General features: G+C 37.3%; 4 protein-coding genes, 1 long non-coding RNA gene and 1 pseudogene across 6 annotated transcripts in view; 1 reads left to right on the top strand and 5 right to left on the bottom strand.

The window, feature by feature from the left end:
* CSD2 (copper/zinc superoxide dismutase 2) overlaps window positions 1–6580 on the bottom strand; it is an 8246-nt gene extending 1666 nt beyond the window's left edge. Inside the window, exons 1-7 of the mRNA XM_086577185.1 lie at window positions 6264–6580; window positions 6126–6187; window positions 6012–6051; window positions 5815–5910; window positions 5696–5727; window positions 5353–5428; window positions 5145–5198 (exon numbers count right to left, since the gene is read on the bottom strand). Of these exons, the coding sequence (XP_086433311.1) occupies window positions 5145–5198; window positions 5353–5428; window positions 5696–5727; window positions 5815–5910; window positions 6012–6051; window positions 6126–6187; window positions 6264–6531 (628 nt within the window). The 5' untranslated portion in view covers window positions 6532–6580. The remainder of the gene's footprint in view (window positions 1–5144; window positions 5199–5352; window positions 5429–5695; window positions 5728–5814; window positions 5911–6011; window positions 6052–6125; window positions 6188–6263) is intronic.
* An 8951-nt stretch (window positions 6581–15531) lies between these two features.
* On the bottom strand, window positions 15532–38680 carry LOC147482448 (anthocyanidin reductase ((2S)-flavan-3-ol-forming)-like; annotated as a pseudogene).
* A 933-nt stretch (window positions 38681–39613) lies between these two features.
* LOC147482447 (aquaporin TIP1-1-like) lies at window positions 39614–40847 on the top strand. Its single transcript, XM_086576965.1, has 2 exons — window positions 39614–40183; window positions 40284–40847. Exons 1-2 carry the CDS (start codon window positions 39710–39712, stop codon window positions 40656–40658), a joined length of 849 nt encoding a protein of 282 aa, XP_086433091.1. The 5' UTR covers window positions 39614–39709; the 3' UTR covers window positions 40659–40847.
* A 1242-nt stretch (window positions 40848–42089) lies between these two features.
* On the bottom strand, window positions 42090–43686 carry FRU (FER-like regulator of iron uptake). The gene is made up of 4 exons (XM_086579881.1): window positions 43184–43686; window positions 42871–43071; window positions 42569–42742; window positions 42090–42461 (listed from the first exon to the last, which is right to left on the bottom strand). Exons 1-4 carry the CDS (start codon window positions 43634–43636, stop codon window positions 42366–42368), a joined length of 924 nt encoding a protein of 307 aa, XP_086436007.1. The 5' UTR covers window positions 43637–43686; the 3' UTR covers window positions 42090–42365.
* Window positions 43687–46221: 2535 nt separating this feature from the next.
* Window positions 46222–48386, bottom strand: LOC147482445 (alpha carbonic anhydrase 7-like). Of its 2 annotated transcripts, none has more exons than XM_086579882.1 (7): window positions 48168–48386; window positions 47847–48064; window positions 47445–47551; window positions 47180–47294; window positions 46732–46896; window positions 46568–46621; window positions 46222–46494 (listed from the first exon to the last, which is right to left on the bottom strand). In XM_086579882.1, exons 1-7 carry the CDS (start codon window positions 48256–48258, stop codon window positions 46396–46398), a joined length of 849 nt encoding a protein of 282 aa, XP_086436008.1. In that variant the 5' UTR covers window positions 48259–48386; the 3' UTR covers window positions 46222–46395. The 2 variants fall into 2 exon arrangements, with proteins under 2 accessions (XP_086436008.1, XP_086436009.1); XM_086579883.1 differs by having other exon boundaries at window positions 46222–46479.
* Window positions 48387–71496: 23110 nt separating this feature from the next.
* Window positions 71497–72089, bottom strand: part of LOC147482444 (uncharacterized) — a 1591-nt gene continuing 998 nt past the window's right edge. Inside the window, exon 3 of the long non-coding RNA XR_015206370.1 lies at window positions 71497–71749. This is a non-coding gene — a long non-coding RNA (uncharacterized LOC147482444). The remainder of the gene's footprint in view (window positions 71750–72089) is intronic.

The following is a 72089-nucleotide window of genomic DNA, read 5'->3' as shown; positions in this document are numbered from 1 at the left end:
TAGTCAATATCATTATGTTCCTCCTTATGCGCCAAACCCGAATCTGGGATATGCGCCTCAATCATTCTGTCCACAGCAAGAGGTTTCTTGTCTTCATACTGCTCCAGCGTCGCGGGGTCTTGAAGTGGTGGGTGCGCCTATTGTGACTACAGTACTCTCACCTCCTACTTTGGTCACTACTACTGCACCAGCAGACACTACAGTAATTCCAACACCCAAAGATACTGTCTTACTAAAACAGGTTGCAAACCAGTACCAACCACTGCGTCATTTTGATGTTCTGTCTGGTCACTCGACTCCTCACCCAGATCTTACTAATACAGCTGCAACAGCAAACCACAAACGAGTTGAACAATGGCTCCAGCATGACCATCTAGTCGAGGTTCCTTCATTAGTTCGTGAACCTTTTAATCACGTTGTGTCATGTTTTGAGTGTGATAACAAACGAAATCAACAAGTTCATCACCTTCCTTTGCAACAAAGACGTCCTGCTAACCAGATCTATGAAGGTCTTGTTCATCCAATTCAACAAGCACAACGTGGTGGTTATATTGATCCTTTTCCAACCAATTTTGAAAAGGATTTTGCTCGCAGCCACAAAACACTTCAACGCATACTTTGTGACTTCCAGTATTTGTTGTGTTTCAAGAAAGGAGTACTAGCAGCATTGTGGTATCATGTTATTTGTTTGAGCCGATATTTGGGCAAGATTCGAGGTCGAATTCCTCAAAACCTCGGGAGGATGACGTATACAACTTTAAAGAGCTTTTGCATATTGGTGGGGTTTTTATGTCAACAAGCTTGTGGACAAGCTTTTTCAACATGGGGAGAATGATGTAGAACATTAATTGTTGTTGTCAGTGTCATAGGCATGCGCCCTTAGTTGAGTCCAAGCCCATGGTTTGAGTCCATTAGTTAGTTGTTGACACATGTCATGTTCTTATTGGTTTATAGTTTTTAGGATTAGTATAAATAATGGGCTTGTAATTAGGGTTAGGGGAGAGTTGTGTTATTGAGAATATTTCAGAGAGAAATAAAGATTTGTTTTAGTTTTAGTTGTTTTGTTTAATTCAATAGTAGATTTAATGTAGATCTTACTGGCGGAAGCTTCAGTTTAATTGAATCTACACTTTAATTGAAACACAATTAAAATGCGACCTAAAAATCACTCTTTTATTGAATCTCTCAATCACAAATCACACATAAACACAACTACTGAAACCCTAACTACAAGCCCGTTATTTAAAATAAACCTAGAAAGCATAAACCAATAGGAACACGACATGTTTCCAACTAACTAATGGACTCGAACCATGGGCTTGGACTCAACTAAGGGGCTCACGCCCATAACATGACAGAAATGTACTAATGTTCTACATCACTCTCCCTATGTTGAAGAAGTTTGTCCACAAGCTTGTTGACATGAAAACCCACCAATATGCAAAAGCTCTTCATTCTTGTATACATCACCCTCCTGGGGTATCGGAGGAATTCGACCTCGAGTTTTGGCTTTGTATCTACTCACAAAGGGAATAATGCACCACGATGTCACAAATGTGCACTGTATTTCTCTGCTTTGCCTTAGAGAAAATGTCTCAATGTTGGGCAGAAAAGGATCCACATAACCACTGTCGAAGAGTACTAACTCATGCGATATAGGAGGCCCAAATCCAGAATGTCGCATTGGCGTTCCAGCAACTAATTGATGTTCACTAAAAGTCGTCCCAAAAGAATGTGTGAGCTTTCTTGGACCTGTTTGTCACAAGCCCATCGTGGTGAGCACTGTTGCTGATGACATTTGTAATCACGCTCAAGACACAACACAACGGCTTCAAAAGTTCCTTCCTTCTTTTTGTTGTCATCGATAACAACTGGTGTTTTACGTTGGGCTATAGAAGCTCCACCAACGATGGGGGTTTCACAAAAAAGCTCCACCATAGCCTCCCTCAGTCGACTAGTTGCTTCTTCTAATCGATCAAACCTGTTTTGCATTAACGTTTCTTTTAACTCTTCTAATCGAGCAACCCGAACTCTAGGGGTTAATATGAATCCATGAGTTCTCCATGAATTCTTTATTTATGACGTTGCAGACATATTTTAATCTACAAGAATAAAATTGGATTTGCGAAATTGGATTCGCGAAATTGGAATCACGATGAACAGTAACCGAGTGAACAGTAACACAGTGAACAGTGTTTCGTGAACAGTGTTTTTGGTGAACAGTACTGCGAATAGTAACCCCTGAAATTAATCTGCTCCGATACCAAATAATGTAGATCTTACTGGCGGAAGCTTCAGTTTAATTGAATCTACACTTTAATTGAAACACAATTAAAAGACGACCTAAAAATCACTCTTTTATTGAATCTCTCAATCACAAATCACACACATAAACACAACTACTGAAACCCTAACTACAAGCCCATTATTTAAAGTGAACCTAGAAAACATAAACCAATAGGAACACGACATGTGTCCAACTAACTAATGAACTCGAACCATGGGCTTGGACTCAACTAAGGGGCTCACGCCCATAACATGACAGCAATATACTAATGTTCTACATCAAGATTTGATAAATTGAAGCTTCCGCCAGTTTAATCTACATCACATGGTTTGTTAGATCTAGAGATAAGGTTCCTGCACTGAGATGTTAAAGCATCTCTAAATGTCCCTCGTCCACTCAACATTGAGACATTCTTTCCTCAAATATTAGAGCATCTCGAACAGTCACACAGTAACTCCTTCATCCCCCAAATCTACACTAATGAGGATTAGTGAAAGGAATAAGAATATCTTCAACTTTTACTACTAAAAACACTTTTTCCTCTACTGAGGTGACAAGAGAGGCAATACTCTGCCTTACCAAAATAAAAAAATAAATAATAAATAATAAGTTCCTCCGATGAGTAAGGTTAAGGTGCATATAACCCTTTTTTTTGTTTTCCCTGGCCAGAGTAGGTGTGCACTCCACCATGCTCTCCACTCTTGCTCTCCTTTGCAAGGTGACTTAGTTTTCCTTTTTGGCCCCAAGTGAAGCGAGTTGGTGCATCACTTTTTTCATTTACACATCCAACGTTCTTGACTTGTTCTTTCATCCACAGTTTTTTTTTTTTTTAGCTTTTCCTGTGTATTCCATTTTTATACACAAAGAACATTGACTTCACTCCATGTCGCTTACTGCAATTTCCTTATCACTAGCAGGCTCTCTACAATTTCTTTCTTTTCTTTTCTCAAGAATAGGTAACCAGTCAAGTTTATGAGATTAAAAGATGAGTACAAGTAGGATCAGCTAACCTACTACAAGAGAGACCAAATACAAAAAGAAAAAGGAAATGAACATTTGAATCTGCGTGACTCATAAAACAAAAAAGCCTCAGGGTGAGATCCCTACACTTCTTCCATCGCTAACCGAAAAAAAAAACCTTTGATAGTCAAGATCCTCGGCGGTATTTCTAAATTCCACACCTCAAATTGTATCATATTCGGTTGCCCTCCAACCAAAATGCTCCTCAAATATCTCCAAGAATAAAGTAAAAGATGATCTACACTACATAGACTCCACAAAATCGTAACAAAAATGACAAAACCTAACAAAGATCTTTCTTCTCTTACAAAGATTATCAATGGTCGGACATTTTTTTTGGCAAGCCTGTTTTAAATGAGATCAGTAAATCATAAGCGCCGGCGATGTTCGAGCCCTAGACTTTTGGTATCATCACCCAAAGGATTTACCAACTTTGCTAGTTGGCATCTGCGTTATTGGTTGAACATTATGCAAAGAAATCTATTATTGATGTGCCCTTAGCCTGTCCAATTATTCTTCCAAGGGTGGCTTAGGTGGGAAAGACTAGGAGGCTAATCAGAAGAGAAACAGTGTCTCGCCATGAAACGTACTTTGGCATCATGAGCCCAAGCCTATAGATCCTTTCACTGATATAATAGAAGTTGATTTCCTAGCCCTACCAACAAAGTAGCTAAACAATATGGCACTATGTTACATGGACACGCTATATTTAAAAAATAATCCGTGTCGGATACATATCCACATGTCGGACACGACACTGATGTATGTTGTATGTATATACCTTAATTTTAAATATTTCACCATGTTAGACACTTCGTATATGTGTCGGATATGGACCCACATTTGTGTCACTGTAACTTAGCTAAATCATTAATCTCTCTATCAGTATAAGTTTGTCAGAGATCGTTATTCCACAATGCACAACCATTTTCTACCACAATAAACTCTATAATATGATGGTTTTCCAATCTGAATCGCATAGATATCCTCAAAATCACTATAAAAGAGCTCCCTAAATGCTTACACATCCTCCCAAACCCTCACTATTCTTTCAATAACCCTCAAACTCTCTCATAATCTATGCTACATGGACACGCCATATTTTAAAAATAATCCGTGTTGGACACATTGTATGTGAATATGTGATATATCTCAATTTTCATTATTTCCCCGTGTCAGACACTTCGTATCAACATCATTATTTGCACCGCCCAATCGACTAACACCTTGTAGACGTCAAGAATTATCTTTTGGGTATTCCTTCTTCTTTCTTAAACATCCTTTTATTCCTCTCCTTCCACAAGACCCAAATAATTTCGTAAACTCTTGCCTATGGCCAGCATGTATTATCTTATGGGATTCCTTCTTCTTTCTTAAACATCCTTTTATTCCTCTCCTTCCACAAGACCCAAATAATTTTGTTTCGGTCAACTCTTGCCTACGGCCAACATGTATACTTGCAGGTTGTTAGCCAAAGGCCTCAACTTTTCACGGAAATACTTACAGGTTGTCACCAAAAAGGGATCAAGGGCTATTTATTCTTTTCCTTCCACAAAACCCAAAGAAAACCCACTTTACCGAACAAAGAAAAAACTAAAGACCCAAATAATTTCATTCAGGACAACTCATGCCTATGGTCAGCATGAATATAGCATGTATATATTATTTGTATAACAAGTTTGTGGTTTTAGTCAATAAAGTATAGTACTTAATATATGCTCATCAACAATATTCGAGCTCGCACGACATGACTTTCACTTTAGCTACTATTAATCTATTTTCTTATGCAACAAGATAACATGAGAATGAAGTAACCAAAGGCATTATAACAGCATACCACATGCCAATCTTCCACCAGCATTTCCCGTGGATAGACTAAGTTCATGCCCTCCTACAAGAACAAAATAGATAGCAGTACGATTGATAAGTAAAGGGATATAGAATGAATGACTGGATATATGATGTTTTCAGTGAAATTATGAAAACATATAATTTAAAACATATTTGTAGCTGTACTTATCAATAATAAATAACCAAAAGTTAACCTTTCCCAAGGTCGTCAGCAAGCTCGTGAACCACGAAAGCTCTTCCAACAACTGCATTAGGTCCACTTAGTGGTATCTGCACATTCCAAGTGAAACAAGAAGAAGATTTCGAATTTTTGTATCCTTTTTGAGACACAGCCAATCAAAATACGTATTGCATGCAAAACATATTTATTGTTCATTTGATTGATTAGTTTCATAACAAAAAAAAATGAATTGAAATTATCAATAATCAGTCACGGGACCAAGAGAAGGAACATTCACCATTAACCTAGTTTCAGTCTTATTTTTACAAAGAAAAGACTTAAACCTAGAAAAAAGGACAAAATACATCATGTAGTACCTGTGTATCTACAATCGTTGCCTCAGCCACTCCTGCAGTACCACAAACACCGACAAAATTAGCAATGCAACAAAAAGAAATAGCATGAAAAAAGTCCAACAAAATACAAAAAAAAATACCTTCGGCGTTGGCAACTATGTTTCCCAGGTCACCCGCATGACGGACTTCATCTTCAGGAGCACCATGTGTCAACCCATTAGGATTGAAGTGTGGCCCTAATTACCAAAACAATCACATCCATTATTTATTATCCTACATTCCTACATTTCTAATTAAATCACAATTGTAAATTTGTAATTCACTCATTCCTTCAAACCTGTTGAGATGCACCCATTGGTAGTATCACCAAACTCATGCTGAAAAAACAACAACAAAATTAACACAACAACAAACTCATAAAAAATAAAAATAAAAAACTAATCCAACTCACAAGATGAAACCCATGTGGTCCAGGAGTCAGTCCAGTAACGCGAACATTCACGGAAGTATGACCTATAAAATCAATTACAAACAAAATGCATATACACAACCACGCAATTCCAACAAAAGAAATAGCAGACAAACGTACCACCATCTTCTTGAGATAAAGTGACAACGCCTTCGACTTGGGAAGGGCCTTTGAGAACAGCAACAGCTTTTTTAGTGGCGGCAAAAACAGTGAAAGAAGATTTTGGACTAGTAGTGGCCAGTTTTAAAGAGTGGGAAGGGAATTTGAGGGAGTAGCCAATGAATGAGGATTGGAAGGAATGAGTGTTGGGATTAGAGATAAGGGGTTGCTGGTATGGGGTGGCTGTTAGGAGTGTTTGAGCTGCCATGACTGCTAGTATAGCTTGCATTCAGTTAAGAGATAAATAAATGATAAGGTGTGTGTAGTTTGGGAGTTGTCAAATTTGTGATTGACTTTCTATGTTTTGTAGTTTGCCAGGTGCTTTTTTTTTTTTTTTTTTTTTTTAGCATTGTGGCATCTACAAAATGGAGGCCTATTGTGAGGGCCTGGTCTTGATGGCCTTTTTTAACCATGGATTTGACTCTGTTCCGTTGTGTTATTTTGAGTGTTACCAAAGTTTAGCTGTATCAGATTCCAACTCAGAGATGCCAACATGGTGTGTCAATTGACTTAGGCAACCTCAAATGATCAATAGTTGAGTATTTTTGTTATGGGAGGGGTTCTAGAGACATATTTTATCTTGACACGTAAACAAACTCAAAATTGTTTGGCCATTTATAAGTTTTGGATTTTGGCTAATTTTTTGTAGATATGATCTCCTAACTATTCTAAACATTGTCACAAATAATCAAAAAAATCATAAAATTCCAAACTAGTCAAATGTAGTTAACAATCTACAAAATTTGGCTAATTGTAGACCATTCATTTTCATCATTTTTTATATTATATTTGGCAAGTTTAGAAATTTTTTATTTTTTTGATTATTTGTGACAATGTTTAGAATAGTTAGGAGATCATATCTACAAAATATTAGTCTGATCCAAATCTTATAAATGTCATAACGATTTTGAATTTGTTTAGGTGTTAAGATAAAATATGTTCCTAGAACCCTTCCCTTTTGTTATTTGCAGATGATTTCGACATGTTTGGGTAGTGGATTAAGGACTTAACCTAATCCTAATGTTGAAAACTGGAGGCCCATTTTGAAGGGGATTGAAAGCTCATCACAATTGTTCATTACTGTATATTGAATTTAAGATTAGCCTAACTCCATCATTACTAATTCACTATCAAATTAGACACAACCTAAGCTACTTTGCCACCATCATGTCTCCATTTGTACCAATGGACTTGGGAAAGCTCAGTAGTAGAACGTTTTGAAATTTGCAGATAATTTGAGCTAAATATTTGAACAGCTTTCTTTAGTGATGGATTAGTAATATTTGAACAGCTTTCAGGACTTAGCCCTCCCATTCTAAGGGAAAACACCACATTGGAAATTTGTAAAGTCCGTCTTTAGTAGATGTTGGATTTAGACTTGGTCCAACTCATTATCAGTATTCACTAACTAAGCTCGAAGAGGAAATTAGGCACAACCTAGGTGACTTTCCCCCAATCCCTCCGGCCTCCATCGTGTCTCAATTTCCCTCATTTGTGGGGCAGTTGGCGTAACTGTAGAAGTTTATGTCGGGATTAAGCTTTAAAGCCCATCCTAATTTTGTAAGTGCCTGTGTTCTGTACTTCTGTTGGTGTTTCTGGACAATTAGTAAGGCACTAAGGCCGGACTGAGGGACAATTTGATAGATAATAGAAATCTACTTGCTCCATCATGCTATTTTGTTCATTTAAGATGGGAAAGAGTTATGGACTTGTGACTTATGAGTGCTACTGAAGTTTAAGGTAGATCACATCCAAAGTTGGTAATGGACTTTTCCGAGCACACTAACTGAAATGTTAAACCACCTAAACTTCTCCGGGCGATGAATTTTATTGTCAAGTAGACATTGGTTAAGTCACAAGTCCATTATCAGTAGCAGTAGCTGAAGTGGGGATTATTGCATAGCTGTCAACTTGTCAAGTAAGGATTTGGTTAAGTTTAGTCGGGAAAGATTATAGCGCCAGGCTGTTAACGTGGATGTTGCTTCAACAGTCCCCACTATTGACATATGCAATAACACATGTGCTCTTTCAAACAGATCATCTGATCGCTAGTTCAACTCTGAACTTTGAAGTAACAGGATCGATTATGGATTAACATAGACATTCCAGTTAGGCCTGGTTCGTTGAGACTTGAGACATTACAATTTTGGCTGTTAATTAAATATATGATTATTAGTAGCTAATTTCACATGCCAAATTTTCAGAAGCCAGGGTGTTGCAAATTCAATCAAATGAAAATGCAATCGTGCGTTTGATAGCGTTCGCCCTAACTTATTTGGAATGCTAACATGTCGCTACTGGCGATATCATAATATTGTTTGGCAGCTATATGGTCCTTAACTAATATGAGCGTTTAGGACATGACCAGTTGACAATTTGATATCTTATTTGTTTGATCTTTTCTTCTAAAATAATGATTTGTACTAGTTTTAGTAATTAAGGTGTTCTTATTATTGTCATTTTCTTGTAGGAACATTAGTGATTTAGAAACAAGTTATCGACCGAAAAAAAATAAATATAAAAAATAAAGAAACTAGTTATATATCCAATGAGCTAGCGAGTAGCATTCATTTTTTTTTTTCCGATAAAGTGCTAGCTAGCATTCTTATCAGTTCATCAGCGTATATATAATTTTTTGATTTTATATCTAACTCCTATAAATAAAATGAGGGTTTCAACAGTAAATTCATCACGCCATTATTTTTTTTTCCAATTTTACCTCTTGCCAAACACGAATATTACAGCTCATGCTATTTTTTGTCTTATTTTTTTTATTTTGTCTTTTTATAAAAATAAAATGGTAGTTTCACGTTCATAAATTAATGAAAAATAAAATAAAATTGGAGATTGTTAACATGGCGGAAACACGTACAAAGAGACTAGTTATAATTATAATATAACAATTTTGATCTCTAGGACTTATGTATAATAATTGATTATTTAATTTGTAGATTGCTACATTTGATTATTTTAATTGATATTCTTATCCTTTCCCCTGAACTACATGCACACGTTTTTACATGTTTCCAGTAGTGGAAACTGGAAACTGGGAACTTTCTAGGACTGACTGAGATATATAGTTTTTTTTTAGTCTTGTCCAGGACAAGATTTCCTCAATATTTACTACTTCATACCCAAACAAGTAAGCACCTTAACCTTTAGTGATTTCAATTTTTACCTTACTAAAAAAATGTTGGAATTTGTTAGATTTCGGTAATTTTGATTTGTCGGAAAGTAAGAAATAAAATGCTTTCGAGAGTGTAGAAGACAGGAGTCACACGACAACAAAACATACGCTATTGGTGGTCACTTCGCAGCGGCACTTTAGGTATATCATATGTGTTAGGAATATACAATTTAATTGTACTTGTTCTTTACCAATTATCAAGCTATACAAATCTTTTGTTTTATAATAACATTTTTAGGAGAGAAACCAATAAAACACCAAATTTTTTAACCAAACCAAATATTAAACCAAAAAAATACCAACCAACTTCACGATAAATATCAAATATTAGACATCAAATTACGTGGTTTTGGATAAACCGCGCCATATAGTCTATGCGGCTTTCTCAAAACCGCGCCACTGAAGCCCATCTTAAAAGCCCAAGCCTACGCGGTTTTCCAGAAACCGCACGGTTTGTCACACATCAACTTTCTTATTTCTTCTCTTTCCAAATCTCTTGCGCGATTTTCGCAAAATCACGCCATAGAAGCCCACTGTCTAGCCCAAGCTCATGCGGTGTTCGAAAAACCGCGCGGTTTTTCCAAAACCGCAAGAGAGAGATTTGATACAACACTAAAACTGGAACCAAATTTTAGCTGATTTGGTGTTTGGTTTGGTGTTTTTTTGGTGTTTTGGAAATTTTGTGTTTGATGCTAGGATAGTATCTCACCTAAGGATGCTCTAAGTGTCTTGTACTTCTTAGTTAAATCCGAGCCTAGTGTAGATACACTATGTCTTTAAGAAAGATTTTCCCCCTCACGGTGCTTGAAGATTGATGGGAAACTGTCTCCCAAGATAGAACAAATTCCCTTCTATAGAAAGCTAGCACTTCAATTCTATAGAATCAGCGAACACAACATAGTATTTGACTAAAAACAGAGGGAGAAGAGAAAGATCAGAACTCTGTGTGATCTGGCATGTCTTTCTCTCCAAATTCATCCATTATTTATAGGTGAGTGGTGTCTCTTCGAAACAACACAGTGACTCTTGGAAAAAAGTAAGCAACTCTTTGAAAAGTCACATGTTTCGAAAAGATACACCATTTTGGCATAAAGCACTGTTTCAAACCAGTGCCTATTTCGAAAAGTCACACCTTTTCGACATGATACACTGTTTCGAACCAGTGCATATTTCGAAAGGTCGCACCTTTCTGGCATAATGCACTGTTTCGAACCAATGCACCCTTTCGAAAAGGTTTTTCTCATTTTACGTACTGTTCAAGAGAAACTCATTTCATCTCAAGTGGGGTAACTTGAGAGACAAATTACTCATTCATATCTCAATGGATTTGTGCAAATCTATTTTTCTAACAATCCCCCACATGAATGAAAATTTGGCTTCTTCTATCATAAACATCGGATTTCTGTTTTTTTACAAATGAAAAGATACCGCATCAGGTCAAGTAGCATGGGAGGCCTTGAACTTGCCTTAGTGAAAGCCGATCAGATCGGATTTAATTGGACGATCAATAGACTTCAATTAATGTCTTTGAACTGTTAGTCGTTTATATAAACCTAGACAATCATCTTCACGCAATACCTTCTTGAATACTGTTGGTTCTCACGTTTATGTTTATTTTGACCTTGAACACTTCTTGGTTTCACAGAGTGCTTTTGAGACATTTGCCTTAAAATTCTCATAGAAGCGGCCCCACTTCACACTCACATAGGTGATTTCTATAAAGAGTATCCTCCAATACTCCACTTGGATAACATAACTTTCCAAGATATAGTAAATCATTAAAAGCTTGACTTATCCTGGGTTTAGCGGCAGATATGCACTGTCTTATATAAGAATGGGTTAGAGTATATTATTACTCTCCAGTGCTAACTGAGTCACAGACATAATTCAGTTGGCCCTTTGAACCTAGATCTTGGGATCTCCAGTCAACTAGGTTGGTTTTTCCATTATGAAGACTTTTGGTTGATTATCTCAAAGGCTTTAAGCCCATTCTCCTTGATAATCTTTCCACTTGCTCTATTGTTAAACCTTTTGTAAGCGGATCCGCAATGTTATCTTTTGACCTTACATAGTCGATTGAGATAACTCTATTTGAGTGCAATTGTCTAACGGTGTTATGTCTACGACGTATATGTTGAGACTTCCCATTATACATGCTACTCTAGGCTCTACCAATAGCAGATTGGCTATCACAGTGTATACACACTGCTGGCACATGTTTAGCCTAGTTTGGAATATCTTCTAAGAAATTTCGAAGCCACTCTACTTCTTCTCTAGCCTTGTCTAATCCTATGAATTCTGATTCCATAGTGGACCTCACTATGCACGTTTGTTTTGAGAATTTCTAAGAAATAGCTGCACCTCCAAGTGTAAAACATATCCACTTGTGGACTTTGAGTCTTTAGTGTCAGATATTGATAAGAGCCCAAAACTGTAGTTTTAACCCTTTAACAATATTACTTTTAAACCAATTATGTGATTAATAAGTAAGAGTTAGTACTGTTATCGTGCTCTTGTGTATTTCAGGCATTGGAGTCAATTATGTGCAGAAATGCGTCCCTTTTGCGAGATAAAGGAGCAAAGGTTGGTTACTAAGAAGTTCTATGATTAAAGACCAAGATTCAAGGAGAAAAAGCCTTTTTAAATCTCGGTCAAAGCTGAAAAGTCAAAGTCAACGCGGGCAGAAATAGCACACAAAAGTCAATAGAACTTCCGCAGGCCGTATCTTTGGACTCAAACCTCGGAATTGGGCCTACCATATGTCAAAATGACCAGATCGGAAAGAGATTTCTAATAGTTCAAGTCTTGACCTAATCAGAGGAGCAGAAGTGGACAAAAAGATTGTTGAAGACATTTCCAACTGAAAACCCCTTTGTGAACTGAAGTAATGAGGTTTTGGGCTCGATTTTCCAGCCCAAAACATGGCTCCTAAGCCCATGCACAAAATTGTGGATCTAGCCTCTTCTATATAAAGAGGACTAAGGCTTAACTCTTAAGTAACTTAGTTTTATAATTTAATACTTAGTCTTAATTTTATAGTTAGTTATTCATAAACTTAGTTCTAAATTAGTTTTAATTCAATTTTGAATCATTAGACTCTCTTTCAATTAGATTAATAAAGTAATTGTTATTCTTTCAATAATGTCTTGTTTTTATTGTTCTTATTCCAGAAATGATAGTTTAATGAATCAAGGCTAAAACCTCCATTAGAGGGGTTTGAGAAAGCCTTGATGAAAACTTGATTGTGTTAGTATAGATGTAGTTGTGATGATCTATTCCACTCTAGAAAGTAATTAGTTCACCATGGGAACGGGTTTAATTGCTTTATATGCTAATTGTTAGTTGGTAGAGATTGTCATGAACAATTAGGGATTAGAAATACCAACCCCTTACGTGAAAACGTAAAGATTTGGATTACAACAAATTCTATGCTAGTTTATTTAAGTTGAATTCAAGGTGGAATCAAATTCCCCTAATTCATTCTCATATTGTCATCTTAGTATTGAATTGCCATAGTTTGATTTATAATATCTTGATTAGTTAATTCACCATCTTAGTTAAATTTCATTTCATTACTCTCATTGATTTTGTTAGAATACATGAATTAGAAAACGTTACATTCTAAACAAGCTAGGAGTATAACGAATTCTCTACTCCAAATATTGCATTGATAACGAGAGTAGAATCTTTGACACATAGAGTAAAAATCCATTTAGTTTTACTTATTCTTGAGTTTAATTAATTAAGTCTAGGTAAAACTATCATTTTTATATTTATCAGATATCCAATTAGCATCGCAGTACCCTTCTAGAACGGCTGGATATCTTGTATAGTGCATACCAAAATTATGAATATACTTTAAGTATCCCAAAACTCTTAGTATGGCAGTCCAATGATCTCTGCCAGGATTACTCGTATATCGACTTAGCTTGCTCACACTACAAGAATACTGAGCATTTGCCATAGTCATCGACCATGGCTAAAGACCTTTTTGCCACGGTTTTAAGCCGTTACACGACCGTTGCCAATGCGCCTATTGCTAATCTTTGGCCACGGCTAAAGACTGTGGGTAAAGCTTCATTTTATGCCACGGTTATAAACCGTTACATGGGCCGTGGTGAATTTTCCCATTTGCCACAGCACTAAACCGTGGCTAATGCTCACACGACCCGTGCCCACTACCTTTTGTGGACTGGATCTATAATTTGGCCACAGGTCTAGGCCGTGGCAAATGTCTTTCATTGGACTGTATCTAAAGTTTAGCCACAGTTTATGGCCGTGGCAAATGTATTGAATTGGATAAAAAAAATTGATTATGGCACCATACTAAATTCATACAATTCGCATCACACCTGCAGGTCATACAAAATTCTATCATTTCAATCAAACCTATAAGAATCTTTGCAGGGGTTTCGCCAAGGGTCGAGTCAGACTACTTTTAACAATTTAATTGACATCATACTTTATACAAGTGAAAGCACATACTAGCGTAATCAACATGGTAGGATACTAAGGTAGCTTCATGCCATAACATAAATATTAGGATGTCACGTGAATTAAGAGTGAAGTCCCCGACACGAAGCTAACTTATGTAATTCCAAGTGCTTTGGACAAAAAATGGTAAAAGAGCATCAAGTGCTTATACTGGATGAATTTGAGGTCAGGTCAAACATATCTGTGTTGAGCAGACGCCTAAGAGAAAACCAGTGAAGGGTGCCCTATTGTAACTTCAGTTTTATAATTGGAATTGATTACCAAATCTTGGAGCAAGTAAAGGAGACTAAATAAAAATGTCAAACCTCTAGGCGCTGGAGATCAGTTACTGGGGAGGCTTCCTTCACCTCTGTTAGGTTGTAGATATTTAATACGTTGTCCCATTTTGGGGCCGGTCCTATTTTCGATGAGTCCATTTGCCCACCTCGGGGTAGAGGAGGGCTTTCGCCACACCAGAAGGGAAGATCTCACTTGCAATCAATTGAGAAGATGTAACTTCTATTGGTGTTGTACACATCTCAGATCTACACCCTGCGAGATAGAGCAAACACAATATTAGTTAGTAACATGTCTTTCAAAGAGTTATGTCACCCAAACAGCACAACATACGCTTACTCTTGCTAGGTATTACTATCTTTCTTTAGTACTGAGAACTTGGGGAGGTAGAAAATACTCGATTGAGTATAAGCATGAACACGAGAATATCTTCTTGTCCTACGAGCAAAAATACAGCATCTACGAATAACAGCCGACTCTCATATACAATTTATTGTAGCATGGAAGATTTATAAGATGTTTAATTCTATTAATATAAACTTTTGCTCATTGGGGAAAGGATATAAATAATGAGGAACAATCTCAGGAAAACCCAAAAAAAATAAAAAATAAAAAATAAAATAAAATAAATCCTTACACCAACTAAACACTAATTCCTGAAAACACAGCTGCTTAATGTCAAAGCAAAGCTATCATTCCCACATGAGCTTTCTTTGCCCTAAGAAACACCATTGAAAGATCTAGAAAGGGAAGCTGATGCACAAGAGAACAGGGAAGGGCCAACCTAAAACCAGTATTCAATAAATACTCATTAACCAATTACCAAACTTTATGCTACAACGATGAAGAATAATAAGTTGAGAAATCAGTGTATATATAGTGATTGTCTTAGAGAACACATATAATATTTATATTTAACTTTAAAAATCTAAAACACATCATCTGCAAATATTATGCTAAGAACATCATAATATGCGGACATTGCATCTATAGCACTGCATATCTTTTCCACTGCAGTGTCTTCCTAGTTCAAAAGGCTAGGAAGAAAAGAAATAAAATCAGCAGATTGAAAGCAATTAGCATGGGAAGTATAATAGATACAAAAGAATGAGAACAGTATTTAATGCATAATACTTGTGTAATTTATAACATTACCTACAAGATTTGAACTTCTGGCTAAGTTCCTTCAAACCGCTGCCGCTGGATCTAATATCATCAATCAAATCCCAGCTTCTCCTTACGGTCTCATAACAGTTAACACTTGAAGTCTCTTCACTCTTGCAGTGGCCCAACTTTCTTGAAATACTCAATAGATTGGTCGTAAATTTCTTCAATGCCATACTTGAAGCTGAAGCTTTCTTTAGTAAGCTTCTCTGAGGAGAGAATCAGCTTTGCGTTTGCAGAAAAATCTCCAAAGCTGCAAAATATCACAATTTAGACAATGATAATGAAATGATACTACTGCAATCTCACACTAGAGAAACTACAAACAAGCCAAAAGTGAGCCTGAACTTTTCACTTCGCACACTGTGGTTGTGTATGTCAATCAAGTTGAACCATTACCTAATGTTGGAATCGCTTAACCAATTGATCACTTGCTTTGCTTTAGACAGTCAACTAAAGAATGTGATGCACATTTCCAGTGTGTGTTTCAGTGTTTTATATGTTTGGACCAATAATGAACTAAATTGTACGGTTTCACATAACCTGGTTGGTCAAGATAGGTACCAATATTGGTTGAATTGGCCGGAAGGTTCTTATAAGTTTGCGTTCCATGAACTTGTTTTCATTTACTTTGTATGAATAAATGTTCAAATAAATGGATGTTCTATGGAAAGTAGATTACTCAGTAGGAACCTTATATTGTGGATATGTTTTGTTCAGAAACTTTGCAAGCTCATGAAAATTGGTATTGATAGGAGAACAAATATATCGACCTGAAGCTGATTCCTCCTCTGCTAGAAAGATGTGTGCTCTAACAACATCCTCAACATGTGACAATGAGATTGAGCCAGAGAGAATTTGCATCCCTTTCAAACCATTTATCATAAATTCATTTCCTGCAATATCAATCATTCGAATAGAGAACAATGTCGTTTTAATTTCAGAATTTGTTTCCTCAGAATTTTTGAACTACTTATTTTTTTAACAAGTTTATCCTATGTAAATCCATTGGAATAGTAATGCTCGATCAGCTACTTAACCTAACATGTTAGATATTCGTATTTGTGGATTTGATAGAGTTAAACTACAAAAAGGAAATCATATATGAGCACACAAGTCTACTGGATTGGAATGCAGACCTATGATCAATGACATGGCCAGGCAGATGCTACTAGGGACATTAGGAGTGATAGATAGACCTGCCATTAGCGAAGGGATAACAGTGATAAGGTATATCTTGTTTTCTTCAGCATATTTCCAAGTTGTCTACTCTGCCAGTGTCTTTGAAGTTGCATATCCCTGCAATGCCATACTCATAAAATGCACTTCTTGTGAAAACATTGTAACAATCATCATGGGAAAAATGCATGCATGCTTTTACATACCCAAGTAGGTGGCTTCTCAGAATATAAATACTCAACATCAGTCACGCTTTGTATATTGGTTGCCCTTGTACCTCTTGGTAGCTCTTCCCTACAGCCCAGAGAAAAATAAACAAAATTAAATACAAAGAAAAACATATTATACACCACTTCTCCCTCCTCCTTTTTCCGAGCTTGGGACCGACAATGCAAATGCAAACGTAAAGTTTACTTGCATTGGTGGAGTTAAAAATGGGTTACCAAAATAGAGAAAGCAAACATTCAATACAATGTTATTAGCAAAATAAGACAAGTATTACATTGAATAAAAACAAAATGATACCCCTCTCAAGTGCATGTAAAGTGTCAACATTAAGTCTCCTAGAACATAACGCACAAACAAATGTGCAAATACTCAAGATCACATGTCGGACTTCCTTCCTATCTCGATATGCATGTTGGATCAGCATTGGAAGCAAATGTTGCATCAAAATGTGATAATCATGAGACTTCATTCCACTCAAATCCTTCGCACCGCCTTGGACAATATTCTTCCAGTTACCACTAAACCCAACGGGTACTTTGAGATCTCTTAAGCTCATAAGGAACAATTTTTCTCCTCCACTCGAAGCCAAAACACCCCAAGCTTCATAACCTTCTTACCATTTTGATCACTCAACCAATACTTCCTTTTAATCCCAAGAAGTTGCAAATCTTTGCGTGCATTGGCGTTATCTTTTGTTTTTCCTTTTGTGTTCAACATCATAGCAATCAGGAGTTCACAAACATTTTTTTCAATGTGCATAGCGTCCAAGTTATGACGGATAAGAAGCTCTGCCCAATATGGAAACCTAAATAATATCGACTATTTAAAAAAGCATGTCCCATCCCCGTTGTCCTCATTTTGTTTTCTACCGCCCTTCCCTTTTTTTTTCCTTTTTCCATTCCCCCTTTTCTTCTCTTTGCCCTTACCCCATTGCACTTTCAGATTCTATGTCATTTGTTCAACTTGCAGTCCGGTCAATCTCAAAGGCTGTTCTCTAAGCTCTTCAGTCTTGTTAAAGGTACTTGGTCTAGTGTCCATCCTACTAGCATCCGACGAGGGCAAGAATCGTCTACTATCCATGCAAGCAAATTTCTGGCCATGTTGGAGTCTCAATGAGGAGGTATTTGGACCATAAATGGGACAAACATATTTTCCATGGGTTCTACAACCAGATATGTTACCTAACGCAGGAAAGTCATGGATAGTCCATAACAAAACTGTGCGCATATTGAGCATCTTGCCTCTGTTTAAGTCCTTCACATTCACCCTGGTATTCCACAAAGATTGCAATTCACGAACAAGAGGATGAAAATATATGTCGATATCCTTTCCTGGTTGTCGTGGGCCTTTGATGAGTAAAGAGAGCATGGTAAATTTGGGTTTCATGCAAAGCCACGGAGAAAGGTTATAGGTAACACACATTACAGGCCAAGAGCTGTATAATGTGCCACAAGTTCTAAAAGGATTGAAACCATCTGTTGGTAGTCCTAATCAAACATTACGAGCTTCAGGTAAAAAGTCCTTATACTTCCGATCAATTAATTTCCAATTAGATGAGTCAACTGGATGCCCCATCTCTCCACCTTTCAATCGATTTTTCGAGTGCCAACACATCTCCTTTGCCACCCATGGTACACTATACAACCTCTTTAACCTCTCCGTAATTGGAAAGTATCGAAGTATCTTTGCTAGAATCCTAATATGTTTCTTCCTTTGTTCGATATCAGCATATTTGTACCTCGACGCTCCACATGTAGTACAAGTATCCCTCCAATCATCATCTCTCCAAAATAGCATGCAATCATTCGAGCAAGCATCAATTTTCTCATATTTAAGGCCCAACTCTTTTATTAATTTTTATGCATTATAAGTATTCTCCGGAGTCTTGTTGTCACATGGAAAAGCCACACGAAGTAATTCGAGGAGTCCCATAAAAATCTTGTCTGTCCACCCATGTGTAACCTTTAACCGAAACAACTTGATAACAAATTTCAAAACTGTAAAGTCCTCACAATCAGGATATAAGGGACTCAAAGCCTCACGAAAATTATTGGACTCAATTGTGTCAGGTTTTTCCTCAACTATAGGATCTTCCTCAACTATTCCTCAAGCACCATCTGTTGAACATTGTTCAATAACAACATCTAAGTTATCACCGTCAAGTTTTTCTACGACGGTACTGAATGCAACATTCTCCTAAAAAAAGGGGAAGTCCCCTCCCACCTTAAAATTAGTGGAATTTGACCTTCCACCTCTTTCAAATGCCACACTTGGTGGCTGACTTGTTTCTCCATGCATTCTCCAAAATGTATATTGTTTGTAGAAGCCTTTTTGGTAACAATGCAATGTGACCACCTCATGGGTTAGTGCTCGACCCCTATTTCTACAGTTATCGCATGGACATGGGATCACATCCTTGTGGTGATAATTATCCCTTGTAAATTGTACAAATTGATTAACACCATGAATAAAACGATCGTCCTCTTTTGGTAGATCAATCTAACTTTTATCTATCACCCCAAACCCCTCCATATTGTAGTTCTTGCAATACGAATATATCAAAAATAGTTAGAGCTGAAAATCTAAGCAGTTAAAATCGGTTTTCACTAGTAATTGGTCTAGGAGCGATATGCGATTAATCGGTTAATCGGTGATTTAATCGGTTGGATCGATATATAATATTATATACAAAATTCCAATTATACCTTTGAAATATAGAATATAAACAACAATATTAGGTCCAATAAGTAAGAAACATTTTAATAAAACACAAGTTTTTTTTTTTTTTTTTTATATGGTAGAAGAGTTTAACGACTTTAAGTCTAAGTTCATTAGTCATTACAAATACAAGTAGCTATGCTGGAAATACTACTACAAAGCAATATATTGGTTATCAGTAGTTTGGTAACAACTCCAATAGTTCTGCACTTTTGCACATGGTCCTCCCAGAAGACCAACTAAATGCATTCCAATCTACAGGAGCAAAAGATGGAGTACCAAATGAACATCGATATAATTCATCAAACTGGACGAGATTATTGCATTACCATTGCCCCCACACATCCGAGCAACAAGCATTATATTCCAATTGTGTTCTTTTAATGGTCGCCCCTTATTGTTTAGGTTTAAATTAATTATTCGTTCTTCTTCTCCGATTTAAGCTTTGGTTTCACACCTCTACTGTAAGGTGCAGCAGAGTATGCATAGCACATGACCATCAAAATATAATAATATCTACCCTACAAACAAACAACACTACCCTACAACAAACAAACAACAATGGAAAAGACAAAAGAAAATAAGGGAGAAAGGAAAAGAGGAAACAAAGAGTCAAAGAATAAAGAAGGACAAAAAATAATACATGTTTACTTGATCACTTCATAGTTGAAGAGGGGAGAGAGGACTGAGGAGATGAAGACAAGCTCTGGAATTGGAAGTGTTCAATAATCAGTACTTCACTACTTCGTGAGTTTGTGGGGGTTTTTTTTTTTTTTTTTTTTTTTTTTTCTCTAATTCAAGTAATCAAGTTGGGTTCAGATAATATCGACGCTGTTTTATTCTCAGTTGGCCCGATAAATCAGTGTTATCGGTCGATACGACCGAATATATCGCTAACTGAGTACTAAACAATAAATCAGTCGAAAACATCTCGCTCCAGTCCCGATATACGATTACTCACCGATTAATTGCCGATTAAATCCGATTTTAACTGCTTAGCTGAAAATACAATGGCAGGTAAACCATACACATAATAGACCACCACATAAGTAAATAACGAACTCCACGCTGGGGAGAGACTAAAATAGCACAAGTACTACATCCAACAATCAATCTAACCTAGTTGCACCCATAAATTTAAATACATTGGAAGCACACAAAAAAATGGATCGATTGAGGCATGCATACGAAAAAAAACAAACTACATTCTCACTTAAAAAAATAAATTGAAACTAGATAAATAACAATAACAACAAAGATGATATCATATGCAACCAAGTAGGATATTATCTAGAAGAAATATAATTATACCGCCCACATTAGCAGCATATTTGAGTTAACCCAATAGCAATATCTTAACTTGCATTCAGTATAATATAGAGTAAGAGCATAAAAATAAAAAGAAGCAAGTAAGGGCTCTCCTACTCACTTCTACCAACTACCACACACTTCAACAATAGACTCGATATTAAAACGATTACTTCTTGAGACTACCGCGAACACTAGGCTTTGGTTTAGAAGAAGTATCAATAACAACAATAGCACCCAAGTTACTAATCTTGGTATCGACAAATGGATTTTTAGGGTGCTTAGAATCATGATGAATTTGTATGTGAGACACTCTCACTTACAATATAATAAAATATTAAATATATTAAATTATTTCTTCTAAAATGAATAACAAATAGGTATATTTGACCTTACAAAACATTGATTTGAATTCCATAAAAATGCCCAACACTTAGCTAATCAATATTACAACTTACTACAATTAACATTCTGAACTACACCTTAGGCAGACAGATATAATAAATAGAGAACATAATGCAAGTACATCACGTCAACAAGTAGCAAATATCTATCATCTAGTAAGTCATATACCAAACAAATGTGATTTTATTGAACTTAGCTATACTTAAAAAACACAAACGACCAACACAAACCCATTTTAACTTAGAATTAGGACAAACATATAACAATAACACAACCCCATTTGGTGATAGAATCGGTACTAACAGTATCTATAACCAAGAGAAGTAAAACAAAACAAATTTCAACTTTTTTAGAAAAAACTCATTTCAAGTTAACACCAAACCAGAGATGGGAGAAAAACTCACCTTGATGTAAATGAAAAAAAACAATAATCCGGACCTGTTCACAACAAATATCATAAACCATGAGTAATATTATTTCATTTAAACTAAATTTTAACAAAACAAACCTTACAAACACTACATTTTTATCGAAATTGGTAAACACTAACTCTTAAAAAGAAAGAATTGTGAGATGGGATAGAGAGACATGAGGGGAAAGACGAAAAACAATTACCTAGTGATTAAAGATGAAGTGTTTCTATAAAAGATAACAATTTAGAGATGTTCGAAGTGAGATTAGTAGAAGAAAAAAAAAATAGAGAAAGGGTTACCTGAGAGAGAGGGGGGTGGCGTGTCTGTGTCACTGCGTGAGAGAGGAGAGGGGAAGGAAACCGAGACAGAGAGTATTTGTTGGGCGGTTTACATTAGGTAGAATTTTTGGGCTGGTTCATTTTGCGCTCCATCTAATTTTCATTACATCAACGGATAAGAAATACACAGGTCTATATCAACGGTTAATAGAGATAGAAACATGACTGTGGCCAAAAACCCAATTAAACTCAAACTACACAGAAATTTAGCCACACCTATCAAAAGTTTTAGCCATGGCTAAAGCCCGTGGGTATTATGTAACAGCCTATAACCGTGGCTAAAGCTAATCGATCTGTACCTATGGCCAAAAGTCATTTTTCTTGTAGTGTCACAGAGTATGCTATGTCAGGCCTTATACAGTTCATGACATACATTAAACTACCAAGTATACGAGAGTACTCTAGTTGAGATATGTTATCTCTAATATTTTTGGCTAAATGAAGATTTACGTCAACTAGTGACATTTTTGGTATGATGTTATATTTCTTGAACTTTTCAAGAATCGTCTCAATGTAATGAGATTGTGATAGAACAAGTCCATCCTATGTCCTAGAAATCTTAATTCCTAGGATAACATCAGCGACAACTAAATCTTTCATGTCAAACTTACTAGACAACATTTGTTTGGTAGATTTTATGACATCCATATTACTACCCAAAATTAGCATATCGTCTACATAGAGACAAACAATGACACATCATTTTTTAGTGCTTTTGACATAGACACACTTGTCACACTCGTTTATTTTGAAACCGTTTGACAACATTGCATTATCAAATTTCTCATGCAATTGCTTAGGTGTTTGCTTTAATCCATATAAGGATTTAACAAGCTTGCAAACTTTCCTTTCTTGTCCAAGAGCAATAAACCCTTCGGGTTATTCCATGTATATTTCTTCATCTAACTCACTATTCAAGAATGTCGTCTTTACATCCATTTGATGTATCTCAAATCCATGTATTGATGCTATTGCAATTAGCATCCTTATGGAAGTTATTCTTGTAACTAGAGAATAAGTGTCAAAGTAATCCAATCCTTCCTTTGTCTAAAGCCTTTGACCACAAGTTTAGCTTTATATTTGTCGATTGATCCATCAGTCTTAAATTTCTTTGTGAATATCCACTTATATCCCAAAGTCTTGGAACCTGGTGGTAAATCCACCAATTCCCATGTATGATTTTGCATTATGGATTCAATCTTGCTATTTATTGCTTCTTTCCAATAAGTAGCGTCTGGAGATGACATTGCCTTCTTGAACGTTTGAGGATTATTTTCCAACAAGTATGTTAGAAAATCAGGTCTAAAAGATGTTGACGTCATTGACCTTTTGCTTCATCTAGGTTCCTCCTCAATTTCGCTTTGTGTAGGATGGTTACTAGTTGTAGCATCTAAAGTTCTCTTTGTCGAACTTGGCTCTATACACATGTTATACGGAAACGTATTTTCAAAGAATGAAGCATTCCTTGACTCAATAATTGTATTAACATGTATATCTTGAATATCTGATTTATGAACCAGAAAATGATATGCACTACTATTGTTTGTATATCCAATGAATACATAATCAATAGTCTTGGGTCTTATCTTCACCTTCTTAGGTTTAGGGACTTCCACTTTAGCAAGACACCCCCACACTTTTAAGAATTCGTAGAAAGTCTGATGACCTTTCCACAATTCGTATGGTGCTTTAAGCGTCTTCTTGTTAGGAATCTTATTGAGAATATAATTGGCGGAAAGCAAAGTTTCCCCCCACAAATTCTAGGGTAAACCAGAATTTAACAACATAACATTCATCATCTCTTTTAGAGTTCGGTTTTTGCGTTCCGTAATACCGTTTGATTGAGGTGAATAAAGAGCCGTAGTTTGATGAATGATTTCATGTTCATAACAGAAACCTTCAAAAGGTGCATGATTCATATTCACCTCCTTTATCACTCCTTATAGTCTTAATCTTTTTTCTTAGTTCATTTTCAACTTCATTTTTATATTGTTTGAACACTTCAATTACCTCATCTTTACTTCTTAACAAGTAAACATAACTATATCTAGTGCTATCGTCAATAAAAGTAATGAAATACTTTTTACCACCTTTAGTTTGCACGTACTTAAGATCACATATATCTGCGTGTATTAAGTCCAGAGGTTCAGTACTTCTTTCAATGGACTGAAAGGATGATCTGGTCAACTTGGATTCTACACAAGTTTCACATTTATGGTGTAGGTCTATTTTTATCTTTGGTATATGTTTCGACCTCCACCTACGTGGCAAACGTCCATTAGTAGGGGTCTCTATTTTATTCATTTAATCAACAGGGATAAAGCCCAATTCGCAATATCATGGATCAATGTACAGGCCCATTAACTCATGTGTCTAAGGCTGAACCTTAGCCACATGGCTTGCCACTAATATACGTTGATTTATGTCCAGATTCATTTCTTATCAAAGAGATAGTTATCAGTTGACAGTTATACTCTATCACAATTACTCAAGATACAAGATTACTTGAGCTACAAGGACTCTCTACTCTACCTCTATAAATATCAAACTATTTTTCATAAGGAACTACGTGGAAACTTGATCCCTAGAGAACAGATCTTGGGTACGTAGGCAGCCATTATTTGGTTCAGTTTCATCTCCCCCAACATCAAATTTCTCTGTTTATTAGTGTGTTCTTTACCATTGCTCTCGTTGTGTTGAAGCAGTTTATTGCCAAAACATAATTGGCGCCGTCTGTGGGGACAGAGAATTCATTATCACGTGAAACAATCAAGATGGTAAGCACGAGAAGCAGACCAAATAGTCAACATATTCCTCCTACTAACAAGAATCGCAACCCTCGAAATTCAAATCGGCCGATGCATGAACCGTTGAACAATCAAGTTGCTCCTAATAGTAGGATCAATTCTCAACATCCAGAAGAAATAAGAACCGCCACCGCCTCGCCTCCGTAAAAGGCGCAAGACAAGTGCCGCCACCCTTAACAATGTTGCTTTACAACAAGAAAATCGACAAGTCGGTAGTCCTCCATGCGGTCCGCCGCCGTCCGTCCATGTCGATCCTTCAGTTGACATGGATATGGACGTGGACATTACTCTCACGCCAACTAGCGGAAAAGGTGATAGTAACTGCCAATTCACCCCTAATACGGTTGAGCGGGAGTTACGACGAGTCAAAAATTTAAACAGGAACTTGAGAAGGAAGCTGGCAAAGAGGCAAAGGCCGGTGGATGATGTTGCAAATTCAACAACATCAAGGCGACCACGAAGGGATGCAGGCCATTCCAGTGTATGGGACCGTCTTGACGATCCACTTCGCCGTCCTCAAAGAACGCGTGCTATTTCTCAAGCACAATCAACTAGTGCACGCTTCTAGGAGTAATGACCCTATTACCCGCATTTTATGGGGAGAATCGGATTGGCGGGGATAACTACTACCCTAGACATGTCCGATCTCAAAGGGAAGATTTACCTCTGAGAAGCAGTTTCAGGGAAGACCGCCATCCGAAATATGTCCGACACGACTGGGAAGGCAGGCATCCCAGACAAGAGCAACAAAACATGGAGAAGTGGTATAATTATTCCGACCACCCGGCCAAGGGTGACTACCGGCCTAGACAGGCTGGTTACAGGGATAGACAAAGACAATCACCGGTAGGAGCTGATCGTGCATACCGCCAAAGATCTCTAACTCCAATAAGAGATAATGGAAGGTATCCTTCTCCACATGGGCACGATCGGGGGCGTCCAGTTGTTCGAGCCAATACTTTAACTCTAACAGAACAACAGCTGGAAGAGTTGATTGCAAAAGAACTTTATGATAGAGAGTCAAGGAATGTAAGAATGAAAAACTTGACAGTCAATGATGGCGTACTTGATAAGTTTTCGGTCGACATTCAAGAAGCTTACCACCATCCCGACTTCAAACAACCCGATTTTAAACTTTATGATTGTTTCAGCAAGATTTGCCAAAACACACCAGTTGAGGGTTGGAAGTAATGTTTTTTGGAGATGGTGATTGGGGAAAGATGAGACTGGACTTCGGTTTTGAAGTTGCCTACGTACCCAAAGATATTGCTTGGGATCAAGTCTCAATTGCGTAGTTCTGGAAAAATGACGAAGGTTGGATTTTATAGGTAGCATTGGTGATAGTTACTTCCTCGTTCTCCAATATTCCAATCGTGGGATGAAGTTGAGAACCGGGCGGGAGAACCGGCCCAATCATGGGATGAAGTTGAGAGTTTGGGGGATAACTGTCATTTCGTGGGATGAAGTGGAGAACCGGGGGACATCCATTTCGTGGAATGAAGTCGAGAACTGGCGGGAGAACTGTCAGCTCGTGGGATGAAGTTGGAGAATTGGCGGGACATCTGTCAGCTCGTGGGATGAAGTTGGAGAACTGGGGGGAGAACTGAACTCGTGGGATAAAGTTGAGAACTGGCGCGGGACATCTGTCATTTCGTAGGATGAAGTCGAGAATGGGGGGACATCCGTCATTTCGTAGGATGAAGTTGGAGAACCGGGGAGGAGAATCGCTCGTGGGATGAAGTTGGAGAATCTGGCGGCGAGAACCGTCATTTCGTGGGATGAAGTTTAGGAGGCGGGGGGAGAACCGTTCGTGGGATGAAGTGGAGAACTGGCGGGACATCTGTCAGCTCGTGGAATGTAGGCTTTGAGCATGGGCTTTTTCATAGATAAGCTCTGAGCATGGGCTTGTTTATAGTTGGGCTCTGAGCGTGGGCTTGTTTATAGTTAAGCTCTGAGCATGGGCTTGTTTATAGTTGGGCTCTAAGCGTGGGCTTGTTTATAGTTGGGCTCTGAGCGTGGGTTTGTTTATAGTTGGGCTCTGAGCATGGGCTTGTTTATAGTTGGGCTCTGAGCATGGGCTCTGAGCGTGGGCTTGTTTATAGTTGGGCTCTGAGCATGGGCTCTGAGCGTGGGCTTGTTTATAGTTGGGTTCTGAGCGTGGGCTTGTTTATAGTTGGGCTCTGAGCATGGGCTTGTATTGAATTGGGCTTATATTGGGCCACATTTGTGGGGGCCAGAACAATGATGAGTCGGAAGGAGATCCTGGCTTGCATGTTCTATCGTTCAAAAATAAGTTGGTGTTATGGGGTGGAGATGATCCGCTCATATGTAAGCTCTTTCCATCGACTCTAAAGGGAGAAAGCGTTATTTGGTTTAGTGAGTTGCCTTCAAGATCAATTCACCAATTCAATGAACTAGAAAATCAGTTTGTTAATCGTTTCCGCCACAATTGCAAGACGCCAAAGGATGTCGACTCACTTCTGAACATCAAGCAACAACGTGACGAGAAGTTACGTACTTTTGTTACTAGGTTCTGAAAGGCAGCAGCAGATGTTCCAGAAGTTTCTGATGGGATGCTTCTTTTCGCCTTTAAAGAAGCATTATATTATGAAAGTGACAGAAGTTCGAACTTCATTGTAAGGGATCTTTACCACTCTCTAATTAAAGATGTCCCTAAAACTCGATACGATCTGTATGTTAGGGCTGAACAACACATCTCCGTATCGAGGAGAACCTATCGGCGAAAGCAGCAAGGGACAAAGATATTCGGAGCAAAGATTTTTCTGACAGCAAGAATTTTAAGCCGAAGCAAGGACAGTCAGATCAACAACATAACGATGGAAAGAATGACAATCAGAAGCAAGTCAATTTCAATCGTGATGGAAAAACTCTACCTGAAATTAGTGGGAATCTGTTATATATGAGAAGTTGAAAAGTGGGAATCTTCTTTCCCCGCCTTATCCACTTTCAGAAGATACCAAAGCGATAAGGGACAAAGCTTTGTGGTGTAAATTCCATAATGACTATGGCCATGAGACAGAACTTTGTCGCTCTCTCCGGGGTCGGATTCAGAAATTAGTGGAGAAAGGACTTTTAAATGAATATCTTATTAAAAACTCTCAACAGGCAGTTGCTGCAACTTATGAGCATGTCATTAATGTTTCCCATTCTCATGTTGAGTCTCTTTCCAAAAGTCAGAGTAAGAATCAAAAGCGTTTGAAAGTTAGTTATGTTGGTGAATTTAACCGTATCAACAAAGTCGATTTTATCAAAGGAATCCAGACTGAGACTTCGGAAGAAGAGCCCCTCCAATTCACTGATGATGATCTCCTTGGTGTATATCACCCTCACTATGACGCAGTTATAATTTCTGTGTCTATAGGTGCTTCTCGTGTTCAACGGGTAATGATCGACGGGGGGGCCACCTCGGCCATTTTCAGTGGATGCTATTCTCAGATGCAACTTCGCGAGGGTATGATCATCGCCAAAGACAATCCTATCATCGGTTTTGATGGGACAACATCTTCAGCGGTTGGAAGAATTACCTTACCAATCAAATTAATGAACAAAGAAGTTGAGCTCGATTTCTTATTGATGGACTGTCGATCCCACTATAACGCAATTTTGGGCAGAGATTGGATACATTCCATGGGGGCTGTAGTCTCCACATTTCATCAGTGTGTCAAGTTCCCATTCTCTGGGCATATTTGCAAGGTTCGTAGTGACCAGGTATCTGCCTATTCCTGTCATGACAAAGCAATGGATGACTATAAAAAATCTGAAGTTCGAGGTAATACGATCCTTGCAAGTGCCCTGCCCAAGTTACAGTTACCAAGCGGCGTGCCCTCCATCTATAATATTGAGGCTCATGTGCAAGGGCCGCCGACAGTGGATCGACTTTTGGAAGTACAAGTAGGAGATTCAGCAGAAGAAACCACTTTTATTTCTGTTGAACTTTCGAGCGTAAAACAACAAGAGTTGGTTTCCCTTTTATAGCAAAATAAGCGTATCTTCGCTTGGAAAATTGAGGAAATGCCGGGAATAGACCCTTCTGTTGCCTGTCATAAACTTGACATTGATCCAAGTTTCAGGCCAGTTCACCAAAAACCAAGAAGAATGGCACCTGATCGGAAGCTCAAAGTTAAAGAGGAGATTGATAAGCTACTTGCGGTTAACTTTATCCGACGAGTTACTTACCCAAAATGGCTTGCTAATGTCGTCGCAATGCCAAAAAAGAACGGACAAATCGGAATTTGTATTGACTTTACAAACCTTAACGCAGCTTGTCCGATTCATCCGTATCCATTGCCACGAATTTCCGAACTAGTGGATGCCACTGCGGGATTCCAACGCCTATCTTTCATGGATGTTTCTTCAGGGTACTACCAGATCTCTTTGAATGTTGATGACCAAGAGTTCACCGCTTTCATTACCGACCAAGGCATTTTCTGTTACACTATTATGCCTTTTGGTCTGAAAAATGCCGGTGCAACCTACCAAAAGCTTGTCAATATAATTTTTTCCGATCTGTTGGGGATAATAATGGAGGCTTATATTGATGATATAGTCGTTAAATCGGCTTTTTACCGGTGATCATCTTTCCGATCTTCAACTTGTTTTGATAGGCTTAACAAGTATAACATGAGACTCAATCCCGCCAAATGTTCTTTTGGCCTTTTTCTTCCGAAAATTTCGGGATACCTCATGACTCGTAGAGGTATTGAGGCTAATCTCGATCGATACGCGCGTTATTGATATGTCATCACCAAAAAATAAGAAGGAAATTCAACGGCTTATCGGGTCGGTTTGCCGCTTCTTCATAGATTTATTTCTAAATATTCCGATCGTTGTCATCCCTTCTTCCGGACTTTAAAGGGGCGCAACTTGGAACATTGATTGTGAGATGGCATTGCAACGGTGAAGAAATACTTGGTCATCCTCCTATATTGACAAGTCCTTCAACGGGTCAACCGATTGGCATGTACCTAGCACCTACAACTTAAGTTGTTAGTGTCGTTCTTTTGTCGATGATGGTAGACCCGCCTTTTTATCGAAGAAGACGTTAATCGGAGCCGAGTCTCGTTATTCAAAGATGGAAAAATGGCACTTGCATTGGTTCATGCATTTTCGTCGGTTAAAACCATACTTCGGGGAGGTTGGTCGAGTTTATACCGAAAGTGTCCTTTACGCAAGATCTTTTCAGAATGCACAAGAATCAAGCAGATTAGCCGAATGGGAAAGTTATCTTAGTGCATATAGCATTGTCTTTGAAAGTCGCATTACGAAAAAGGACATGCTCTAGCTTCTTTGATAGCTGATTTTTCCGATTGATGATTCTCCTATTGACGATTTCTTGCGCCAAGAAGAATCTATGGAAGACATTCTCGTCACCAATAACCGGGGGCGACGAAGACCAACTTGTAAACGCAATTCCTAATCCAATTGACCTATGGATTGTTTATTCAGATGGCTCCCATAATAAAACTGGTCCGGAATTGGATGCGTTTTTGTTAAACCCGCAGAGAGAAGATTGAGAAATTGCGACTTTGGCTTCCCGCTTCAAATAACGGCCGAGTATGAGGCTGCCGTTTGTGCCTTGAGAACGACTTTGAAACCGGGGGCGAAAGCTCCGGTTATACACGGATTCTCGCCTTTGTAGCCAATCGGTTTGGCGGGTCTTTTGAAGCAAGAGATGACCGTATGGCGGCTTATCTTGGTTTGATACATAGCCTTGCTCGACAATTTGATAGCATCTCTATCACTCAAAGACCGAAATGACATACGCCATGCCGATTCATTGGCTTATCTATCCGCGGCCGTTAGAAGCGAAGAGTCAAGATACATCACTGTGGAGTTCCAAAAAGAGCCAAGCATTGACTTTACCGAAAAAGAATTGCATGACTTGTATGTACATGAAAGCAATTACTTGTTTTGCTTGTACGCAACAGCGAAATACGACCCACGTATAATCGCACCAATGATGACTCGGAAGCGGAAAAGGGAGATGGAAAATTCACAACATGACCATATTTTGGATCTTCCATTAGAATCTGTAGATCCATTTGTTCCTCCTAAATTCGCTCCCGAAACAGATAGTGAGTTGGTACATGAAGCAGATGATAGTCCTGAAGTTCCCGATATGATACTATCAGAGCTAGTGATGATCTCCGATGCACAAGATTGGCGTCTTCCTTATATCCACTACTTGCAAGTTTCTTCACTTCCGCCAGAACCAAAATTCGCTGAAAGAATCAAACGCGATGCATGGAAGTTTTTGGTGATATCTGTTACTGACGGAAGTTTGCACTTATATTGCAAAGGCTCGGACTTAAACCCTATGTTACGATGCCTCTCAAAACAGGAAGGACTTCAAGTTTTGGAAGAGATTCACTCCGGCTTATGCGGAAGCCACTCCATGGGGCGCAGTTTAGCTCATAAGGCTATGACACAGGGGGCTATTGGTGGCCGAGATGCAAAAGGATGCAAAACACCTATCCGAGAGGTGTGAGCCATGCCAAAAGCACGACAATATGAGTAAAATCCCCGGCATCGAAGTTGCATCCCATGCTAAGCCCATGGCCATTTGCCAAGTGGGGTTTAGACATTATTGGCCCTTTACCTAAAGCTCCGGGTAGTATATGATTCCTTCTTGTGGCAACCGACACTTTTTCCTAAATGGGTAGAAGCAAAGCCTTTGGTCCAAATCCATGCTTCCAATGTCAAAATGTTTTGTGGAGAAATATTGTTTGTCGTTTTGGCATCCCCGCACTTGTATCGGATAATGGTAAACAATTCGATGTCTTTGAAGAAATTCGTTAGTTCTCAGGCTAATTTGAAGATACGGCATAACTTCTCCGCACCTTATTATCATCCGCAAGCCAATGGCAGGGTCGGCCACCAATAAGGTGATTTTGGCCAACCTAAAGAGGCGTTTTGACGGGCGCAAAGGAAATTAGGTCAAGGAGTTACCACCGCTCTTGTGGGCTTATAGGACAACGCCAAAATATTCAACTGCATTATCACCTTTTAACCTTGCATATGGTGTGGCAGTCTTACCTACTTAACTGATTTCCAAGTACATCTCGGTCGATTCGCGGTTGAAATAGGTTCCAATGACACTACTTTGGCTCGGTCAAAAGCTCTTATTGATGAGGTTAGATTCGAGGGACTACAACAGCTTATTAAGTATCAAGTCGACATGAAACGGAACTACGACAAGAAGATCCGGCCCTAAGTCTTTTTGTTCTCAAGACCGGGTTCTTTGTAGAAACCCAAAGCTTATAGAATCAGGAAAGTTTGGGGAAAATTGGCAAGGACCCTACATCATAGATCGCCCAAAGATCTAAGGGGTCATATTTCCTCCCGCACTATTTCGGAAGAATAATAGAGAAGCCATGGAATGCTTACCACCTTCGCAAGTTTTACCGTTAGGAAATTTTTGCAATTTTACATTACTCCATCAATAACAAATCTATACATCTATGTAGTTCGCTCTATGTTATCCATCAATAAAGGCATTCAACTTCCATTCTCTTAGTTTGGTTGTCATTTTACATTTCTCTATTCGCCTATACTTTTTTACTTTCAATAATGTCATTCATTAACGCTCATTCTAATGGAGGTCATTCATATTATGCCTTTTTCAGTTCAAGTAAGTCGATTCATGCCTACTTGACGGAATCGAAGTCAATAAGATGGTTATTCTTGCTCGAACAATTATTGGAATACTCCCACAATACAATATCCATGCTAATTCCACTACTAAGGCAATGGCGTTGTGTTTTAGTTTGGTCCCAAAGCAGCACGGTGACGACTTTGAACCTGCGGACAACCCAACAGTTGTCGCCGCGGCTTCACGCTCGGTACAAATATTTTAACACCTGAATAGCTAGGTTCATGGAGGACGATCATGTCCCCTTTACCTTTCAATAACTTTCTCCAATCGTTCTATATTGGGAGGTTTTTCTCTCTACATGGGGGCGTCTCGTTCTTTTACATTCATAAATCAACAACACTAAGTTTTATACAGGTATGTTATCTGACATCACAATGATATTCAATAGCCAACACATACTTTATTTTTATTTTCATAAAAAGAATTTTTAGCTTTACGATATTACATACTCGCAATCACATGATCATTGGTTTGGGAAAATCCAATGGTTTCTTCCCAACTTTTCGCATATACAACTCGTACAAATCCTTGTAATTCATCTTCTCACGTTCTAGTTCATCGCCCGTTTCTATTAAAGTCTCTGTCAGTTGTCTTACGGACGATTCACAGTGTGCCATTTGCACGTGATCTTGGCCGAGCCGCTTCGTTTAAATCGTCATTCGCTTGTTATTTTTCTACCTCTTTTTATGCGACGCGTTTAAGTTCCCGATCTTTGGTCACCACGAGTGACTTCAATTCTATCACATCTGCTTTTAAGTGTTTGTGTTCCTCCATTATCTCACAGGCTTTCCCAAATTCTTCGTACTACGATCTCTCCTCTGCTTCTTCCGTCCGCTCGGTTAAGTTTTTGTTTTCGTCTTCTAACTCTCTGATGGTTCCGCTCAACGCTTTGTTTGCCTCTTCCAATTTTGGTTGAGTATCTTCACTTTTCTATCTCTTTTTAAGGCATTGACTTCATTATGAACGATATTTTTCTTCGCGACTTTTTTTCATGAATTTCTTTTTGTCGCATTCACGCCGCGTTTTAATCAAAAAAAAAAAAAAAAAAAAAAATCTGATTTCATCATCTTTCAGACTTAAACACAAGTTTGCAATAACCGATAAAAATAATATTGTCATACCTGGTTTATACTATCGAAGATCATTGACATTGCTCGTCATATTCTCCGATGTTCTCCGTGATTCGGTCACATTTTTGATATTTTTCGAGCCCTTCCATTGGCGTAATCCCGGCGATCCCTTCACTTCGCCTTCCAAGCTTGAACATCTCGCTTCATCCGCAATTTTCATCGGTTTAGTGTTGGACACAAATTTCTTTTACCGCCCTAACGCAATAGTAAAATCAAAGGTCAACTTTATCATAATGTGATTCGTGGTTTTCCTCCATGAGTAATATTACACCGACAAGATTTTGCCGCTGGTTGTTGGATTCTTTGCTCCCCGTGATTTTGCTTTGCCGTTTATTTTCTTTCATCGACTTTGTGTTCTTGGCTGCACTATCTTTTGTAAGTATCACTATTTCATTCTTTTCTTGTATATACCAAACGAGAACGAGATATTACATTTCACCACACTTTTACATATCTATGTTTTTACGGGCACATACCTTTTCCTCTTGATGTCAAGTATGTATTATATTTCGTCTGGGATGTTTGGGTGCATTGTAGTCTCGCCCCTCGAGGCATCATACATTGTAACGTTGGTTGTCTCTCTTGGTCTCCGTTCGCCTGTTTTCTTGTGGCACATCTTCTTTTGTACAATTCACTTTTTTTGCTTGGCAAACTCAGCACTAGTTCTCGCTGTGTTAATTCCGTTCCATTTTCTTTTTCACTATCGCTATCGCTGCCAAATATTGCATTTCTGAGACTCTTATTCTTCTTCGCCATTTCACTATGTGTTGCCATGGAATTATCGGGCCGTTGTTCGATACCCCCATAGTGTCGGAAATCAACAATATCATCAAAGTAGCTCAGATCTACCAATCTTTCGTCAGAACATTCATGAAAGAAGAAACGAAGGTTGTTCTCCACTTCCTTGTCCAATTCAATATCTGGTAGTGTACTCGCGTTTTCTGTTAGACACAAAATAACTCGTGTTAGTCAACAGTTTACTCATAGTACAATTTCCAATAATTATGTTTTGGCTTACCTCGAAATTTGTTCGGCACCTTAAACTCTGTCGGATTCCACTTCCCTCGCAAGCGGTATTGAAATCTATCCCATCCGGTGTATACTTTTGGGAACCCTTTAAAACTTCTGTTTGAATCCTTGAATTTAACTTCAAATTTTATGTACCCTTTCGTCAGTATGGCTTTCGATCGTATCAACGCGAAGATTTCTTGAGCCCCGAACCTTCTGTTAAATTCATTTTGTAAACGGTGCGCTCTCGTAAAGATTAACGAACGATATTGGCGCTTTGTCCCGGTGCAATTTGCCACCACTCCAGTAATTGCGCTATTTCTTTGCTCAACGGAATTGCACTCCTGCAATTTAATTGTGTGTAAACCATTACTACTTCATCTTCTTCGACTTTCGTTTCAAATTTGTACACTTCCTCCATTTCAAATTTCTCGAGTCCTAGTATTTTTTTTATTTCCTTAAGCGACCATCGACGCGGTTCCAGGTAGTCGCTGTATCTGTCACCTTCTTTCCACCTCACTAGGTCTGTGATCGTCATCGAGTTTTCTTCTCGAGTATTTTACGCCCGTATAGTACGGTAGTTTCTACCTGAAAAAAAGAAAAGAAAACCGAGTCAGATAGGTCAAAAACCGGGTCAGAGAGCACAAAAACCGGGTTCATTTTGGGCCATATTAATGTGGCACAGGTACGATGCCCTTCCTTTGTGGGAGTTGCACCGTATCATGTTTGGTTCTAAACTTAAAACCAGTATCGCACTCTGTTAATGTGGCACAGGTATGGTGCCCTTCCTTTGTGGGAGCTGCACCATATCATGTTTTAGTTCAAAACTTATAACCAGTTTTGATACAGGCGCCATCATCTTTCTCCTCACAGTGTTTCCTCCATAGCCTTCCCAAAGAAGTATGGCCTTATCGCCAGATGACTCTAGGTCTAAAGTGGGACATCACTTTGCAGCCAAGTTAATCATATTAAAGGTGGTCCTTTGTGTGAAAGCCTCTCTCATGCAACAACTTCCGTTCAAGAAAGAGTTGTCAGAGCATTACCAAAGAAAGTCGCAATCTTTAACATCTGTATCGAATGTGAGATCCTTAGAAGACCTTGCAAGGCTTGTTATTCATGCACGAAAAAAACTAAACACATGCAAATTTCTAAGCAAGAAGGCGCGGCCCCAAGCAAACTTCGGGGTAGTTTGGATCCCTCATGATTCCAATTATTTTTTGAGAAAAGGAATATATGCAATCATGCAATGGTTATGGAGGAGGATTATCTGAGATAACTGCCATATTTTCTCATCCAAAAACATGCTAAAAAATCATATCAAAGAAAACTGTTGAGAATTTCGGCTGGCAAAAACAGCATACGTATAGGCACTTACTCTAACAAAACAATCGTGAGAGGTATGCAACGAAAGGCTGCTGTAAAAGATCGATCGCCGTTAAGTCTTCTTTTCACCACTGCTGCGAGCTTGAAGCCTCTCAAGACTTCGTAACCCACACCTTGTTTCTCTGCTGGTTTCCTCCTGTGAAAACAACAACTTTTGTTTTGTCTTCTACTACTGTTTTACTATTAGATCTAGTTTGGTCTATGGATACGGTTTTATACTATTTCGGCGATAAGTTTTACGGGGTAAATTCTTATCTAACCTGGATTCTTATCTAGTTCGGGGTGACATACAGTTTTAGTCACCCAAGTATTCACTTTCGACTCCAACTCGTATTTTTATTCTTTTTTTCTCATATTCTTATTAAACTGCCCCTACGTTTAATTTTCAACGGTATAATCCAAGTATCGCTATTCCGTTGGCACGCTTCATCGAATTCAAGTTTCGTTATCACGCGTGTGGCGCTCGTACATTTTCGCCAATCAATTTCTTTTGCAATTTTATTTATGTGCATCTTTTATTTTTTCTCAGACATTTTCGCCATCTTTTTCTTTAACTACGCCATCAAGGCCCATTACACGCGTTAATTTAACATTATTTCGTTTCCGATAATTCACGACTTCTGCCCGATTGTCCATTTTTCTTATCGTTTACGTTCACACGACACTTTGTTATACACTCCGCTTACTCTTTTATTATTTCACATTTTCCGTAATTTATCTTCTCTTCTTTGCCATGTGAACTTTGTTCGCCTGACAAAGAGGGGGCGGTGTTTCGACCCCCACCTACGTGGCAAACGTCCATTAGTAGGGGTCTCTATTTTATTCATTTAATCAACAGGGCTAAAGCCCAATTCGCAATATCATGGATCAATGTACAGGCCCATTAACTCATGTGTCTAAGGCTGAACCTTAGCCGCATGGCTTGCCACTAATATACGTTGATTTATGTCCAGATTCATTTCTTATCAAAGAGATAGTTATCAGTTGACAGTTATACTCTATCATAATTATTCAAGATACAATATTACTTGAGCTACAAGGACTCTCTACTCTACCTCTATAAATATCAAACTATTTTTCATAAGGAACTACGTTGAAACTTGATCCCTAGATAATAGATCTTGGGTATGTAGGCAGCCATTATTTGGTTCAGTTTCATCTCCCCCAACATCAAATTCCTCTGTTTCTTAGTGCGTTCTTTACCATTGCTCTCGTTATGTTGAAGCAGTTTATTGCCGAAACAGTATATAGTCCAAATTAATTAATCTATACAAAGTATCATAATTAACATGTCCTAATCTACCATGCCATACATGTGAAGACTCAATCAAGTAAATAGAATATTCAACTTTATTGGCGCTCTTTGGCGCAATAGTAAAACAAGACATCCTAAAGAGCCCATCCTGAAGATAGCCCTTACCCACGAATACATCATTTTTAGTTAGTACAAATTTATCCGAAGCAAAGACTAACTTAAAGCCATTCTTGCTTAGCAGCGACCCAGAAACCAAGTTCTTGCGAATGTTAGGCACATAGAGCACCTCATTCAGAGTTAGTTCCTTCCCATAAGTCAACCTCATCACCACATTTCCTTTGCCTTCAACCTTGGAAGTAGAAGAGTTTCCTATAAAGAGTTGTTCTTCCTTTTTCACAGCATAATAAGTGGTGAACATCGACTTGTTGGAGCATATGTGACGAGTAGTACCAGTATCCACCCACCATTCCCTTTCATTTCTAATCATGAGACATTCATAAACCACAACATATAGGTTCATGTCATTAACATTGTCAGAAAGCGTGTCCATTGTCACATTTGCTTCAGTCTTTTGCTTCTTGTACTTCATTGGCTTGCGATATTCACTTGCCTTATGTCTAGCCTTCCCACAGTTGTAGCACTTGCCCTTGAACTTAGTTGGCTACTACTCTCTTCGCCTTGAGCTTTGTCTTGGCGATTCCTCTTTTCCTTAGCACTTGATCCTTCCACAACATTGGCCTTTGCCACCATGGGATCCTTACTCTTCTTCTCAGATAGACGGTTATCTTCCTCTATCCTTAGACGGACAATCAGTTCTTCAAGATTCATATCTTTGCATTTATGCTTAAGATAGTTCTTAAAATCCTTCCAAAATGGTGGTAATTTCTCAATCATAGCAACCACTTGGAAAGATTCTCCTAGGGTCATTCCTTCAGTAATGAAATCATAGAGGATTACTTGAAGTTCTTGGACTTGGCTTATGATGGTCTTACTATCCGTCATTTTGAAATCAAGAAATCTACCAACTATGAATTTCTTCATGCCAGCATTTTCACTCTTGTATTTCTTGTCTAACGAATCCCAAAGTTCCTTAGCAGTCTTGAACACACTATACACATTGTATAATGAGTCAGCCAACCCACTAAGAACATAATTTCTACACAAGAAATCAGCATGAAACCAAGCATCCTTTACCAAAACCTTCTCCTTGTCGGTTTCATCAGGGCTTACATCAGGAGCCTTATCCCACAGAGACCTTGCCAAGTTAAGGATGGTTAGATAGAAGAGCATCTTTTGTTGCCAGCTCTTGAAATCAGTTCCATTGAACTTTTCAGGCTTCTCCCCATGAGGAACAAAATGGGGAACAACAGTAGGAACAGTAACAACAAGAGTAACTAGTGGTGTTGCCATATTCTGAAATACAACTACACTTTGTTATTCTTTTAAACCAAAACAGAAAAGAAAACATAAACAAATTCTATTCAGTAAAGAAGAAGAAGGAAAAAAAATCTGTCTTAAGTTCTTAGGAATATACAACTTAATTGTACTTATTCTTTACCAATTACCAAACTATACAAACATTTTGTCTTGTAAGTGTCTTGTATTTTTTAGTTAAATCCGAGCCTAGTGTAGATACACTATGTCCTTAAGATAGATTTTTCCCCTCATAGTGTTTGAAGGTTGATGGGAAACAGTCTCCCAAAATAGAACGGATTTTCTTCTATAGAAAGCTAGCACTTCAATTCTATAGAATCAGCGAACACAACATAAGATTTAGTATTAAGAACGAGAGAGAAGAGAAATATCATAACTCTGTGTGATCTGGTGTGTCTTTCTCCCTAAATTCATCTACTATTTATAGGTGAGTGGTGCTTCTTCGAAACAACACAATGACTCTTGGCAAAAAGTAAGCAACTCTTTGAAAAGTCACATATTTCGAAAAGACACACCATTTTGGCATAAAGCACTGTTTCGAACCAATGTCTATTTCGAAAGATCACACCTTTTCAGCATGATATATTGTTTCGAACCAGTGCATATTTCGAAAAGTCGCATCTTTTCGGCATAATGCACTGTTTCGAACTAGTGCACCTTTTTAAAAAGGTTTTTCTCACTTTACGTACTGTTTCAAGAGAAACCCATCTTATCTCAAACGGGATAACTTGGGAGACAAATTACTCATTCATATCTCAATAGATTTGTGCAAATCAATTTTTCTAACAATATATACTTTCACGTGTCACTTCCAGGCCATTTTGGAGGTGCATAAAATAGCTGTAGGAACAAATGATTGTGCTGGGCAGGAATATAAAGTGCGCCAATTTAATGTTTTATTACTGCACTGCCCAAATTTATCAAGATACAACCTGTAGCAATAGGATATCATTGATTAATAATAATTGGCAATAAATATCTTATGTTATTTTCTAGTTTCTATAAATGGGACAGACTGAGACTGAGTCTGAAAACCACGGATACACTCTAAATTCTCAATTCCCTCATTCCCAACCATTTAATCTTGATCAATCAACAATGCCGGTTTCTCGAATTGCCCTAGGTATGCGCGAAGAAGCGACTCATCCAGATGCGTTAAGAGCTGCATTGGCTGAGTTCATATCCACAGTGATTTTTGTTTTTGCTGGACAAGGTTCCGGCATGGCATTCGATAAATTAACAAATGGAGGTGCATCTTCTCCATCTGGCCTAGTCGCCGCCTCAATTGCGCACGCTTTCGCTCTTTTTGTCGCAGTTTCTGTTGGCGCTAACATCTCTGGTGGCCACGTCAACCCCGCGGTGACCTTTGGTGCATTTATTGGTGGTAACATTACTCTGTTGCGTGGTATACTTTATTGGATTGCTCAACTCCTAGGATCCGTTGTTGCTTGCTTGCTCCTCAAATTTGTAACTGGCATGGTAAGTGTGACTCTTAAAATTCAAAAGTTAATTATTTCAGTTTGAACTTGTAAGTTGTAATAACAGTACTGATGTTGTCCTTTGTGTTGTATGATAACAGCCGACGTCTGCTTTCGCATTGTCGTCTGATGTTTCAGTGTGGAATGCGTTTGTGTTGGAGATTGTCATGACTTTTGGATTGGTGTACACTGTTTATGCAACTGCTATTGATCCAAAGAAAGGTGATCTGGGAATAATTGCACCACTTGCAATTGGCCTCATTGTGGGTGCAAATATACTTGTTGGTGGGGCTTTTGATGGGGCTTCAATGAACCCAGCAGTTTCTTTTGGACCTGCTCTCGTGAGCTGGGATTGGACTAACCACTGGGTTTACTGGGCTGGACCATTGATTGGAGGTGGGCTTGCTGGGCTTGTTTATGAGTTGTTCTTCATTAATCGCTCTCATGAACAATTGCCTACCACAACAGATTACTAAGCTTGGATGAAATCATGAAAACTGTGGTTTGGTGATCCGGTCTATTCCTTTTTAATCCCGCATTTGTTGTTTTATTTATTCAAATATTTGTTGATCATGTACTCTCGACCGTTTGCTTTCAGTGGGACACCATCGTGTGGTCTATTTCAAGTTGTTAGAGTGTAATTGTTATGTTTTATTCTGGTTGTATATTTTGGTTATTTGCATTTTTCCTTTCTTTCTTTTCGTCATTAAAATTAGCTTTTGAAAATTGAAAACTAATATGTGCTCTTGTAATAGCATTAATCCAATCTTGAGATCTAAAGCAATGCATTTATGTGACTACTATGTGAGTCCTAGTATGATGTCGTACGTACTACGTAGAGTGTAGATTGGTACAGGATTAGAATTCACTATAAGGCACAAACTAGAAGTCTAGAATAGCATATCGAATTAGTGACCAGGCGTCCAGGCCTATGTGGGCTAAACCAGGTCAGAAACGTGTGGGCTCAGCCAAGTCAGAAACAAGTTTCGGCTCAGTTGGCCCAATAAACCAGTTTTGGTCTGGTCGGCCGAATATGACGGACCAGGGTAATGAGAAGTTCTGGCCCGCGAAGGTCGGGTTTAGTGTTGTCGGCGGCTAGAACAAATTTGGCCCAGTTTCCAAACCATTCAGCATGTTGCAGGTGTTCTAGTCTCTTTATAGTACTTGAGAAAACTAAGACTTATCAGTTAACTAAAAAAGATTTTGTAGTATGTGTAATTTTTGCAACTAGGGGTGTGTTTCTGCCGAAGCGGATCAGAATATGGGTTTTCGATTTCCGTATTTTCAGAAAAAAGATATGTTGTGCTGAGTTCGATCCGATCGGATTTTTTTTTCAAAATTTTAAAAAATCGGATGAAAATCAAAATTTAGATAATTCTGATGAAAAATCAAGTAATTTGGATAAAATTCAGAAATTATTGAAAATTCAAATATCTTAATATTAAATCTATTTTATAACTTGTAATTTAGGGTTTTTAGTTTGTGGGTATTATATATTGATTAAGGAAAATTAATCCAATAGGTAAAAAGGGTAAAAAGGAGTGGGCTTATACTAAAACAATTTTAATTACTTTAGAATTTTAGATATATTGTATGTAATTCTAAATAATAATTTGGCAAAATGGGATTGGATATGTGCGGATTCAAAACGGAAAAAATTGAAAAATCGGAATTTCAAAAAGCATCGAAAGCCGATCCGAAAAAATTTCGGATCGGAATTTCGGAAAAAAGGGGCACCCACCCCTATCTGCAACCATGAACACTGTGAAATGGACATCCAGGGGTATTTGTAAATTGGACAAGTACAACTAATGGACAATAATAGCAGATAACAAAATAAGATTGCATCATTTCGATCTACACTACAATTAGATATATCTTTGATAGTGCCACAAGTGGAGCAATTACCATGTCAACTTAGCTCAATTTATTCGATTTATTGTTGTTTTTCCTTAAGGTAGGCTTACATACAAAACACATTTACCAAACTAAGGTATATATATTATAGAAGACCATGTTCCCTACAGAGACTAAACGGGATGGAGTTTTCAGGAGATGTGTTACAGAGTTACAGTTAGTACTCAGTAGAGCTATTACTTGCCAAGGGTACAAAAATTGTTGCTTGGATGGTAGAAGAGTATGAGACAATGTACTCATAAGGAAATTGATAGAAGTTAGGGAGTTCATGGTGTTTTGATCTCAAATCCCTGGTTGACGAGAGCACCAGTTACCCATAGACTCATGGTTGAGAAGTTGATTTGTTCTCCACATTCCTTGACCTGTTTAGAACAACAAGTCAATAATATATCAATCAAACTAGCACTATATATACCACAGTAAAATCAATACAAACTAGGAAGCAAAAGAATCAGCTGCAAATGCTTACATCCACTGTAAATGTGAGTACAAATCTATCAGAAACTGTGGTGAAATTTGAGCTTTCAATAGTGAAAGACGATAATGACTCTAAGGCCTTGTGAAGAGCTACTGCCACCCCTTCTCCCTTGTTGCTTACCACTCTTACATAGAACTCTTTCTCCTCAACTTGAAACACATTCATCTACATAGTCATATGACATGATACATTTGTCAAATGTGAGAACAAAGACATGAGAAAATATGACCACCGATGACATTTAATACTTCAGTGCAAAGTGCAAACAAAGTAGCAGAAGATTAGGTATAAACCTGTAATACTTTCTTGCGAACGGGATGAGTATGCTCGATAGCATTATTGATTTTCTTACAATTTTCAACAAAGCACTGAACATTTTTTGATCCACTGAGTGTCGCTTCAAGCCCTGAAATTTCAGTTTTTAGCTTCGTAGCTTGCATTTGCAAATCCTGCACGTATGAAACTGCATCTCCTACAATTGATGCCTTATCCATCTGTTTAAAAAACCAGAACAAAAACAATTATCTATAAATGTACCAAGATGAAATATACAAATGTTGACATGTTCCAGAAAATTAATTTTTCACACGCATCTCAGAAGTGCACCTTTGTGATGTTTGGAACCAAGGACCGCAATGCATAGAGCTTCTCCTTCATACGACTTCTCCTCCTGCGCTCTGACATTAAAGTTCTCGACCGATCACCAGTTCTATTTTTTGTTGGTGTAGTTGTATTTGCAGAAGAGTCAGCTCCGTCGTTTTCCTCATCACCTTGCTCAATATCACCACTAAATGGTGCCAGAGAATTGAGAATTGAATTAGGTTTAGATGTACTAGTGCAGTTGGCACTGAACATGTTTTCTGGTGCAGGACAAAACTGGCTATCAACATTGCCACCACCAAACATAAGTTCGCAATCGTAATTTGGCGCATAAGGGTTTACATCTTCTCCTCTTATTAGATCGATAAATTGCTCAAAGTTGCTATCGTTTATGAAATCTTGAACTGATAATTCACTAACTTGCGCTGTTGAACTTGTGAAAAATCCTAGATTCTCCATTGCATAAAGATTAACCTTTTTAGTTTGAGCTGCACATTGATAATCCAAGTTTAGCATGTTATTATAGTGGGAGGTGTGAATGGAATCATTTGCTTAGAATCATGACATATAGGGATTATTAAACATATATAAATAATTATCAAGTCAACCTTCAGAAGGCTATTAGTTCAATACAATGTTCAGGTAGATGAACTATAAAATTAACTCAACAAAAATAAAGTTGTTCTGAGGTTTACTGCTCACTTGCGCCGCCATTATGAGAAACACGACTGTCCCCAAACGTTGAGATTATTGCAACTGGTTGGTTGATTGTCTCCTCCGGCGTTGGCCACTTTCTATCCAGGGCCATGAGTCCATGATGAACATTTTAGTTAATCAGTAATCACCTTTGGATATGACAATTTTGTCAACTAGTTGCTAATTTCCTATACATGGCATTCATTCAAGTCGTAATATTAGTAGAGCAGGAGCTCAACACCATGTAGATGAGTAGATCAACATGATCAATTAGGCTACAGCAAAAATATTAACGTACATCACCAAATCTGAACCATTCTTATCATTATGAATTGGATAACACAATTTTTAGGCCATATCTAGAATTTTGCACTTAGATTTCGCCTAATTTTCTACATTAATGGTTCTCTTTCTTTTATTTCCTCCTCCCGTTTTGTTCTTATTTTACAGTAATAAATCGAATCAAAGACATCAAACTGTACAATGTTATGTAACAAAAAGGGTTAACGAACATTATCCCCACTAGATGAGCCAATTAGGATTTCCTCCCACTAGATGGGAAATTAGGGTCTAAATTTTTTCCCCATCTAGTAAGAGAAAAATCCTAATTAGCTCATCTAGTGGGAGTAATACTAGTTAACCCTAACAAAAATGTCATAATCCTAATTATGACCTGTGGCTTAGGAGTTAGCACACCTGTGTGGAGTTGTGTGCCAAGCGAAGCTACAATATAATTTGTTGAACACTACCAGTTACTTTGAGTATCTGACTTTGAGATGTCATTATTTCGTTCTGATAATTTGGTCGTTGGATCATGCAGCCCGACCAGCACATTGACTCCGAAGGCCCTTAAAGGTTATTTCAAGAGGTCGTCAGTTCAAGCTCATACACGAGTACAAGTTTCGGCGAAAAAAAAAAAAAAAAGATCGGAGTTCTGTCTATATACTTGGCTCATTTGGTCACTACTACATGCTATATGACTCTATCTATTCACAGAAGGACTCTCTGTTGTGTACCAGTAAGTTCATCTTAGAGACTCAGGAAGAAGGAAATGTTCCATTCTGTTCATTCAGAGAAGCCCCACTCTGCTACTATTGGCGAGATCCCTGATCGGACTTATTCTAGATTTGACTTGCTTTCTTTTGCATTGGAACTTATTTACTAGACTTGTAATTTGTATTTCCAATATTAAGTTTCGTTAATCTAAATTTTGCTCACATAGGAAGAAAAAAAAACCAAAATAACATAAATTCCCTGTCTCTTTTTTAATGGAAAAAAAAAAAAAAAAAAAAAAAAAAAAAAAGATACCAAGTGACCTCCACATTTCTCTCAGGAGCTGACAATAATGTGATTTAGACCAATTACTTGTAACAGCTAATCTCTTACTGGCTAGGATAAGATTATTAACGTAAGTGCACTTATAATATGAGTTAGACCTTGGATATATTATAAGTAAAATTATTATATCCTTTGAACGCGCATTACATAGTCGATGCAAGGTATGTTATTTGATGGAAAGAAGGCCAACACGAGGTTAGCTTCAACCAATTACTATATTCTTCTCCACTCCACGGGATAACCTTGTGTTCTAAACGAGGCTTGTACGGTCGTAGAGATACATCAGTTTTCACTGGGCTATTGGGGCTTTCAGGCCTATTTGAGGGAACATAATTTTCAAACTTAAATCCCCCATTTCTAAAGCCCACAAATAAGATCCATTCCTAATAATCTTGGGCTTATTTCCTTCCATCTTCTACCAGCAATAAATGCAACTCCTGTTAGAAATTCGGGATACGACAAAAATTCGATACGGGAATAATTCAAGAATTATTCGGCGACTCAAAAAATAGTACGGTTAAAAATTTGCAATATGACAATTATGCAGTATTTTATTAATACGTGTTTTAAACATTTTGTTGCAAAAATTTGAAAATAAAAAATTCGTGATATTATGTTAATAAATATTAATAATAGTTGTCATTCTTTACAACATAACAAACATATCAAAGCAATTTAGCTACGAAAACATTGAAACCAATTGAACGGTCTACATAAGTACTTTCATTTATTTGTTCTTGAATTGAAATTACAGTTCAAACTTCAAAATACACACACCATAATATGACAAGACAATTTAAATATTACCCAAAAAGATAAAAACAAAGCTTTAATTTTTGATTAATTTATTACTAAGAATGTAAAAGAACTTAAAATAAGAGTGAGGATATAAAATACATAAAAAATAACAAAAGCGCAACTGAATTTTCATTCTTATTATTATTATTTTTTGGAGCCAAATTTTTGAAAAATTTGTCAAAACCGAATTATTTGTTTCAAAACAAAAAAAAAACGCAAATTATTCCGAATCTTTGAAACATTCGGAAGTATTATATGTATTGACCTTCAAAAATTCGATTTGCGAATAATTCGGCGAATTGATAACAAGGGATGCAACACTAATCAAAATTGATGATAACAGACATGATAATTCTGAAAGGGTATCGTGAATTCGTGATTCTAGGTCAGGCTAGCGAAGTGGTTGGGCCAATTAGGTGGACCTCACGGTCGTTCTCCGGTTGCAGTGGTCTTGCATTTGCCTCCGCATACTGCAAAAAATGTAACTATTGTGTATTGGTGCAATTCGTCAAAAAGAAAAAAAAGAAAATTACTTCCACCACAATGTTAGGTACATACATCATGAACGGCTGTTCTTAATAACTGGACTTGTTCCTTTGTAATGCTCCTCACCTGGGAATTTTGAAAGTGTAGGAATGCAGATATTACATCTATACCTGTAAAGAAATGTTGGAAATAATTGTAGTGCAAGTGTATTTAGGATTTGAGGGGAACAGGTATACCCTTCTATTCAGGGTCCAAATAACACCTTCAGTACAAGGGGGAACAGTGAGAGAACCCATGTATCTGTAATACCACTTGCCACCCATCTTTATGTGCCTTGGATCAACAACGCCTACTTTCACCTCTTCATGGCTATCAGCAATAGACCACATGTACTTCTCCAACTGAAATTGAAAACCCAACACCTGTATCAGTATTCAGTACAAGCTATACTTAATAATGATTATATATCATATATGTTGTCAACTGATGTTACAAAACGAAAGTTTTTCCTATATTTTTTATTTTGTTTTTATCAAAGATTGGGTTCAACTGCTCAAGACTTCAGGAGTAACTCCGTGACCAGAAAAGAAATAAAAAAAATGGTACATTAAGAACTGGTCCCATGGCAATGCTAAACAAGTAAAATGAGAGTCATATATAGTTATATAGTTTACTAAATTTTACCTCGGCGAGAAATGGGTCAGGCCTTCCAATGTTATACATGACTCCGACAACAGCAATCTTGTTTGTTGCACTATGGTCGGATGCTTGATGAACCAAATGCAACTCTAGATCAAACCTGACGACACAAGCGTATTCCAGTTTTAATGGCAATTATTTGGAATTAGAAAATGCTGTATTTAGTCCATACTCCATATCTATACAAATCTTGTCAATGATCACTTTAATATATGACACTAGTATGGTTAATTAGGACTTCGGCAAGCACCTTTTGCCATTGATGGTGTGCTCTGAAGGTGAGTGCCAGTGGCATTGTTGGAGTTTATAAGCTGTACCATTGATCTTAAGTGCGCCTGCATCGCCTTTCCATTGAAGCTGGACAACAAGGAACCGGTTAACAACTTGAGTTTAAATTTATAAAGGAACAAACAATAAATAACAAGTTTGGGTCTTTGGGATAATAGTTTGTTGACCAACCCATATAACCATGTTGAGTACACAATCACGAGTAGCAAACGCCTGATGAACGTAAGCGCAAAATACACAATTCTTAAAACGTAAAAGAAGTTACCGGCTGCCGGCTGGAAAGCAAAAGTGAGGTATATAGATACTACAGTAGTACAAATTCCACCCGATGCACAATTAAATGCAAGAATGTTTAGTTTCTTACCATAATATCATGACCCCTGTTCTTGAGCGTTGCGTTAGAGGCAGTGTAATTTCTCTTTATTTTCCCATATTTATGAACAACTTCGACTCTCTTGTTCAACAAATCAATAGGAGATTGCATTTCTCCATTATAGCAAGCATCCCATTCTTTGTGTAGTTTTCCCCATTTATCAGGTCCCTTGCTACTCCCCATTACATACTCAAACTCACTCTCATTCTCTACAACACATAAAAAGCACAAACAAAATATTAGTCCAGGCCAGCTTCCAACCCTTCTCACCAAAATAAAATTTCAACACCAAGAAAACAGAACAAAACTTACCAACTTCTTGAGATGTAGTTAGCCTTGAATTCATGGTAAGAACTATAAGAACAATAGCTACAATGGAGATGGGATTGCTTTGATCCGTCATATTTTACTCTAAACTCTCAAAGAAACTTGTACAAACAAAAACAAGATGACACAAGAGTGTAATATATACTATAATATATGTAGGAAATGCAACAGAGAAAATATTTGCTGTTTTTTAATGTCTGGGTGCAGTCGGTGCGACAATAAGGTCCTTAATTATTACTAGTCTTGAGCACGTGGCTACGCCACATGTCTATGCCACAATTTGCTTGCATTGAGCCACTGACAAACTTTATCATATATAATTTATGTAACATAAATAAATAAAATAATTAGTATATTTTTGCTCTTATCATATATTAATTATTAGAATGTTATAATCACAAATATTATGTAATTTAAGATGCAAAATAGGGGCAGAATCGTCTAAATATCTTGTATGATGGAGACAACTCAATCAAAAAATTAGTCCACTCAAAGTAGTAGAGCAAGTTTCATTTATAATATATGTATATTATTTTTTTGCCTCTAAAATATAATAATTATTACAATTGTATTTAGCCAACTATTTTATAATTTGAGATAGAAATTAGAAGAAGGCGAAAGGATTTGTCACGCCTCCAAATGACTCACTTGCTTACGCCGCATTAGGTAGAAGAAAATAATAGATTAAGATTACTAGGTTTAGCACGGCTACGCTACGCCCAACTATTTTTATTTTTTTGGTTTCTGGTGGGGTCTTTAGACATTAAAAAAAGAGTCTCGATCTTCTCCACCCGGGTGGAAAAAATCACGTTTTACACCTTACAAGCTTTGCTTTACACATGTCCCATCATTTAACTCCCAAAATTAATGCAGGTAACGGAATTAAGATTAAAAAAAAAATCAGAAAAATGGCTACAAATTAGGAAAGAAAACACAACCCGTACTGTCTTACACAGACACAAAACTAATAATATGCCTCGAGATAGAACTATAATTGTAGCTAATCTATTACCCATTAGAACTAGTCGCCAAAGTTGATAACAAAGGTTGGACTTTTACTTCAACTTAAAGATGGTTTGTTATCCTCATCATCTTCAAATAGTTGTGATGACGACGAACAACCATGACCATGATGAAGTTGAAGTTATATATGTTGGTTGTTTAAGAGAAGAGATACACCCAAGTGAATAAGAAGAAGTGTCTCAAATCCTGCTTGACTCATTGTGCCCATGCCACTTTTTTACCATATGATCTTTTCACTAAATTATCATGGCTTTTGTAAACAATAACTTTGGCATTTGTTTCATTGCATGTTACCCCTTTCACCGGATTTTGGAGGTCGTTTCAATAGATTATTATGGCAGGCTTATGTTTCTGTTAATAAATTTTTTGCTGATAAAATACTTAAAGTGATTAACCAAGAAGACGATTTTGTCTGGGTACATGATTATCATTTGATGGTATTGCCCACCTTTTTGAGAAAGAGGCCGGTTTAATAGAGTGAGGTTAGGGTTTTTCCTTCATTGACCGTTTCTGCCTTCGGAGATATATAAGACTTTTCCTGTAAGAGAAGAGGATATAAGGGGGTTTATTGAATTCGGATTTAGTTGGGTTCACACGTTTGATTATGCATGGAAATTCTTTTCAATGTAGTCGAATGCTTGGTATCGAAAAAGCGTTATATATATTGGTTTAGAGTATTACGGTTGCATGGTTCGTATTAAGATCCTTCTTGTTGGTATATTGGTCAATTTCAGTCTGTTTTAAGCCTCCGTCTGTTGAGGAGTTAATGAACCAGGACAAAAAAAAAGAAACTAAAACACCAAGTTCTCAATCTGGCAGTATGCTTAGAATAAAAGGCGACAAAGAATTTTGTGTATTTTTTTTCTAATTTGTGGCAATTTTTCTGATTTTTTTTTTTATCTTAACTCCGTTACCTGCATTAATTTTGGGGGTTAAATGATAGAACACGTGTAAAACAAATCTTGTAAGGTGTAAAAGTTGATCATTTCCACCCGCGTGGAGAAGATCCGTACTCTTAAAAAAATAAAGCAAAAAAGGGTAAACTGTGTAGCCGTTATTACTGACTTTCTTTCTTGGTGCTGTCGGTATTTAAAAAGTAAAAATAATGAGCCCCACTATCCCATAGATATCCCACATGGGACGACTTTGGACACCGTAGGATACATACATATCTCGAGAAAACAAAAACCAAGAAGTAAAACAAAAGAAAACTGCAGAAAAATCAAAACAGTGAAAAAAAAAACCCAGCAGACTAAACTCTAAAACCCCTCCTCATTTTCTCTTTTCACTTCCGCCATCTTTAATTTCCACTCCATTTATTTCAAATTCAATTTTCACTATCATTTAGTCCGCACTTCATTTCTTTCAAACCCCCCCCCCCAACTTGATAATTTTTCTCAAAATTTATAAAATTCCTTATCTTTTATTCTCCAATGAAGAAGAAACCCAAAACTCCCCCTTTCTTCTATTTTCACTCTCTTTACTTTGTTTCCCTATTTTTCAGTTTAATCTATGAACTTGGTTCACCATCTACCATTGCAATTATACATGAGTCTAATACCGTTTGCGTAGCTTAAATCAAATAATTGAATGTTATAGACAAAGTAATATCATTACTAATAGTAATATTAGTACTAGGCAAAGAATTGTAATTGAGCCCAACAGTTTTTTTGATTCGACATCCGGTGGGCGGAATTTCTTTTGTGGATCAATCAAGGGGTGGTTTTAGTTTTCTTTGTTGGGATTCTGATAGTTCTTTATCTAAGAGATGTTTGTTTAATGATAGTACTGGTTTGAATGATTTAAATGTTCGGGAAGATCAAATTGTGCTATTGAGGGACTAGTATTGGTAGATGCTGGTGGAACACAAATTGGGGGACAAGTTGACGGTGAGAGGGTTTTAGAGTTGGGAGGGGTGATATCCCCGTAAACAAATTCAAAATCGTTAGGATATTTATAAATTTTGGATTAGACTAATTTTTTGTAGATATGATTTTCTAGCTATTCTAAATATTGTCCTAAATAATCAAAAAAATAAAAAAATTTCTAAACTTGTTCAAAATGGTGAAAATTAACTGTTTATAATTAGCCAAATTTTGTAAATTGTTAACTACATTTGGTAAGTTTAGAAATTTTAGATTTTTTTGATTATTTGTGACAATGTTTAGAATAGTTAGGAGATCATATATACAAAAAATTAGTCTAATCCAAAACTTATAAATGTCTTAACGATTTTGAATTTGTTTACGGGTTAATATAAAATATGTCCCTAAAATCTTACGTTTCTCTCCATTTTATTTGTTTTACTTCTTTGGGTTCTTTTACTCGAGATACGTATGCATCTAATGGCGTTCCCAAGTCGCCTCTACGAGGATAAACCTAGGATGGCCGGGTTAAGAAAAAATAGAAAAATCATTTACAAAGTACTATATTGAACCGTGCTTCGCACTAGTTTCTCGAAAGTGTTCAACATGACAATAGAAATAGAAAAACAAACTAAAGCAAAGCCTTTCAACAAAAAAAAATTACCTCAATCAGATGCTGCTGTAGATGTTGTGGTTGAGATTTTAGAATAGTTTTAAGTTGAAAAATTAAGCAAATATATATACAGCGAAATTAGTGTGGAAATAGAAGTTGAAGATTGAAGAAACATCAACTTCTAATTTGATTTCGATTGCAATTTATAATTTGAAAAAACGTAGGTATGCGTAATATCTAATTTCGATTGATTGTAGTCTAGGGAGTATTAGGTAAATATTTATTAAGTTGTTTGATAGTTTTAAACTTATAAAGGAGGAATGGGTAAATAGTAATAATAAATAAATAAATAAAAATTTAAATTTGCCTACTCAGAGTTAAGGGGTTTCCTAATAAGTGGCTGTTATATCTTTAATATATAGAAAAATGTGGGGGTTGAATAACAGTGTTTTGGTGTACGTCCCAAGGGTAATTTTTAGATTTTTTTCTTTTTCTTTTTGAGGAGTAAAATAGTAATTTAACGTTTATAGTTTTTTTTAAAAAACTCAATAGAACCCAGGTGAGTACTACGTGCACAGTGGCTAGTAGTATAGAGATGAATTAGGGCTGTCGCAAATAATTGAGAAACCGAACCGCACAACTATTTTTCTAATTTTAAGTTTATCCGGTTCGGTTTTTGGTTCTCAAAACTAAAAACCGGGCACTTTGGTGCGGTTTTTGATTTCATACGTTAACTGTTATAAAACCGAAACGAATCGGATTTGTTTTGATTTTACATTAATAAATATTTCAAATTTGACTCACCATAAATGTTTGACCAAGTACATTAGTCAGCCACTTTAAAACACAATTATCCTTCCTAACGTATCAACAGCTGGATATATTGGGGTTGTTGGCCACTTGGCCATATATGTGCTGAAATCTACTGTCACATCTAGGGGTGTGCACGGGTCGGTTCGGGTCGGGTTTGGGCTAAAATTGACCACCGAACCGACCTTGTCGGATTATGTGCAATAGGAACCGAATCGAACCGATACTCCAGATGTAACTAATCCGAAACCGAACCGAATAATTTCCAACATAACCGGTGTCCGATCCGAACCGATTATTTCACGGTTTTAACTGATATTAACTGAATCGACCATAAACTGAATATGAAGATCAAATCAATTTAAAAACTAAATTTGAAGATCTAATTAAAACAAAACCAATGGATTGAATGTGAATCTGCAAACCGAACCGAATAACCCTTCTTCTTAACACAAACCAAACCAGAACTTGAAAAAACAACAAATTAAATCCACTAACTCCATCTGAAATTATCCACCAGCGAGCAGGTAGGGTATCTTTTTAGAGCCACCTATGTGGGTACGAGGTATCCTTTAGGACCCTTCCCTTCTAGCTTATTTGTTGTTGTTCGTTTGTTTCAGACAACCCAAATATATATATATATATATATATATATATATATATATATATATATATATATATATATATATATATGAGAACAAAGTTTATCGAGAAGAAAAGAAAAAGTATAGATCTGGAAAGTATAGATCTAGAGAGACGAAACTGTTGGGAGATTTCACTAGAAGGTCACACCTCAATCTAGCTACTTTCTATCCCAAATGATTTCAACTTGGAGATCACACCAAGGAAATCACCCACCCAAGACTTTGGTAGTTATCACAACAAACTCAAACAAGCAAAGCCACTAACTTATCATCACCCATAACAAGCAAACAATAATAATGGAAGTAAATATGCACAGAGACACAAAGATTTAGGTGGTTCGGTAAATGTTACCTACATCCACACACAAGAGCCGAGTTTCCTTTATAGCAAAGATTGGAGAGTTTACAAGAGATATCAAGAATCAATAAGAAGAGGCCTCACTCAAACCCTAGCTCAATAGAGCTCCCACAATACCCTAGAAATGAATATCTCAAAGTTGCCTCAAAACCCTAATATATTTCCTTTATATAGGTGTACATAGAAAAAAAGGGGAGAAAAGGTTTGGGGCCGAAATATCGACAAATCGTCGAAATTCCGAAAAGTTTTAGAACTCTAAAGCTTCGGTGAGATCTGGGAGCTTCATCACATTTCGACGGTTCCACGACCCAACAATCTCCCACTTGGAACCTTCGAGATTCTACATGCACATCACATCTCAATTGTAACAACTCCATCCAATTCTAATTTACTAAAGAAACACTTTCGGCTCATCCATCATGGTCTTCAAGCAAGAAGACCCACCGGTTGAACACAACTTCAACCGATCAAGAGGGCACGGTCTTGGTCAACATATATCCGGATTCTCACTCCCTTGGATCTTCTCAAGTGCCAAAACCTCATCCTCTAACGAGATCGGATAAAATGATACAGGAGACCAATGTGCTTGGTCCTAGAATGAAAGGCGGAATTCTTAGCAAGATGTATAGCACTCTGACCAGCCGCGGTAACACACTTCTCTCTTGCTTCATCCCAAGCTCTTCCATCAATCCTCAGAACGGATCATCTCTTTGCTTGCCTCAGAATCGACCACATACCGCTTACGTGGTAGACAAAGCAACAATCTTCTATAACGAGAAATCCAACTCACTCGCGCGGTAGCACCCATCAGTAAAGACATAACCGTAGTGCTTCTTTTGCGATCTACTTCTCCCGCAAAATCGGCATCCACATACCCTTGCGGGTTCACAACACCCCCTTCCATAACATAGGCATTTCTCTCAGTAGTACCTATCGATATCTCAATATCCACTTCACGGCTTCCCAATGTTGCTTGCCGGGATTAGACATAAATCATCGACGGCTCCCATTGCTTGGGCTATATCCGACGCTGCAAACCATGGCATACATAAGACTTCCAATGGCGTAGTATGGTACCTTAGCCATGAAGTTTCTTTCCTCAACGATCTTGGGAGAGTGTTCCTTGGATAACTTGAAGTGGATCGCCAAAGGTGTGCAAACCGGTTTCGCGACTACCCATGTTGAACCTCTTCAATACCTTCTCAATATACTCACCTGAGACAACTCCAGAATACCTTTTTGCCTATCTCTTCTGATCCTCATCCCTAGAATCTGTTTCGCTGCACCCAAGTCCTTCATAGAGAACTCACTTGCTAACTTCTCTTTCAATCTCCCAATTTCTGACATATCGAACTTGCTACTAACATATCATCAACATATAGCAACAAGGGATGGCGTGAAGGCTGGAGTCGAACCTCTTGAAGTAGCAACAATGGTCAGCGTTGCACTTATAGTAGCCATTTCCTTGCATGAAGTTATCAAATTTCATGTACCACTGCCTAGGGGCTTGTTTCAAACCATACAAGCTCTTTCGAGCCACAAGATACCATTTTCTCTTTACCCTTCTTGATGAAACCCTCCGGTTCTTTGCATGTAAATTTCCTCAACTAGGTCACCATGGAGGAAGGCAGTTTTAACATCCAACTGCTCAAGATACAAATTTTCTGCTGCAAAAATACTCAACACTGACCGAATAGTATTCAGTTTCACCACTGGGGAGAATATCTCTGTGAAGTCAACGCCTGCTTTCTGCTGAAAACCCTTGACTACTAGCCTCGCTTTGTATCTCTGGGAACCATCATGTTCCTCTTTGACTCTAAACACCCATTTGTTCAGTAGAGCCTTCTTGCCCATGGGTAGTTTGGCTAACTCCCACGTGCCACTAGAGATGAGGGACTTCATCTCATCTTGCATAGCAAGCTCCCACTTGCTTGCATCACTCACCTCTAATGCTTCATCATAGCATTGAGGCTCGCCACCATCAGTAAGTAGCAAGTAATTCACATAGGTGGAGGGCGGATATCTCGAACTCGGTACATGTGGCCTGGATGTCTTCCTTGGGGCACGAGGTGGAGATGGACTCGGTGGTGTAGTGTCCTCATTATTCTCTGAGTCACTACTACTGTCATCCTCTGACTGTGGGGCTCCCACTATACCACAACTTACATCGAAGTCATCCAACTCAACATACTCTGTGCCGCTCTCTGTACCCGATTCCTTGGTTTGTGCTTTATCTCTGTCCTTGTACATCACCTTCTCATTAAACACAACATCTCTACTACGAATGATTTTCCGATTTTGATCATCCCAAAAAACGATACCCAAAATCATCATCGCCATAGCCAATGAAGGTGCACTTTAGTGACTTAGCATCAAGCTTGCTTCTAGCTTGGTCACTAATGTGAACATAGGACACACAACCAAACACCTTCAAATGGGAAAGGTTCACATCCTTCCCGCTCCACACTTCCTCTGGAATCTTAAAATCCAAAGGTACCGATGGTCTATTGATCGGGGGTAAGTCTGTTTGTGCTAACACATTCTCGCCCGAGCTGGGCTTGGGCAAGCGCTAGTGTATGCATACACCTAGCTCTCTCTGTCAGTGTTCTATTCATCCACTCTGCAACCCCATTCTGCTGAGGTGTCTCTGGCAAAGTCTTTTCCATCTTGATGCCATTGTCAGCACAGTACTTCTTAAAACCTGAATCCTCATACTCTCCACCGTTATCGGATCTCAGCTTCTTTACTTTCAAGCTTGTCTCATTCTCAACCATGGCCTTCCAAGTCTTGAATACTTAAAATACTTCTGACTTGTGTCTCAAGAAATAGACCCACACCTTCCTAGTATGGTCATCAATGAAAGTCACAAAATATGACTTTCCGCCAAGTGAAGAGACATTAGCCGGCCCCGGACATCTCAGATGTATCAACTCAAGCCTTCTAGCTTTTTGAGTCGACCCATTCTCGAAAACTCACCCGCTTACGCTTTTCCAAATACACAGTTCTCCTCGGAAGTCAATTTCGATGAGATCAGTAACTTTGGGAGTTTACCAGAAGAGTGAAGGATTTTCATTCCTTTCTCACTCATGTGACCAAGTCTGCGGTGCCAAACATTCGGATCCTCTTTGCCATGTGCCACGGCAATCGACTCACAGCCATGTGCAGTCATGTAGAGAGTACCATATTTCTTACCATTTGCAACAATCAGTGAACCCTTCGAGACCTTCCAAGTATTACCAGTGAAGACTGTAACAAATCCTTCACTTGCCAATTGCCCCACATAAATCAAATTCTTCCTCAAAACCGGAACGTGTCTGACGTCCTTCAATAACCATGACGAGCCATTCATCTTGACATGCACGTCACCCTTGCCGACAATGGCACAAGGTTGGTCATCACCGAGAAAGACCGTTCCAAGGTCACCTTCGGTGTAGTTCTCAAGGAACTCTCGATGTGAGGTAGCATGGAAAGATGCGCCGGAATCAAGTACCCAAAACTCCTTCTTGTGCTCTATCGAACATATCAAAGCGTCATCTACCATCTCAACAACATTAGCTTCTTGATTCTTTTTCTTGTTCTTATTAATGTTGTTGTTGTTTCTTGGTACCGGACAATTGGGGCTATAGTGGCCAGGCCTACCACAATTATAGCACACCACTTCACTTATGTCTCGAGGTTTGTGTTCAACGCTTTGCAATTGGGGGGCTTGAGATTTCGATCTCCCCCTCCACTTCTTCTTACCACGATTCCTGTTTGAATTTCTCCCCCTACTTTCAGTGCTCAATGCCGACCCCAAAGATGAAGGACAATCCTGTCTCCGAATTTCCTCGGTTAGTACCATACTAACAACGTGCTCAAACTTCAACTTGGTCATTTCAGAGCCACTAATAGCCTTGAATTGTAGCCTTCCAACTTGGAGGCATTTGTCCAAGTATCGCCAAAGTTAGCACCTCATCACTAAATGTAATCTCAACCCGACTCAATTGGTCCTTAGTTTGGTTGAATTCATTTAAGTGATCCTTGAAGGATGTCCCTCCGACATTCTCATACTAAATAGCTTGGTGATCAAATAGACTTTGTTCAGCGTCGAGGGTTGTTCATACATTGTAGTAAGTGCCTCCATGAGACTTGGCGCCTTCTCGGTCTTAATATTGAAGGCTACCGACTTCAAAAAGACTCAATCGGATTGTGGCCAAGGCCTTTCTATCCCCGCAAATCCCATTTTCTTCTTGGAATCTCCTCGGGCTTCTCACTTATCAACGTTTCCATCAAATCCTTTTGATAGAGAACGTCCTCAATTTGCATCTTCCAATAGCCAAAGTTTGTTCCATCAAACTTCTCTATCCTGTAGCTTTCTTTGTCGGTCGTCATGACTTTACTGAATCAAAACCAACGGTGGAGAACCTCTCAGAGGAATTTCCTCAAACACCTAGCCTCCAATGCTAAAGGTGGAGTCTTTTCCTCACACACCCTGTAGCTCTGTTACAGTCCTGTAGCTCCGATACCACTTGTTGAGAGATTTCACTAGAAGGTCACACCTCAATCTAGCTACTTTCTATCCCAAATGATTTCAACTTGGAGATCACACCAAGGAAATCACCCACCCAAGACTTTGGTAGTTATCACAACAAACTCAAACAAGCAAAGCCACTAACTTATCATCACCCATAACAAGCAAACAATAATAATGGAAGTAAATATGCAAAGAGACACAAAGATTTAGGTGGTTCGGTAAATGTTACCTACATCCACACACAAGAGCCGAGTTTCCTTTATAGCAAAGATTGGAGAGTTTACAAGAGATATCAAGAATCAATAAGAAGAGGCCTCACTCAAACCCTAGCTCAATAGAGCTCCCACAATACCCTAGAAATGAATCTCTCAAAGTTGCCTCAAAACCCTAATCTATTTCCTTTATATAGGTGTACATAGAAAAAAAGGGGAGAAAAGGTTTGGGGCCGAAATATCGACAAATCGTCGAAATTTCGAAAAGCTTCAGAACTCTAAAGCTTGCTGGTGAGATACCGGAGCTTCATACGCTCGACGGTTCCACAGCCCAACAGAAACTCCACCACTTCGTATAGTTGTTTTTTCAAAGTCCACCACTATACTTGTACTTTATTAATTTATTTAATATTTATTAATGTGTAGGTGTAGAAACGTGACTTTGTCTAAATTGGTTAAGGACGTGGGACCATGAGACAATAAGAACTTAACTTTATCAAATACAAATATCACTAATCGAGACAACTTTTGCATTAAATTAAGGTATAGCGGGTCGGGTCAGTTATTTTCGGTTATCACAAATATTAACCGATCACCGAACCAACTTAGTCGGTTTTGCTTTATTCCAAACCAATCCAAACCGACATGAATACATAACCGACCCATTTGACACGGTTCGGGTTGGGTCGGTCGGTTTTGTCGGATATATCGGATTTTTGAACACCCCTAGACTCACATCTCATTTTATTAAAGCAGAATATATTTTATGTAGATAATCTCTTTCCTAGCTGGCACAGGTATGTCACGTTCACACTCTTAATTAATCATAAAAAGTTTCCTAATACAACATAAACTCTTAATCTTAAGGAGTTTCATAATACAATACAATTCTAATAAGTCAATCAACATCTGACAAGGAAATTTTATATGACACCAAGAAGAAAATATTGCTACATTAACTCCAAAAACTTATGCTAATAATTATCAATTATTAAATTCCTTACAAAAATTTAGGAGATGTGAATTTTAGAATTGATTCCGGCCATATGGTCGGGGTCTAAAATCTTGTCTATTTATTAAAGTAGAGACCTCCAATTGAGAATTTTCTCTCTCCTAGGTGGCACTCTAATACAACACCGGCCTTGAGTTTCTTGGTGGCCTGAAGCCAACTCTTAAAATGTGGCTCTATATGTGTCCATTCACATGTCAAAAACAAATATCGACGCATTTTTTGCCTCGCGTTATTATTTGTTTTCTCCTCTTTTTAGTTAATTTTTTTTTTGTTTTATGTAACAAATAAGATTTTATGCATCTTTTGACTTGATAATCTATGAAATAGCAAGTGAATTTAATTAGCCATATTACCCATATATAAGCTTCAATTAAGCCTATAATTATATTATTCTTAATAGTAAGCGTATATTGCAAGGTGTGTTAAACTATTTCAGTGGACTCTAGTGGTGGACTGGTGGCCCTTTATTTTGCCAAAATAACGGGGGCCCAAAGCGCTTGCTTGTGTGGCTTTGCCTCAGGGCCGACACTGCTCTAATATGAGTGATAGTCTTTTCTAATAGCCTACAATGCCACGTGGAATATCTTTAGAGCGTTTGAGTGTATTTCTACTTCCTATATATTTTACCAAATAAAAAAAACTTGCTAAAAAAATAGGTGATTTGTAGGAGCTGCTAAAAATTTGATCTCGATTTAGAGAAATTTTAGGAGTTTCCATCATTGCCGCACCAAGAAGTTTATATTTAAAAACATTTCTAATATTCAGAAAATAGTGAAAGTGTAATTGACCATATAAGTGAAGTTTGTTTGAAGAGTCCAATCGAAATTACAATTGGAAATGGCCACCTTTTGAAATCCCAATCACAAAGTTGATTATAAAAGTGATAGTTAAACTTGATGACCAGAAAAGAAAACTCGGATTAATATGTGAGATTATATACTATAGCCAAGTGGAATAGAGGATTGTCTTATATGATTTTTAGGCTTGAGATGGCATACTTCAACACTCAATTCAGTTAGAGATAGAACATAGTTCCTTGGCAGCATACTTCAACACTTAATTCAGTTTGATATAGAAGAAACGTAGTTCCTTGGCATTTCTTGGTGTGGAATAATTCTTGCATCCAACACTTGCTTCTAATGTGTGAAAGATTGCTCATAATTGTGTGAAAGATGCTACCGATCTTGCTATTTTTTAGAAAGTTGATTTTACTAATTTTCAAGAAAAATGATATCGTGCTACCATTCAGAAGGATAAGAAGCGTATGTTGGATGCACATGATTGTGTTGTCATTGAACAAGAGGGAAAAAAAAAAGCCCAAATAGGAACTATCAAGCTATTCACAATATTTATTTGAGAAGAAAAAAATCTCAACTACTAATTTTATTAAGAAGCTTGGCCAGTTTAGATCTATGAATCTTATAAAAATCATAGGCAAAACCATCTGGTGAAATTGTGAAAATGGCAGCGATGCTCACAAGCATGTGGCTGAGCTTGTTGGCTTTCTATATTGATATAGTTTGTATCTAGGTTGAAAAAATATAGTAATGGCTGATCATTAACTATCGATGTAGCAGGCCTGACATTGGCCGGGCTTAAAGGCTAGTGTGGGACTATAGCAACACTTTCAAGAAACTTCATTTCTCACACACCCTATTTTCCACTTCACACACTATTGCATCCCTCCTACCTCTTAGCTCGAAAGTCTCTGGATTCATAAAATAAGCTCAAGATGAAGAAAAATAAATAAGTTCTAAAAGTTTTAGAAGCATTTAAGGCTATTTGCAATGGCAAAAAAACGTTGTTAATAATTTTCGCAACGTTTACCCACGCCATATTCGCAACGCTTTTTAAGCGTTGCGAATATGGCGTGGGTAAAGTGTTGAAATTTTTGCAACGGTTAATAACCATTGCAAACAGAAATTTCCAACGGTTATTAACCGTTGCAAACTAAAATTTCCAACTCTTATTAACCGTTGCAAATAGAAATTTCCAACGCTTATTAACCGTTGCAAGAAAAATTTTCCAACGATTTTTAAGCGTTGCAAATATTATTTGTAACACTTATTTATGTCTGTTTCGTACAAAAATTTTAGTAACGTTTTTAAATTTGTAACGGTTATAAACCGTTGCTGATGGGTTGCAAATAAAAAAAAAATCTCATATTTTATAGCAAAATAGCTAAACCTGCCCCATTTTATTATTTTATTAGAACGTACTTAATCTGCAAAAATAACACTACTTATTCTAATATTGAAACAAACATCTCATTTCCATATTGAAACAAACATCATATTTCCATGATAAAATCCCCATGCCTTTTCATACCATTTGACAAGTAAATAATAGCAAACACAAGCAAAAGACTGAAAAAAATAGGATGTTCGTTAAATATGCAATATAACATCAAAATATTTTCTAAGAGTTACAAATTCATATTTACAAATAAGAGTAACATATTCAATACGATTTTCCAAACAATCTCGAATCATTGCAATACCAAGTATTGGTGATGGCTTCACTCACTATAAATCCTAGTGCGGCTCCACAAAGTCCACCTAATTCCTAAAAGTTCACAAAACAAATAATGAACTTACAAATACAATAGTATTAATTAAACTCATGCAATTAATTAAATATTTGAAAATCTACCTAAAGAAAGTAAGAAGTTAAACAAATGAGAAAATGGAAAGTGAAATTTTAAGCTTTTACCTTGATGAGGAACTTGAGGTGAGCATGATCATTTGATTGGGGAGCACTTATTTTGTTCTACTTCTTGTTTTTCCCTCCATCAAATTGATACTCTACACAACATACTGAACAACACATTAAACGACAACAAAATGATATATCTAGCTATTCTAAAAGGCTTTGAAACACTTTATATATAAACAAAAGAACCACTTCTATAAACCTAGGACTGTCCAACACTTTATATATAAACAAAAACACCACTTCTATAAACCTAGGACTGTCCAAAAATATTGTCCTGCATTAACATGTACTAGCAAGCCATGGACCCAACATATATAACTCTAAAAAGGAAGGGTCGGAATATAACAATGTATAGAGTAGATCGACCTACTTTGTAACTTGATTAGAGTGGTACCCCCGGTGCTGAGTCCAACTTTAGCTTAGCTTTTGACTCGAATCGGACATCTTGCCTTATTCCGTTTTTAATAAATGGAATGGAGGCTAACTACTTATAAAAACTTTACCTTTGCTTTCTCTCTCTAGTAATGAAATGAAATTCCTTTTCTTCTTACTTAAAAGGGCGTAAAAGCAAGTAAGAAAAAAGAAGGTGGTGCGCGTGGAAGAATGGACAAGTGGGAATCGAACCCCCCGAGGGCAAGCAAGCCCTTCTACCCCATTCGATTATCTTCCGACAACCATTCACTCTGTCTATCACCGATCGACGTATTCGTATGCAAGATCAGCCTCCTCTCCATATAATGATAACAAACAAGCGGCGGATGGCGATACAAATCTGCCAACGCTAGCAGAGCTGGAAATAGAGAATCCCGTGATAAAGTGGGCGCGGAATCCACCCAACGGAAATAACGCTTCTGTTATGGCAATGGGGTGCAGGTGTGACAAGGAAGAAATCGTGCTTGGGAGGGCAAAAGTGCTGGATTTATGATTCTTTGAATTGTTTCGGGATTTAGAAGATCGGGAGGACCGGTGGACCTTTATGATATTTCTCAATAGCAATGGCCACCAGATAGCAGCACGTGAAGTGAAGAGTAATCAACAAGCTCCATCTTCTGTTGGATAGCATGGAAGAGAAAACCAACGTACTTACTTCACCAAGTAAGAAACTCGCCTTGTCTTGAATCCTCAATTTTACTTTAAGTCTCATGAACTCATCCGTATATTGCTGAACGGACTGTAGATATTGTTGCCTCAAAAACAGCCATTGCTTAAGCAAGGCCCCCCGGATCCACGGACGGTTAGCACATCTAAACAGCTGCTTTTGAATCCAGTCCCGAAGGTTGTTAGCTCTGCCTCCTTATTGAATACCGTTCAACTCCTTCTTTCTATCGAGTTCAGCACCGAGCCTCCGCTCAATGGAAATCACTTTTATTTTGCCTTGCACCCTTCTACGAGCTTCTACCAAGGATCAACGTTATACCTTTCAAACACCGATGAAGCAATAGAAGCGCATGCAGTAGCCGACCTTGAACCAGCTCACACGCGTTAAGCTAGCCATCCCGCCCGATCGTAACATTGAAAGCTGTTCGAGTCGTTATTCTTTCAGCCGTAACTAAAAGCTTTCGAGCGAGTGCAGAATGGTGGGCGGTGGGTGGGGAAGAAAAAAGGTTAGATAACGAACATGGATCACGCCCGGGCTATCTTTCTCAGCTGAAGGACTAACCACCAGGTCCACTACTGAAGTGGTTGACGATCCTTCTCGATCAGTTCGTTCGACAGAACGATCAAATGAGGGCTAAGTAGCGCCTTCCTCAAAAGTTGTCTATTCGACTAGGGCATCAGCAGCTTAAACTGGAGATTCAGCTAAAGGATAAGCATCAGTGTCTAGTTCATAGGGTTTCAGAGCTCTTTCATCCTGTAGCAGTTGATCCTAGCCCATATGTAGCTGCTTGTGAGGAGGTTTCTGTTGGGGTCTGTTCATTTGTAGGGAACCCACCTTTCCGGAAGGGAAGGTGTGGGTCCTTTAACTCTTCGGATTTAGCCAATAGTGGATTCAGACACCACAGATGAGACGGGCGATTCGGTTGATGATAGAGCCACAGAGCAAGGGTGCACTTTGAAAGGCAAGGTTGGCTCGTAAGCTTAACTCACTCGAGAAGCGCGAACAAAGAGCTTTTTTCGCGCATTGAGCGAGCAGTTTTGGTGGTAGTCCAGGCTAACACACTTTCTCTAAGAATGAGTTTCACGACGAGTCTAGCTCTGACCCTGACAGTTAGTGAACGTTGGCGATTCCGCAACTAAAAAGACAGGCCAGCCAAGCCAAGTTAAGTACATTACCTTTCTCATGCCTGATAGCCCGAACCCCCTCTTTATGCTATTTCCCACAAACCAATCCCCAAATTCATCACATATCTTGTTATGGTATAGTTAATTCATGAGGAAAAGTCATCCATCCACATTAAAACATTTTGACGAACAGGGATGAGTCGGAAAAATTGTCTATAGTATTTTCGAACAGTGTAAAGAAGAGGAGCTTTAGCCCTTCTCTCAAAATTTTGTGCATTTGCATTCAAATCTGTTAAGAGTCTTGTTCAGACATGATCTGTTGGATGGAAGGAAAAGAAAAGAGAACGAAAATTCGAAAAAGCAATACAACAATATTTAAACATACGTGTAGCATTTGTGCAAGTGTTTTCAGTTCATTTTGAGTATGGAGTGTTTTCTCGTTATTCAACTACATCTATATAGAAAAAAAGCTCTTCAGACAAATGACAAACATAGCTATAAATCCTATAATCAGTTGGCATATTATTTACATAGTGGCCCTGTGGCGAATGACTTAAACCATGGACTATATTTCACATAAGTGCAATAAAGTCAACATATTTAAATTCTAATATTTCATATCTATACGGAACTTTCATTGTTCATGAATTATTTTCTCTTCCCATATTTATTTTCTTTTACAAATGGTGTATGGTGCATGAAAAGAATTAGAGATTTAGAGGGCCTGGACTGGCCAAACTATATATAGAGTTTAAAGGTCGAAATGACATTACAAGGCCCCTAATGACACGACTAGTTATCATCATCATCTATTAGTATACAAAGAAATGAGGTCAGATTCATGTCCAACATTAGTGGTCACACAAAACCACTAAAATTTAGGACAAAATTATGTAACCAAGTTTTCTATTGTAGTGTATATATAAAATGAGATAAAAAAATACCTTCAAGAAAAATATTACCGGGCCATTATACACTACATCCCTTGCTAGCAGCTGATTTCAAGGCTAACATGAAATGCTTATTGAAAGCAAAATTTTCCTCAGAGAAACCCTCACTGTAGAACAATTTATGATTTTCACTGCAAGCTTCTTTTTATTGAGTTCCCTTACCATCCATATGCAAGAGAATCATCACTATCTGTCAAAGACAACAAAGAATTTATCCGCTCCAGAGCAGCAATAGTCCCACACAGATCGCCAAATGTGTTAAGAAACCCTTGTACCTTAAACATTTCCAACATTATATAGGCAGGAGATGAAAACAACCAATTCAATAAGCTTACCACAAAAATTGCTTACAGAAAATGTTAATGTGAATGGTTAACCGATAGAAGAAGCCACTGTTTCAGCAGATAACTCCCCTTGCAAGAATTTTTTTCAGTACTTTTAACCATTGTTATTTTGATAAACGAAGTATATGTCTATTTAATGTCAAAGTCCTAGACGAGCAAAAGAAACCAACCAAAACAATAAGAAATGACTTAATGACAAAATTTAACTCTTCATATAAAGCATATTTAACTACTATGCATTAATAACGACCAAAATCTGAATATATATATATATATATATATATATATATATATATATATATATATATATATATATATATATATTATATATATATAAATTTTTCAACAAATTTAATTATATTCAAATAAATAAATCCCGGAAAGAGAGTGCTACCGTTATGAAATGCTAACAGCTTTCACTTTGTTTCCGCCAAAACAGTATAGAGTCACACAAATAAACATAGACTACAGTTCTAGGCACGGCTTCATTTGCAAGTTCTAAGCTTCGTGCCACTGGAATAGTATGCTACAGCCTGCTTTAACGGATGATGCCATTGAAGGTTTCAGTACTTTCTGACTAAGAAATGATAATAGCACGACTGAAACTCTAATCTACTAAGTTACATTGACATGGATATGTGTGTCCATACCAATACGGATATGAAGTGTCTGACACGATAAAATATCATAAAATTGAGGTTTATCACAATACATGGACGCATAGAGACGTATCTTACACAAATTATATTCCAAACAAAAAATCAGACCAAATGAACATGTCTGTGTGTGACTATGTATGCCAAACAAGAACCTCCCATAATACCATTGTTAATAAATCTTTCATTTTTTTTTGTCTATTGCAAAGATTTTCACTATAAGTGACTAAAAGGGGCCTTTGAAGTCCAAAATACAATAGCATGTTCAGCACAAAGAAAGGTTTTAACATTTCTTTTACCTCAGGACATAGCACATTGATACAAATTCCTTGATGTTTGTACAGAAGAAGTGATCTAGTAAATAACACCACACCACCTATGGTATTACCATACCAAGGAATAATGCATCAGGCAGTAGAAAAAGACAAGTATGCATTCATAAGTGAATAGCAACTAAGCAAAATAAAAGAAAACACGCCTTTGGAGCCAGAGTATATAGGGTTTGGAAGCATCGGATAAAGTCCCGAAGCAGACGCCATGTTTATAATCACACCTTGCTTCTTCCCCCTAGCATGGCTTGTATCTGCACATGGAACAAAAATTGAATATGGCTTATATAATGTCTAATACATTGATAAATTTGTAATAACAAAAACAAGACTCATACCTTATGTCACTCCGACCTTATATATAAACAACAAACTCAAAGCTCTGTCTCTCTCTTGGGGTGTCCAATACTGTTTAGTTGAAAAAAAGGTTAGTAACGTTGTTCAAGTCTATGCTTTATTTGCATTATGATATATATATATATATATCTTGTAGTAATTCACATACAATGGGTTGATTGAATTTTGATCACTTATTTTATGTATGTGATTTCTTAGGGGGGTTTATTTAATTTGCATATTGAATGACTTGTAACTTGTACTGTAATATTCTAGTAATATTTTTGTCATTACCACAATGTGTTAAATTTGTATGGTCTCATTTTGATGGATATTTATCAAGTACTTGTTGATCTGGAAAGGAGAGACGAAAAGTCTCAGCTTTGTTTGTGGATTGTAAACACGACAAGTTTTAAGTGGGTGCTTTGGCTAATTAGCCATCCTTAGAGATCGAAGTTAGAGACTTAGAGTACTTGGAATGAGCTCACTAGGAATAGGATTTGAGCTATGTATAAGTATGTCAAGATTGCAAATAGAAATTAGACATGTAGAGATAAGGAAGCATGTATTTGTAATGAGTAAACCCAATACTTGTGGGTTTGTACAGACAGATTTAGTTCATTGCTTTATTGACTCCTAAGGAGATACATTAATGAAAATGTACACGATAGGCAAGAAGTAGAGTGTTGGAAAGACCACCATCTGTACAAGTGCTGCTTGCACATATGATGTTTCACTAAGAATGTAGATTTGGGTAGGGAACATATGGGGATAGGGGAGTAAGAAGTGAGTGAAGGATCATTTTTCAGACACGTTTTTTTAGGAATAAGGGTAGGGAGGCTTATAGAGGATAATTAATTAATAATGAAATAATGTGTAATCTTCTTTGGTTCTTTCGACTGATTTCTAAGTTTTCCAAGCTGCTATTGCACATTGCATAAACTCTAGAGCAAGAACTCTAAGTCTTTCTTGTTATTTGTTTTGACAATTTCTTACATCCCTTATAAATACGGAGAGACCTCTCATTCCAGACAAGGCCATCTCCTCCGACCACTTACTTTCAAGATTCAATTTTTATTTCTCAGATCCGTTAAAATAAGCACAAATAACAAAATCTAGCTTCAACGATTTGGAATTCACAGGGTTTGAGTTAAATATACCTTGAAATCGTCACCTCATGCTTCTTCAATTTTCTTTCTGAGCTTTTCTCCTTGAAATTATTCAAAGCCGAGATAATCCCTTTCAAATGAGTGACAAAAAAAATCAAAACCACAAACTAATTCAAAACAAAACAAAAAATCAATCAAAATCAATTTAAGAAATTATTACTTTGAATGATCTGGATCTAAAAACTCTTTTTCATCTTCTTCTGAGTTGGTGGAGTGTGTGTGGAGAGAGGGAGGAGACTGGACAGTCTAGCGGCGGAGAGAGAGCGAGAGGAGAGAAAGTAAAGTTGTGTTTTATATTTCAAAGATTTTAATTTGCAACACTTCGCAAACGATTTTTAAGCGTTAGCAATTAATTCTTGAAATTCACTGAAATAAAGTAACGATTTATAACATTACTAACGCTATATAAGCGTTGACAACTTGCTAACAGTACATAACCGTTGCAAAACAAAAAAGGTCCGTGTTCCAAATATCCTATTATGGTGTAGTGAAGTTTCTCAAATTCTAACTACCCACAACCTCTGAAACAAATGGAGCAATACTTAAACCCAAAAACTTGGTAAACTCTTAACATTGTCAACTAAAATGATAAGTATGTGTTACGTGCTTGAAATTAGATATTATGAAAGAAATCAACAATAGAAGTTATGTTAGAAATGAGGGGTTGGTTTAGAAATTATTGGAGTTGCAATTTGATGAAAGAAGGGAAAGTAATGCTGGTAAGCTGGAAGAACAATCTGTTTTAGTCCCATATTGGTTAAAAGACCAAAAGTAAACACTAAAACGAAGGTATAAAAACAGTAGTTGGGACATGGGCCACACTAGATGCAATCAATGGCTTTTATTATGTGGGTCTTAACATTTTTCACTAATGGGTAATCTATATGTCTTTGGAGCTGGATGAGAAAATGAGAAGAAAAAACTGTTTTTTAACTTGAAAAACAAGTTTTTCTTATTTATCATAAAATATGTTTTTTGGACCAATAAATATTTTTTTGGTACTTTCTATAAAAATAGAGACTAAATATGTTTATTTTTTCAAAATACGTTTTTTTATTAATAAATATTTATTGATAATAAATAAATAGGATCCAAACAATTTCTAACAGAACTGAACCGAAATTTTAGTTCGGTTTGCAATCGGTTTTAGACATGTGACGGTTCGGTTTCTTTACTAATTTACAGAGCCAAGTAGTTTGGTTTGGGCCAAGTTTTCACCTAAAACCGGATCGAACCGAACTGTGGAAAGCCCTAGTTACAAAAAAATAAGAAGTAGGGCTCAGCTGGCTCTAAATAGCTGCACCGACAAGCATTGTTTTGTTATTGGATGAGAAATCCGGACGGACATCTTGTAGGCTTAGATGGCTAAAAAAGTGATGTAGCCAAAAATGGTTGTCACAGCTAGCTCGCCAAAGCCTCTAGTATGAGCCCTTTAAATGTGTTTAGATAAATAACATATTTGAGACTCTTTTCCTGGTTTCTTGAATTCAAAAACATATGCAGATACCACAGTGAAAATGAGTGTATCCACGTCTTCAAATGAAAATATAATGCGTACCCAATTTTTTTTTTCTTTTCTTTTCGATAATAATAATGCGTACCCAATTCAAGATTGCGATTTTGACATATAGTATTTGTGATCATAGAAAATTGGAAAAAAGATATAAAAGAGTGCTCAATATAAAACTTCTCATGAGTTGGCATATATACTTACACTAGCATACACGGAATTCTCATGGAAAGTTACACTGTCCTTCACTGATGGCTCCTGGAGCACATGCGAGGTATAAAATTATTCGTGTATTTAAATATTACTCACTTTTTCACCAGCATACAAGGAATAGTCCTCTATACGTCAGTCTTGCACACTTGCACTTCCCATAGCCTGGGAGTCTACAACGTGGTAGGTGTAATACGGGGCGGGCCCAGTCAACCTAAATAGTGATGGGCCGGGTCGAGTGCGGGCTAGGTCGGAAGATAAATCCAATGGTCTCTGACGGGACGGGTTGAAATGTCATATCTTAGTACCATCATCCGACTTGTTGGGTCAGTTTACGGGGCGAGTTTTGGGTGGGTCATCCGGGTCGGGTAGAAATTATCATTTTAACCCAATTTCACCCAAATTTTTTTTTATAATTCTGCAAGTAATATATTTCCAATTCACAACATAGAGAAAAAAATTGAATCAATAAAAAAAAAAAAAAAAAAACTTGAAGTTGAACCCAAAACCATATCTGGAAATTTGAAATTTTTTTCTCATGATTTACCATTTGTAAATTGATTATTTTCCATAGCATGATAAAATAAAGATGGGAGCGAGAATCTATGATATTAAACAATAAAATTTAAATTAAAAGAATTCGAAATTAATACAAGGATGAATAATTCATCTTCTCCAAAATTCAAAAGTTAAATTTGAATTTTTGATATTTGCCCAATATTCAAATTTGAATATTTGAAATTGATGTTGAACTAATAAGTTTGTGTTTATATCTCCCAAATTCCTACAAAAGTTAAAATAAAATATAAACAAAATACAAAAATATTAGAGTTAAAATCTTGAAATTGTGCAGGTCAACGACTTTTGACACGGTGTGGGTCGGGCAGCTTAATGGGTCGGGTTTGAGCATAGAACATACACCCATAGCCCGACTGCATAAAAACGGTGGCAGGGCGGGTCTATTTTTGGGTCGGTGCAGGTTTGGGTAGCGGGTGAAGACCGGATACCCTACCGGATGATGGGTCAACGGTTTTTTTTTATACTCCTAATTGTATATTTTTCAAAAATTTCTATTAAACAAATAGTTGTTGTTGTTGTTGTTTTTTTTTTTTTTTGTTTGTTTTTTTTTTGTTTGTGTTTTTTTAATTTTATAATTTTATAATTTATAATTTTTAATATTTAATTTTCTTTTCTTTGCAGTTTATTTTTGTGAAGCCCAACTTCTACTTATACAACTAACTAAAGCCCATGGTTCATTTAAAGGCCCAATTTGATAAAATGCCCTACCTTTTGGATTTTCAATTGGAAGTAACGTCAATAATGTCCAATTCAAATAAAGTCTATTGAATTTTCACACTACAAGAAAAAAGGCTTTATATCACTGTTAAAAACAGTGACAAAAGACTTTTTGTCACTGTTTTTTTTTTTTCCAAAACCGTGACGGAGTGAGCGTCATGTTTTTTTTCCCCAAAACCGTCACAAATATTCCTCTCCAGATATACCTATTTCCACCACATAAAACAGTAACCAATACATAAAACCGTCCCAAAAAATCAGTATTTTTGTGACTGTTTTGACAAAACAATAATGTAATCATGTTGAAACCGTCACAAAAAGGACAACTATACATGACAGTTTGGTTAAAACCGTGATGAATATATATGTTTTTTCAAAAAAAAAATAATAATAATGAATACATGCGTAAAAACAAAAACCGGCATTCCATGTTGAATTGGACCTGCACTGATAAAAGTTTCTTAAACAAACATAATACATTAAGTTTCAAAATATTATTCACAAACACTAATTCTTTTGAGACTTTACAAATAAACCAAGACATACTTGGATAACCGATATATGTATTTGAATATAAATCGAAATTAAACATCCAGTAGAATTAGAAAAGTAATCATCCTAGCACGCCAAAGCACAACACATTTTTGGATGAAGCCAACAAACTTGTATCGTTGCTAATAGGCTACACCTTTAGCATGACTACAATATTCCATAGTACCCAACAAGGCGAGGACTACCCTCAGTATAGCTCCATCTACAACTTGCTTTTCATATGCATCCTGCATGCAAAACAATTAGCAAGTGTAAGTCAATACTTCTGTATCCTAAAGTGAATGCTTTCCATATTTAACCTAGCCAAGAGCAAGAACCACCTTGTGAAATGAATGAAGAGTACATTTCCAAAGTAATGAACAAGCCAAAACCACTTACACGTTTGGGCAATTATTTTTCGTAAAAAATTAAAGTGAACATTAATTTGAATGGAACTAGCAATGCTAACAATAATGACTAAGCATTCAATGCATGCATGATATAAAATATTGTAGGTCTGCAAGCACTTGTATAAAATAATTTGAAAAGTTATGTGGTGCTTCCTTACAGCTAAAGCAAAGAAGTCCT

Source organism: Coptis chinensis, chromosome 8, assembly GCF_015680905.1.
Source record: "Coptis chinensis isolate HL-2020 chromosome 8, ASM1568090v1, whole genome shotgun sequence".
NCBI lineage: Eukaryota > Viridiplantae > Streptophyta > Magnoliopsida > Ranunculales > Ranunculaceae > Coptis > Coptis chinensis.
This window is presented reverse-complemented; position numbering and strand designations above follow the sequence as displayed.

Coding starts and splice junctions, on each gene's coding strand:
- LOC147482447 (XM_086576965.1), top strand. CDS start 39,710: ATGGGACAGACTGAGACTGAGTCTGAAAACCACGGATACACTCTAAAT. Junction 40,184..40,283: donor TCAAATTTGTAACTGGCATG/GTAAGTGTGACT, acceptor GTATGATAACAG/CCGACGTCTGCTTTCGCATT.
- FRU (XM_086579881.1), bottom strand. CDS start 43,636: ATGGAGAATCTAGGATTTTTCACAAGTTCAACAGCGCAAGTTAGTGAA. Junction 43,072..43,183: donor TGGTTCCAAACATCACAAAG/GTGCACTTCTGA, acceptor TTTTTTAAACAG/ATGGATAAGGCATCAATTGT. Junction 42,743..42,870: donor TTCGCAAGAAAGTATTACAG/GTTTATACCTAA, acceptor ATGACTATGTAG/ATGAATGTGTTTCAAGTTGA.
- LOC147482445 (XM_086579882.1), bottom strand. CDS start 48,258: ATGACGGATCAAAGCAATCCCATCTCCATTGTAGCTATTGTTCTTATA. Junction 47,295..47,444: donor CACACCATCAATGGCAAAAG/GTGCTTGCCGAA, acceptor TTGTGTCGTCAG/GTTTGATCTAGAGTTGCATT. Junction 46,495..46,567: donor TAAGAACAGCCGTTCATGAT/GTATGTACCTAA, acceptor AATACACAATAG/TTACATTTTTTGCAGTATGC.